The 72,089-nt window shown below is 36.1% G+C and overlaps 4 protein-coding genes across 4 annotated transcripts; 2 read left to right on the top strand and 2 right to left on the bottom strand.

Moving 5' to 3' along the window:
• Positions 1-13,286: 13,286 nt before the first annotated feature.
• LOC111884814 (serine carboxypeptidase-like 34) lies at positions 13,287-19,005 on the top strand. Its single transcript, XM_023881115.3, has 9 exons — positions 13,287-13,620; positions 16,661-16,768; positions 16,868-16,963; positions 17,048-17,140; positions 17,285-17,373; positions 17,456-17,746; positions 18,241-18,377; positions 18,479-18,677; positions 18,817-19,005. The coding sequence occupies exons 1-9, from the start codon at positions 13,341-13,343 to the stop codon at positions 18,964-18,966; spliced, it is 1,443 nt and encodes a 480-aa protein (XP_023736883.1). The 5' UTR covers positions 13,287-13,340; the 3' UTR covers positions 18,967-19,005.
• A 5,882-nt stretch (positions 19,006-24,887) lies between these two features.
• On the top strand, positions 24,888-26,564 carry LOC111884822 (uncharacterized). The gene is made up of 7 exons (XM_023881126.2): positions 24,888-25,105; positions 25,457-25,487; positions 25,605-25,623; positions 25,726-25,823; positions 25,906-26,010; positions 26,109-26,281; positions 26,383-26,564. Exons 1-7 carry the CDS (start codon positions 24,935-24,937, stop codon positions 26,467-26,469), a joined length of 684 nt encoding a protein of 227 aa, XP_023736894.1. The 5' UTR covers positions 24,888-24,934; the 3' UTR covers positions 26,470-26,564.
• On the bottom strand, positions 26,509-28,787 carry LOC111884821 (cytochrome P450 86B1). The gene is made up of 2 exons (XM_023881125.3): positions 27,379-28,787; positions 26,509-27,077 (listed from the first exon to the last, which is right to left on the bottom strand). Exons 1-2 carry the CDS (start codon positions 28,618-28,620, stop codon positions 26,679-26,681), a joined length of 1,641 nt encoding a protein of 546 aa, XP_023736893.1. The 5' UTR covers positions 28,621-28,787; the 3' UTR covers positions 26,509-26,678.
• Positions 28,788-31,315: 2,528 nt separating this feature from the next.
• Positions 31,316-48,035, bottom strand: LOC111884805 (uncharacterized). The gene is made up of 2 exons (XM_023881102.1): positions 47,898-48,035; positions 31,316-32,119 (listed from the first exon to the last, which is right to left on the bottom strand). The coding sequence occupies exons 1-2, from the start codon at positions 48,033-48,035 to the stop codon at positions 31,316-31,318; spliced, it is 942 nt and encodes a 313-aa protein (XP_023736870.1).
• Between the last annotated feature and the right edge of the window lie 24,054 nt (positions 48,036-72,089).

Here is a 72,089-nt window from a genome sequence, read left to right on the forward strand (position 1 = left end):
TGAACCTAGCTCTCTCTCTCTTTCTCTCTCTCTCTCTATATATATATATATATGTGTGTGTGTGTGTATATATATATATATATATATATCTATACACACACACACACATATATATATATATATATATATATATATATATATGTGATATAACATGTTAAGCAATATTCCAAAAAAAATAAAGTGATATTTGCTTTAAACTAGTTCAAACAATGGAATAATGCAAGGCTGAAAAGAGTCACTTTTAAGTGATCTAAGAAGCCCATGTTTTATGGACTTAACACCTTTAAGCCCTAAGAAATCCAGAAAGGCGTACATAGATGGATCTTGTTTCTTTTGAGGAGAAATTGGACACTGGAAGAAGAACTGCTCCTCTTATCTGAAAAGAAAGCCTGTAAGAGACTAGTACTTCAGGTATCTATTAGATAGAACTTATACTTTTCATATAACACTCAAGTACCTGGTACTTAAATGTTAATATAATATTTGTAACTTGTTTGTAGATATTTGAAGAAGAGTAACCAGCTAAGCACAAACAAATTGGAACTACACTCTTGGAGTTTATTTCATTATTTATGCTTAATACATAAATTACTTGTAATATAAAACAATGTGTGTTTTAAATTTAGCATGTGTGTGTGTATATATATATATATATATATATATATATGTATAAGTTATTTTATTTAAATATTTGATTATTTACTTAACCGTTTTTCATAACGATAATACTCATATTTTGAAATGATTAACTTCTATTTATGAGACTAGATCTCTTAATAGAATTATAAAGTAAATATTAATATTTTAATAAATAAAATAAAGTTCTATATGCAAGCACTTTTAACTTAAACTTGTTTTGAAACAAAGTTATCTATGACATTGCTATCTTTATTATATAAATGAAATACACATATTACAACTTCAGAAACTGATCTTTTAAGGCAAATAATGTAGTTTATTTGTCATGTGTGAACCCTATTTATATATAAAAGATTCCTAATCAAAATTTCCACTAATTTGTAGAGGAATAATTATTAAGGAACTATACATTGTGATGTATGACTTCCTTTCTGATGAATGTCTATGAGTTAATACAAGATACCAAATCAACTTCATTAACAACTATAGTAGTTATAATTATATTTTACATGGTAAAGATAAATTTTGAAACCTTTGTTGAAGTTTCAAACATAAAGTTAAGATACAATCATGTAACATCATCTAAAGCTTTAGGTGATAATAAAGTCTAAATTAGGCCTTACCAAATAATGATTATTTTATAATCGGTGGAACTTATGTTCTTTTATGCTCTTGGGATTATACCCTAATCACTATTAATAGTATCTAGAATAAAAATAGCAACAAATTACATGGTTGTAGAACATTATAAATGGGAATTGAGAAAATAAAAAAGGTTGAGAATGGGGGAATCATTCTCACCCACTCATTTTATCTAAACATAAAAAAGACATGGTGGCAAACTTGTAAATATGATAACAACCTTCAATCTCAAATACGTATCTGTAGAGAATTAGATTACAGTTCAAACTCATTCATCGTTCATCATCCAAATTTCTTCTCCAACTTTCAACAATCATCTAGATTTCTTCAATTAAACCATCATCAACATCATCCAGTGCTAATCAATCATCGATCTTCATCAATAATCAACACGATTCAACAGTTAACAACAAAAATTCGTTTTTGGTTCTTTTAATTCAACCTTCAATTGTGCTTGAATACGATCAGATCTTCAACATCTATGATTAATTATACTCCCAGCGTTATTAGATCAACATCATCGATAATCAACAAAAGTCCACTTAATATCATTCATTCAACATCGATTATCAAATAAAATTTCAAAATTGACGTTAGAAAAAGATCAAATCGTTTTTTTTTTTGAAAAATTTCATATAATTCTCTATCAATCTACTCTTTTGTAAGATTTAAATAGTCAAAATATCATGTTTTTAACATTTTTAAAAAAAGTTAAATTGTATGTGTAACACCGTAAATTTCAAAACAATTTTTCGCATTTTATAAAAAACATAATTCATTCATTACTCATAAAAACATCATTGTTTAAAACTCAATTCATAACATATATCAATCCCAAGATCTAATAACATAAAAATCCCGTGTGTGTACTGATCTGGCCAGCGCCTTCCCGCGATCCTTGCTAGTACCTGAAACACAAAACACATAACACTGTAAGCACGAAGCTTAGTGAGTTCCCCAAAATACCATATATAACACATATCAGCCACTCGAGGCTATAACTCTGTGGGTCCGTGCACCCAAACTCTGCGAACCCTCATGTTCTATCTCTGTGTAACATGCACAATATAAATCACATAGAATAATGCAGTGCAACACATAACACATATATAGCATACAACACTGTATCACATAACTATGATTGCCTACTCAAGGTAAAGTATAGTGAGAAGACTCACCTCGGACTCTCGTAAATCCCTGACTCGGTAGAAGTATTGCCTAGCCTCCGCCTATTCACACAAAGTAAATATCCTCATAAATATAACACTCAAGGCTAGACTCGACCCTCTATTGTCACCCTCAGAAGGATAAAAGACTATTTTACCCCCCCCCCCCCCCCCCTTCTCGACTCAAGGACTCCGTTGTTGACCAAACCCTAAAAGTCAACAAAAGTCAACGGTCAAACTTTGACCCAACTCGCCGAGTGCACTCTGGTGACTCGACGAGTACACACATGACTCCTAACTCTTTATCCCGCTTGGCACGTCGAGTCCCTCCCTAAAGTCGACGAGTCTCATCAGACATGAATCGCGGGGCCACCCCGACTCAACTCGGCGAGTACAGTCTTGAACTTCAGTCCTCTAATCCCCTTTTGACTCACTGAGTCATCCCCCAACTCGGCAGTTCACTCACTGAATGATTAATAGGCAACCTTCATACTACTCGCCGAGTCTGTTCTTGGGACTCGGCGAGTTCATGCCATGCACACTCTCAAAACAACCTCTGAGGTTAGATCCGTCCCATACAATCATAGATCCGGCCTCCCCAAGCATGATAATCACGTAAAGCTAACATCTTGGTGCTCATGCAAAGGCTTTGAGGCCTTATTTGAAGATATGACCACTAAAATGACATCCAAAGCTCATAACCCCCATTAACACTCATAAAGCTCAAGGGAAAAGGGTCTCTAGACCTCTTTGGGTCCAGATCTATAGCACCAACACGAGAAGGGACCAATTACTCAATAACCTTCCTCTAAAAGGGGCTAAAAAGCCCTAACTCTAAGAATTACACCATAAACTGAAGAAGGGTCGAATGAATACCTCAAAATGAAGTCTCTGAGCCCTGGAATCACTGGATTAGCACCCTCTTCAGCCTCCTCTTGCCTTGGTCCTCTTCTATTTGCAAAAACACCAACAAGTGATCAAGAAATGGCTCTTTTCCTCTCACAATCGCTCTAGCTCACTTATGGTTTCTCTCTGGGGTCTGGTAGCCGCAAATGACGGCCATAAGGCCCCTTAAATAGGCACCAAACCCGAGGAATTAGGGTTTCATTAAACAGCGTGGAATCGCCGAGTCCACGGGGCGACTCGTCGAGTCCAGCCGTCCACCCGGATAATGATTCGCGTCTCTACTCGGCGAGTCTACGCACCAACTCGCTGAGTTCTTCCACAAAAATTGAAATAAAATGAATAAATATAATACCTGAATTTCCGGATGTTACAATTCTCCCCCACTTGAATCAGACTTCGCCCTCGAAGTCTCATCCCTGGAATAGCTCCGGATGCTGCTCACGCATCTCCCGCTCTGGCTCCCAAGTCAACTCGGATCCTCTCCGATGTTTCCACTGAACCTGCACCAGAGGCACCTCCTTGTTCCTCAGAACCATGATCTTCCGATCCACAATCGCAACTGGTCTCTTCGCGTAGTTCAGGCTCGCATCCACCTGAATATCCTCTAACGGCACTACCGCCGACTCGTCGGCTATACACTTCCTCAACTGAGACACGTGGAAGGTATTATGAATCTGCTCCAACTCCGTAGGTAGCTCCAAGCGATACGCTACCCTGCCCACCCTCGCGATCACTCTGAACGGCCCAATATACCGGGGCCCTAGCTTGCCCCTCTTTCTGAATCGAATCACTCCTTTCCAAGGAGATACCTTCAGGAGAACATAATCACCGACCTGGAACTCAAGCTCGGATCGTCGCCTGTCCGCATAACTCTTCTGCCTGACTCGCTGTATCTGCTCTGTCGTCTGAAGCACAATCTCCGTGCTACCCATCATTCGTTGCCCTACCTCTCCCAAATAAATGGGAGTCCGACACCTCCTCCCATACAACAGCTCAAAGGGCGGCATACCAATGCTCGAATGATGGCTGTTGTTGTAGGAGAACTCCGCTAAGGGAAAATACGTGTCCCAACTTCCGCCAAAATCCAACACGCATGCACAGAGCATGTCCTCAAGCGTCTAAATCGTCCGCTCTCTCTGACCGTCAGTGTGTGGGTGGTATGCAGTACTAAAATGCAGCCTCGTACCCAACTCCTCATGGAATTTCTTCCAGAATTTGGAAGTGAAACGCACATCTCGATCTGAGACGATCGAGATCGGCACCCCATGCCATGATACCACCTCTCTCACATAGACCTCTGCTAACTTTTCTGCAGAAGAACTCTCACTAATGGCGAGAAAGTGAGCGCTCTTTGTCAAACGTTCTACTATCACCCAAATCGCATCGACACCCCTGGCCGTTCTCGGCAATTTGGTGATAAAATCCAAGGATATCTGCTCCAATTTCCATTCTGGGACTTCCAGTGGCTGCAACTTACCATGCGGCCTCTGATGTTCGGCCTTAACCCTACGATAGGTTAGGAACCTCTCAACAAACCACGCTACATCTCTCTTCATACAGGGCCACCAATACTCCCTCTTAAGATCCAAAAACATCTTAGAAGCCCTGGGATGGATTGAGAATCTCGATCTATGCGCCTCCTCCATCAAGATGGTACGCGTTCCTCCAACAAACGGTACCCAAATCCGACCCTGGAAGGTCATAAGCCCTCTGATATCGGTCACGAACTCTGACACCTGTCCGATAACTCGCTCTCTCTTATGGTTCTCCGGTCTTACTGCCTCAGCCTGAGCCCCTCTGATGGTGTCCAACACCGGTGTCATCACCATCACTCTCATACAAATATCCCGAATCGGGGCGCTCTCTGCCCTACGACTCAGGGTGTCAGCTACCACATTAGCCTTGCCCGGGTGGTACAGGATCTCGCAATCATAATCCTTTACTACATCCAACCATCTCCTCTGATGCATGTTCAGGTTTGGCTGATCCATCAAATACTTCAAACTCTTGTGGTCCATATATATCGTACATCGAACCCCATACAGATAATGGCGCCAAATCTTGAGGGCGAACATCACAGCCCTCAACTCGAGATCGTGGGTGAGATACGTTGCCTCATGGGGCTTCAGCCGCCTTGATGCGTACCCGATCACATGTCCCCTCTGCATCAACACCGCGCCCAACCTAGATATTAATGCGTCACAATATACCACGAAGTCCTCCATTCCCTCTGGAAGAGCCAACACCGGGGCTTCGGACAATCTCTGGCGAAGAGTCTCAAATGAGGCCTGCTGCTCTGGGCCCCAACTGAACACCACACCCTTCCGGGTCAACCTGGTGAGAGGAACAACAATCTTGGAGAAATCCCTGATGAATATCCGATAATAGCCGGCCAACCCTAGAAAACTCCTGATCTCGGAAGGAGATTTTGGCACCTCCCAACTCAACACTGCCTCGATCTTGGCCGGACCAAAATCCCCTTTTGGTTAACGAGGTAACCAAGGAATTGCACCTCTCGTAACCAAAAATCGCACTTGGAGAATTTGGCATAAAGCCTCTCCGATCTCAGCACACTGAGGATTTCTCGCAAATGCTCCTCATGCTGCTCCCTGGATCTCGAATATACCAAAATGTCATCAATGAACACAATCACTGATCGATCCAGCATCGGTCTGCATACCCTGTTCATGAGATCCATGAACGCTGCAGGAGCATTGGTGAGCCCGAATGACATCACCACGAACTCGTAATGCCCATAACGAGTCCTAAACGCGGTCTTCTGGATATCCTCCCCGCGCACCCTTATCTGATGATATCCAGATCTCAGATCAATCTTGGAAAACCAAGATGCTCCCTGCAGCTGATCGAACAAATCTTCGATCCTCGGCAAAGGATAACGGTTCTTGACCGTTAACTTGTTCAGCTCTTGATAATCTATGCACATTCGGTGCGAACCATCCTTTTTCTTCACAAAAAGGATCGGTGCTCCCCACGGCGAGCTGCTCGGCCGAATAAACCCCTTCCCCAGCAGCTCCTGAAGCTGCGAGGATAACTCCTGCATCTCTGGAGGTGCAAGGCGATAGGGCGCCTTGGCAATAGGTGCTGCCCCCGGAATCAAATCAATACGGAACTTAACCTGCCTCTCAGGAGGCACACCCGGTAACTCCTTGGAAAGACATATGGGAATTCCCGCACTATCGGAACCTCCTCAACCGTACTCGGTCTTTCTGCACCAACTCTCGTATCCATCACATACGCTACAAAACCACTACAACCCTGTTGTAGACTCTGTCTCGCTCTAGCAGCCGAACAAAACGCTGAATCGGGACGGGTACCCTCGTCGTACACCGTAAGAACTCCCCCACTTGGGTCTCGTGTAGTCACCAGCTGCCGCTCGCAATCGATAACGGCTCCAAATCTGCTCAACCAATCCATGCCTACGATGACACAGACGTCCCCCATCGCAATCGGGACCAAATCAATAGGAAATTCTACACCGAAGATCTCGAGTACACATCCTCGAATCACCTCTGTGGCATACACTGCTCTCTCGTCGGCAATGGAGACTCTCAGAGGTCGACTCAACGACTCTCGACTAATACTGATGTGCTGACTAAAAGCCAACGATATAAAATATCGACTCGCACCCGAGTCAAATAACACCAAAGCAGGTACATAACTCACAAGAAAAGTACCTACGGATATCATAATATAAGCACAAAATCTCAAACATTAAAACAAATACATGAAAGAATACATACCAGCCACGACATCGGGCGCTGCGCGGACCTCCTCCGCAGTCAACTGGAAGGCTCTCCCCCGAGCCTTCGGCGTCTCAGTCTTCATCGGCCGACTGCCAGAAGCTCTAATAGCAGCAGGGGCAGACCCCTGAGAAGCTCCCTGTGCTGACCCTCGCAGCAACGGACACTCGGCCTTCCGGTGTCCGGTCTGGTTGCAGTGGAAACACATTGCAAACCCTTTGGGGCAGTCCTTGGCCATATGCCCCTCCTTGCCACACTTGTAGCAAGATCCAGCTCTACAAACTCCATCATGACCCTTGCCGCACTTTCCACAAGTGCGGCCCTTCTGGCTCCCTGCTCTGGGATCAGCGGGCTTGGCCCGCTTGGCTGCCGGTTGGGACTGTGCCGGTCGCCGATCCCTCCCCTAAGACTCCACCTCCTCCCTATCCTGAGTCTCTAGCTCGATCTCCCTCTTCCGGGCATTTGCCTGAAGCTCGGCAAATGTCCGGTACGAGGAGTTCGCCACGAACTCCCGAATATCTCTCCTCAAAATACTCAAATATCGGCTCATACGTGCCTGCTCAGAAGACACGTGCTCAGGGCAGAACATCGCCCTCTCGTGAAACATCCTGGTGATAACCGTAACAGACTTCGTACCCTGCTTGAGGGTCAAAAACTCCTATGCAAACCGATCCCGTTCCACCGGGGGAACGTACTCATCACGAAACATGGCGGTGAACCTCTCCCAGGTCACCGCAGCAAGCTCTGCTGGAGAATAGTGTGCTGTCGTGAACTTCCACCAGTCCTTCGCCCCCAGGCGAAGCTGGTTCAGCGCAAACCGAACCCTCAAGTGCTCCGCGATCGAGCATGTATAGAAACACCCCTCAATGTCAGATACCCATCTCATCGCTGCAATCGGATCCTGCGTCCCATCAAACTCTGGTGGCTTCGTGTTGCTGAACTCCCTGAACAACAACGAGTCACCCCCTGCGGCCGAGCAGCAGCGACGGCTGTGGTGGCCGCTGCAACAGCAGCCTCAGAAAGAGCGGCATAACGCTCGTCAAAAGTCTCAATCAGCGTGGTCTTGATAGACCCGAACATCTCTGGTATCTCTGCCTTGATGGCCGCAGCCACCTCCTCATGGATGATCCGGCGGATCTCCTCATCACTAGTCTCGCTGCTCTCTGGTGCATGACGTGTCCTCACCATGATCTACCTCTGAAATACAACATACGATATATTAGAAACTCACTCGAGCATACTCGCACTCGATAACTCATCCCTCCTTGATCCCTGACATCTCGAAGATTCTTACTTGAACTGTACACCGTCTCGTGTTTTCAGTAGTACAGGCCCAATACTACCGTCTACACCGCGTCGGTATACACCCCAAGTCCTCCTCCTAGGATCCCAAGTCCTAAGTACTCTATTATGCACAATCCATTCTCTAACAGATCTCTAATAAGCTCCTCACTGCTACCTACTCACTCTCAAGCATCTCATAGCAGCTCACCTCCCTCTAGGCTAAGGCATCACAAATCAGGCCACTCTAGTCCTAATAGGAATACCTAGCTCACTCTAGCACGAGAATACATCATATCAATCTCATAAACATATAACATAAGGGTATTTTGGGAAATCACCGTTCGGGCGCTGACTGATCGTACACACGACTCTGCTCTGTGTTATCCAAAATTCTTTTACTCTTTTTAGAAAACTTGGTTCTCTTTTGAAAATATTTCTCAAATCCTCAGTTTGAGTTCAAATACGCCCGAAGGTGTACTCGAATCCCTCAAACCAAGGCTCTGATACCAACTTGTAACACCGTAAATTTCAAAACAATTTTTCGCATTTTATAAAAAACATAATTCATTCATTACTCATAAAACATCATTGTTTAAACTCAATTCATAACATATATCAATCCCAAGATCTCATAACATAAAAATCCCGTGTGTGTACTGATCAGGCCGGCGCCTTCCCGCGATCCTCGCTAGTACGTGAAACACATAACACATAACACTGTAAGCACGAAGCTTAGTGAGTTCCCCAAAATACCATATATAACACATATCAGCCACTCGAGGCTATAACTCTGTGGGTACGTGCACCCAAACTCTGCGAACCCTCAGGTTCTATCTCTGTGAACCTTCCGGTTCTAACTCTGTAACATGCACAACATAAATCACATAGAATAATGCAGTGCAACACATAACACATATATAACATACAACACTGTATCACATAACTATGATTGCCTACTCAAGGTAAAGTATAGTGAGAAGACTCACCTCGGACTCTCGTAAATCTCTGACTCAATAGAAGTGTTGCCTAGCCTCCGCCTATTCACACAAAGTAAATATCCTCATAAATATAACACTCAAGGCTAGACTCGACCCTCTATTGTCACCCTCAGAAGGGTAAAAGACTATTTTACCCCCCCCCCCCTTCTTGACTCAAGGACTCCGTTGTTGACCAAACCCTAAAAGTCAACGGTCAAACTTTGACCCAACTCGCCGAGTGCACTCTGGTGACTCGACGAGTATACACATGACTCCTAACTCTTTGTCCCGCTTGGCACGTCGAGTCCCTCCCTAAAGTCGACGAGTCTCATCAGACATGAATCGCGGGGCCACCCCGACTCAACTCGGCGAGTACAGTCTTGAACTTCAGTCCTCTAATCCCCTTCTGACTCACTGAGTCATCCCCCAACTCGGCAGTTCACTCACTGAATGATTAATAGGCAACCTTCATACTACTCGCCGAGTCTGTTCTTGGGACTCGGCGAGTTCATGCCATGCACACTCTCAAAACAACCTCTGAGGTTAGATCCGTCCCATACAATCATAGATCCGGCCTCCCCAAGCATGATAATCACGTAAAGCTAACATCTGGTGCTCATGCAAAGGCTTAGAGGCCTTATTTGAAGATGTGACCACTAAAATGACATCCAAAGCTCATAACCCCCATTAACACTCATAAAGCTCAAGGGAAAAGGGTCTCTGGACCTCTTTGGGTCCAGATCTATAGCACCAACACGAGAAGGGACCAATTACTCAATAACCTTCCTCTAAAAGGGGCTAAAAAGCCCTAACTCTAAGAATTACACCATAAACTAAAGAAGGGTCGAATGAATACCTCAAAATGAAGTCTCTGAGCCCTGGAATCACTGGATTAGCACCCTCTTCAGCCTTCTCTTGCCTTAGTCCTCTTCTATTTGCAAAAACACCAACAAGTGATCAAGAAATGGCTCTTTTCCTCTCACAATCGCTCTAGCTCACTTATGGTTTCTCTCTGGGGTCTGGTAGCCGCAAATGACGGCCATAAGGCCCCTTAAATAGGCCCCAAACCCAAGGAATTAGGGTTTCATTAAACGACGTGGACTCGCCGAGTCCACGGGGCGACTCGTCGAGTCCAGCCGTCCACCCGGATAATGATTCGCGTCTCTACTCGGCGAGTCTACATACCAACTTGCCGAGTTCTTCCACAAAACTTGAAATAAAATGAATAAATATAATACCTGATTTTTTTTTTTGGAAAGGAAACTTCCCTAACGAGGGTTTCCGGGCCAGCTTTCGCGTACCGACTAATCCCCCGCTGCAAACATGAGGCTTTGCATCATGCCCTGGAGTCACTGCAGGCGAACCTCCATGGACACAAGGGCTGAATGGTGCCAGGATTTGAACATGGGTCAATAGGTTATCCACCATATCTTCCACATGCCTTACCAAGTCACTCCAACTGTTTGATGAAATGCATAAACTAAATTACCACGTTATATTCATATATGAATATGTTTTCTCAGTATATGATTATTAAAACAAAAAAACAAATATGCAAGTCTGTATGTTATTCATATGTGAATAACATATAAAAATTATATATATTTGTGAAAATACCTTGTAATATTCATATGTGAATATACTGTGTAATATTCATAAGTAAATATATATATCATCTAATATTCACAAATGAATATACTATGTAATATTCACATGTGATATACCATGTAATACTATGTAATATTCAGATACGAAAATATTATCTAATATTCATAAGTGAATATACCATATAATATTCACAAGTGAATATACTATGTAATATTCATAAGTGAATGCATCGTCTATTATTTAAATATGAATATACTATGTTTATTATATGCTATATTCATATATGAATGATACTTAAATTGTAAAAAAATAATAATAATCATAGTTTTTATTCATAACCGAATAACGAATGTACTGTAGTAAAAACCTGATTCATTTTTATTCACTTATGAATAACGATAGCTGAAATATATAAAAAAAATAAATTTTTTATTTTATCTTAATACTATATCAATATGGATGTCTATTTGTAGAGAATTAAAAAAATCATGAATTTTGGTATATTTAAAATCATTTTTCGATAAAACTAGCGTCTTAAAAATTAAAAAAAAAAAACGAAAAAACTATGTTTTTTTATATATTAAGGTAATGATTAGCATAGTTTAAGGAAACATGTTTTGTTGGAAAACACATGTCTATTCCTTTTCCATTTCTGCTGGTACGACGGAGGCTTTTGCGTCAAAAATAAATGAGTGGCTGAGAATGATTCCCCTATTCTCAACCTTTTTTTTCTCAATTGAACCCTTCTATATATATATATATATATATATATATATATATATATATATATATATATATATATATATATATATATATATATATATATATATATATATATATATATAGGGGTGTCAATTTATGACACGACACGACAAAAATACACGATACGAAACAAAATCGGGACGATCAAAATTCGAATTCGTTTTCGTGTCGTGTTCGTGTCAAGTATAAAAAACACGATGTCGTGTCATGTCATGTTCGTGTTTACAAATCCACACGAAATTGACACGATTGAGCATGTGTTTGTCGTTTTTACACGTGAAAAGCTAACAATTATTTATGCAAAATGTTTCTTATTTGATATATATAATATATATCAAATAAGAAACATTTTGCATAAATAATTGTTAGCTTTTCACGTGTAAAAATTACATAATAAACAAGCTTTCGAAAAACTAATTAATTTTGTATTATGGTTTTTTTTTTTTTTTTTTTTTTTCAAATAAAAGCTAAACAATCTTTGAATTCCTAATGAAGTTTTTCATTTATTTCGAGTTTTTTTCTTTTTTCTATTTTGTTTAAAACCTAAAAATTCTGAAAAGATCTGCGCAAAGCAGACATCTCCAATAAAAAAAATGGTCAAATGAAACAAAAAAGACAATATAGATGTATGGTTTTATAACTTATGGAACATATGTTTTTAAACCATTTAATGTAATTTATTTATTAGGGAGGAGAGAGTCATTCTCTCTCAACCCACTGAACCTATTGTCACATCAATTTTTCTCTTTCATATTTTTTTCATTTTTCCAACCCACAACACACGGAAATCCTATCTTTCTGAACCTACTCAACCCATTCAATTAAAAAAAATACTAAACAACTAAGGTATAAGTTTTTAAACACATGGTACAAGAGAAAATTAAGAGAGAGAAAGTAGAGAGAGAGAGAGAGAATGAAGTGAATTAGTGAAACTAATTAAACAACCCGCTGAAGATGAAGTGGTACCGTGGGTAACTCTATTGCTAATTAAGACTTTACCTTGATTATTTTGTATATATATATTTTAATTGAATGGGTTGAGAAAGATAGGATTTTCGTGTGTTCTGGGTTGAAAAAGATTAAGAAAAATAAAAGAGAAAAACTGATGTGGAAGTGAGTTCGATGGGTTGGGAGGAAATGACCCCCCCCCTCCCCACCCACACACACACACACACACACACACACACACACACACACACACACACACACACACACACACACACACACACACACACACACACACACACACATTTTTAGTCAAATGTTACATAAGACGGTAAAAATTTACATAAAATAGTTTAAAAATGATATATCAATAGATAAACAGTAAAAAGTTAAGTTATATAATTATAAACTACTAAAATAATATATTTATATCATATATTGATTTTTACAAGTAACCTTTTCAAACTAAAGAAATGAAATTCAAGTTGCTTACTTAGTCCCAATTAAATAGATATTTCCAAAGTTGATGCCCATGAAAAAGAAACTTGCTACCTATACATTTATGGTCAAAACCTCTCTCTCTATATATATATATTCATACTATCTGTCCATCAATCATTTCAAAACCCACACACACATACACACATAGTATGAACTCCCCATGGACTTCCAGTTTCATCCTCATACTTTCTATATCCATTTTCCGGTGGGGTGTGGCTGTTTCCGATCAGCAGAAGCCAACTGGTCGAGCATTTGCCAAGCAAGAAGCTGACCGAGTGTTCCGTCTTCCAGGGCAGCCTCCGGTCAGCTTCAAGCAGTATGCTGGATATGTTACAGTCAATGAAAGCCATGGAAGAGCACTGTTTTATTGGTTCTTTGAAGCTGAAGAAAGCCCTGAGAAGAAGCCTCTCCTTTTATGGCTTAATGGAGGTAACATTTAATGCACTTTCTTCTACCTTTTTTATGTCGTGGAAAACATAGAAAGATATCACTGAATTTTCGTACTTCTTTAGGAGATTTAAGGATAATAATTTCATGACAATAGGGCCAAAACTTGCAAAATCATTTGATTCTACATTATGCTTCGTGTCATATTCTTATTGGTTTGAATTACCAAATAGATGTATCTTGTTTTTGGCTTATTGCATACAATATTACACTTCATATGGGGACCAATTGTTTTGATAAATTGAAGAACAATTAGTTTCCAGGAAACTGCATTTTAATCTTATGATCGTGTATGCTTATTGTTAAATTGTTAGAATTACTTAAAATACTATTTTTTTTTTTAATTATAGCTAGTTGTTGTCAATCCCAATACACATTCCATACCACGAATACCTTGGAATTATCATAGGACGAAATATAATATAATTATAATAAAAAACTATGTATTTTTTAATATAAAAATAAAAGACAACGTCATTGTGATTGAATCGAAATTTAAGAAGGAAGTAAACGTATAGATTATCCATATTTGCATCATATGCCAAAGATGGTAACATCATGTCTGTCATGCATGACGTAACGTTATTTAGCATTTGATAAGTTTTAAACAAATAATATTATTATTAATACGATAAAAATATTATACATTAGGATATATATTGATGGGTGGATTATTTTGTAACCATTGTACTTGTTAGATTGTATCAAGGCAACTTTAGAAAATGTATTATGTGATGCTTATAAAATTAATTTACCAGATCATAAGTATAAACTTAATTAAGATTAAATTTGATATTTTCAATTCTTTCAACAAGAATAATGATTTATTTTAAATAAATATTAATCCGACGCAACACGACACATTCACTCAATGACTTAGAACATGGGAAGTGGGAGAAGAAGCTGGTGGAGTTATGGTCCTAAACTTGGACACAAATAAACGTGGTGGAAGCCAATTTTCATTTGTTTTTTATTTGTCTTTTCTATTACAACATGAAAAGAAAAAAAAAAAAAAAAAAAAAAAAACAGATGTTGACACCTAAGAAACGGATTTAAAGTAAGAAATGCCATAATATTTTAGTTTTATTTTCTAGTTATAACATGATAGCGTCAATTCTTTTCTTTTTAAGACCTATACTCAAAGGTTTAAATTATAGTATTCTTAAAACTTTATCTATATATCCCATATAAAGATTGATTTTTTATTTGGACAATATTAATATAATTTGGTAAAAATTTCAAAATATAATACTATAATAAAAACAAATAAAAATATGAAATTATAATTAGGAGTTCAAGAGAAGTACGTTGTCATTTGACCTTATATAGTATAAGTTGGTTCGTGGAAGGTGAAAAGTAAAACACTTATCCAAATGCTCAATGGATGAGTGGTTGATACTTGATAGGGTTTATTAAATGATATACTTTTCCTACCTATGACGCTTTCGATATCCGGAAAGGTTATATCATATGTACGTATTGCAACCTTACAAGTCACAAAGTATATTATTACTAATAATCAATTTTATGATTACTATATATATAAATTGTAATATAATGTGTTGCAAGAATCTCCTGCATATCTATGCTTGCATACTCCTCAACATTTGGAATGTATATTTTTTAGTTACTAATAGAAAACATGTATCGGCGTTCATTTGACGGATAAAAATTATGTTATTGAAGGAGAAGATAAGTAGCACTTTAATAGACATTGCACACACGAAGTCCTTTAAATGTCAAATAGAAAAGAGACGTTATGTGTCTAATGATTATCACTTCACATAATGTCTAAAAGTTAAATTTTCTACAAAATGTGTTTAGACCCATGCGATTTTCAATCATTGCTCAAATATATAATCGATATCGGTATTCACACATGTACATTTACTATGTAACTTGTCCCCACATACTTGTCTTGGCAGCAAAGATGTGAGATTTCATAGTTGTGTTCTTAAGTTTAAGTGCTTGAAATATGGGCATTAAGTCTTTTTGGAATTGGACGTTGTGATTTACCTGTCTAATGTTGGTCTGTTGGAAGGGATGCCAAAACGTAAAGTTTTGATGACAATTTCGAAAGTAAAATTGGAATTGCATCCGGTCATCTATTAACACTTTTGTTGGATTCAAATGAAGAAAAAAAGTTATCTCGTGACTGTAAAATCACACCACTAAATATTCATCATTGACAAAGATGTCAAAAGCATTTGGTCCCCTTTTATCTTATTGTGACCACTTCACTTTATTCCATATGGGTTATAAGCAAAAAAGACCAAAGACAATATCGTCAATGCTCGAGATAGCCTTTACTAGGTTCTCTTTTATCATAAGTAGAGTTGTGTTTTCTTTCAATATATATGCCATTGCATGTGCTATGTATAGTAACACTAACACATACATGTATCCATTTGAGCGTTTTCTACAAAGCTAAATCAGATTAAAGATGGAAAAGAATTGGTTTTATTTCAAACCGATTATATCTGAAAATGTTTTTTTATTGAATTTTATAGTAAAATATCGTTTATAGTTAAAAGTTCTGACAACGTTTTGTTTTATGACAGCTTTTAAAAAGGGCAATTCGGCCTAGTAAATAAGTAGTCAGCTTTTAGGCCCACAAAGTATCTGACAAAAGCCCACATTGTATCGATGTGGGCTCTGGCCTCTTATAATCTTGCCTTTTTGTCCGTATTTGCTTTATACCGAAACTTTTGATGCTAAATAATTCTTAAAATTATAACTTATGTTTGAGGTTTTTGTTTGATGTTAATAGTCTTATGAGAAAAATATATAATTATTTTTATTATTTATGATACCGTGCGATCGAATTGAGATGAATTAACAATACTAGAGAAATATATCTAGTTTCGAGTTATGAATATAAAATTATAGTTCATAGTATTATAACATTAAAATTGGATTTCATGTTTTCATGACTAGCGTATCAAATGTTCGATTAAAAGTGATTGACGCAACTATTTTTTAATTTTGGTTATTTAAACTTATTTTTGAAATCTTAATACAGGTCCAGGTTGTTCTTCAATTGGATTTGGGGGTTTGGAGGAGTTAGGCCCATTTGTAGTTAAAAAGAGCAAATCAGGGCTCCTTTTGAACGATTACGCATGGAATAAAGGTAAAAATTAACTAAAATCGTTGTTATCTATCAACAAAACTGACATAAATAAACTCCGAATAATGTTTTTATTTTATTTTTTTGTCATCATATTCGTAGCTGCCAACTTGTTATTTCTGGAGTCCCCTGTTGGTGTTGGATTCTCGTACACCAATACTAGCAATGATATTAAGGAACTTGGCGACAAAATCACAGGTATATTTTATACATACAAACACACACACTGACACACAAAAAAAAAATTATATTTATTCACCTTGTAATAATTGTCATCAACAGCCCAGGATTCGTACACATTTCTGATCAAATGGTTTAGAAGGTTTCCACAGTACAAATCCCATGACTTCTACATAGCTGGTGAAAGTTATGCAGGTATTATATTCGCATAAAACAACTTTTTGCTATACATAATAATGACATTTTTTTTTTTGCATAATTTACAACATTTCTAAAACATAAATTGTTGTCTACTTACTAGGCGGGGTTTTATTTGATATACTTTTTTACTGTTTATAGGGCACTACGTTCCACAACTAGCTGAGCTTATTTTTGATACAAACAAGATTATTGCCGACCATGATCGCATAAATTTCATAGGATTTATGGTGAGGATTGTTGCATATATAAATATATGATACACTTTTTTGTTGTGATACAATGTTTGTGACATGTACACAAAATATGCAGATTGGGAATGCGTTGTTGGATGATGGAACTGATCAAACGGGTATGATTAGTTATGCATGGGATCATGCTGTTATATCGGATCGTGTATATAATGATATCAAGACTAATTGCAACTTTAGCAGCCCTAATTCAACTGAAAGTTGTGATACATCGTTGGATGAATACTTTGAAGTTTATAAGCTTATCGATATGTATAGCTTGTATGCACCTACGTGTGTTGATACCACCCCCAATTCCACTCAACGCGTGTTTATGCATGGCAATGTCTCTCCTCAAACTTTATCGAAACATGTGAGTATTTTTAAAAACATTACATACTTTTGTAAATTATTCACTTAGACGTTATTTTTAAAACACGTAGTTTGGTTATTTATTTTCATTGATGTTTTAAGAAACTTGAAAAAGAATGACCTATTTGGGAAAATGGTTTGCATAAATAAATGTGAAGCAAATGTATAAAAAGCTTAAGATTTGAGATGGAAACTCCTGATTTTTTTTTTCTTTTAAATTATTATTTTTGTATTAAGTTAAAATGAAAAAAAAAACACTCATATAATTAAGCATCCTAGAGTCTTGTCTTGTTAAGTTTTTTTCTAAAACCTTTGTGTTTATTTGACTTGATTAAATTATTATGCACGTTGCACACATACATACATACATACATACACATTCCTTAAAGTTTAATAGAAACAACATCCATGGACTCAAAATGCCTCCAACTATTATGAATAGTTAATTATTCGGTGCTTATTCATTGAGCTAGCTCTATTATATATGGTTAACAGAAAGGGTGGCACAAGAAACCAACAGGGTACGACCCTTGTCAGTCAGAATATACTGATTCATATATGAACAAACCAGCTGTTCAAGCCGCACTACATGCTAATACCACAAAAATCCCCTACCCGTGGTCGCATTGTAGGTAATTTTCACAGTATGATCCATTTCACTCTTTTTATTTACTTTTTAATTTTTTTTATTCTTTTGGTTATAACGGGCTATATATATATGTGCTTTAAACAGCAATGCTATTACATTTTGGCATGATGCTCCTGCATCCATGCTTCCGACCATCAAAAAACTTGTGAATGGGGGTCTTCGTGTTTGGGTTTACAGTGGAGACCAAGATGGAAGAATTCCGGTGACATCTACAAGACTCTCTTTGAGAAAACTTGGCTTGAAAACAATTCAAGAATGGTCTCCATGGTATACTAATAATCAGGTAACTAAAATCATGGTTTAATTCAGGGTCTAAATAAGAACCCTAGTTACCAAATATCAAATCATATTTTCGATAAGTATATATTAATGTTTTATTATAATTTATAAACTACTAACATATACATGAAATGCAATTGAAGGTTGGTGGATGGACGATTGCATATGATGGATTGATGTTTGTAACGATTAGAGGAGCAGGACATCAAGTACCTACTTTTAAACCCAAGGAATCCCTTCAACTCATTAACCACTTTTTATCCAATCAAAATTTGTCAAGTGTACCTTTTTAAAGTTTATGGGAGCAATGATTATGATTATTGTGAGATCAATTTACTGATAAACCCACAAAATGCTTGTGGGTTATCCATTTACCATTCTTTTTTTCCGTTATCCTCACAAATTTCTTTTAATATTTACATTAAACCAGTGTAAAAAGAAAGAGAGAATAACAAATTAAAATTAGTTATTATTAAGTATGGAATTGATCTCTTGATACCGCTTTTTATTATTAATATATAATATAATTAATTTAACATTAAGTATGTTTAAAATTTTATATAATAATAAAAAAAAATTAAAAAAAAAAAAAAAAAAAAACTGAAACTATTTGCACACAGTAGACGAATTCCACTCCATTTGACTAGTTTTCTATAAAATCATCTTTAATATTTTACTTGACTATTCATCAAAATTACATCTTGGATCAATTCATTTTCATATAAAAGTGTTGAAACAAAGATTTTTACTAAAATTTAAGTCTAAGTCTTGTTTGATATTTAAATGTTTTATAGTATTCATCATAAAAGAATAATCATACTCATTCCGGAAACGTTTTGATTAAATTGTATATAAGTGAATGGTAAGTTGAATCATTTCGACAATCCATGTCCAATCCATCCAAGTGCCCGATCACACATTGATAAATTACAGATCATTTACAATATTTTAGACGTGTCTACATTTGAAATGTTTAATTCTTTTTATTTAATTTTGCAAATTAACTATTAGAATTTAACCATATAGACTATAACACTTGTAAAGAAAGGTTTTATCCAATATCCACTAGGCCAAATGTGTGTCAAATTATAATACTTTACCTAAAAAGAAAGCAAGTCAAATGTGTGAAAAGATCAAACTAGTTGGAAGTTGACCAACATGTGTTATGATACATGCAATCTTTTATATTGTTTACTAATAGATACAAAATGTTATAACAAAATGTTTTTATTTTTTGTATTTTATTATAATAAATTAATTATTTATTAAATTTGAGAAGGTAGAAATAAACGAAGCATATTTATGGGCAAAATCAACCGGGTGTACCCGGTTTGACCTCATGCTAAACTCTTAACGTGCTTTTATTATATTTTGGTTTTCCCTTAGTCCCTCTTCTTTTGCCACTTTTAGGTAGGGGTGTCCATGGATGGTCAACCGAACCAATAATATATTTTGGAAGGTTAACCAAGACACTACAAGAAATGTTAGCAATAGCGGCGACACCTTTAGCGACGACGTTTAGTAACAGCGGCGACATGTAATTGATGCGTTACATGTTGCCACTAAAGATGTCGCCGCTATTGCTAACATCGTGGCGATCCGCGTGAAATAATCCTTGTTCGTTCGATCATTATTCAATCCTATGGTTGTAAACTCCTAAAACATGTGCTTTCTTTTCCCTCGAGGGGTGTCGTCGCTAAAACCCCTATGTCGCCGCTAAAACCTTCCTGTCGCTGCTATTGAGTTGCGTCAGATAACCCCCTAGTCGACCCTTCTTTCCTTCTATCGTTGTATCTCTCAGAACTCCGACTACACCTTCACCATCTGCACCCATTAGGATTCCGACCACCGAGAGCCACTTTACCGGCGACCGACCTTGTTTCCCGGCGACCCACCCTCATTACCGCCGGTCATCCAGTTTATTGAGGGTAATTCTGACCACAGCAACATTTCAGTGAAATTGAACAATCTAAGGTCGAATTTCTTTCCTTAATTTCTGTTCTTCTTGTGTTTTGATGTTAGTTTTACCATTCAAACCTGATTGTATCATTGATTTCTATGTTTTCTAAGATTTTTTTGGTTAGTGATTTTTAGTGTCGACCAAGCCTCTTGTTTGGCTGTAAATTGATGATTTTTGAGTGATTATGTATGTAACACCCCAAAGTTTGGAAAGTCAAGAAAAGAAAGAAGACCTCAATTTTTTAGGGGAGACTCGGCGAGTCCTAGGAGGGACTCGGCGAGTCCGAGCGGGATCCGGGTCGAGGTGTAAGCGACCAACTCGGCGAGTCGGCCAAGGAGACTCGACGAGTTGGGTCTGAACGAGGAAAACCCTAAATCCGGGACTTGGAGCCTATTTAAGCGTCTCATTCTCTTTCCTAGGGTTCCTTTACTGCCTCTCTACCCCAGAACACCAAACCCTAGCCGCCATATCCGTTTTTGAGCTAGATCTTGCCTTGAAGAGTGCACTAAAGCTTAGAGGAGGAAGAAAGACCTTGGAGGTGCAAGAAGGGACTGTAGATCTGGGATTGAGGAGTCATTTCAGACCAAATGGAGGTAATAAGCTGTTGCTTGGACTCCCTTTGTACCTAGATCTATTCTTATGTGTGAGTTTGGACATTTTTGGCATGATAGGTAACCATTTCGAGTTAGAGGTCCAGATCTGAGGTTGCTACCTCAGATCCATGCTTGTTTTGGTCTAGAATTCCCTAAAGTAGCAGCCCTTGGTATGTTGAAGAAGTATGTTTGCCATAAACCCTAGTTGAATGTGTTTTGAGTCTAGATCTCTTAATCTACACGTAAAGTTTGCCACTTTACATGGGGGATAGGCCCTAGAAGTATGGATCTATGAGTTGGAAGCTCTGTTTGGCTCGAAAAGCCACTGCATGGATTGAGGACTGGATAGACTCGGCGAGTAGCTTGAAGATGAGGAGGAACTCGACGAGTAGGATGAGCAGCTCGTCGAGTCGGATGAAGTTAGGCATGGACTCGGCGAGTTGGAAGAGCAACTCGACGAGTTGGTTGAAGATTGTCTAGGACTCGGCGAGTCTGTTCTTGGACTCGGCGAGTCAGGTCGCGAAACCTCAAACCCTTCGAGTTGAGACTCGAATCAGTGAGTCGGGTGGTGACTCAGCGAGTTGGACAGGACAGGACTTGGAACTAGTTGGACTCGGCGAGTCATAGAATGACTCGGCGGGTCGAGTCGCGAATAGAAAGACCCTGAGCTTATGAACTCGGCGAGTAGGGTTGACCTGGAAGGTTGACTTTAACCAGGATTTTGACTTTGGCCAGAGTTGACTTAGTTGGTTGTCAGACTAAGTGTTATATGTATATTGATAGCTCGGAGAGCTAGAGGAGCAGCAGTTCAGGGGATTGTCGAGTAGCAGCCAGAGGTTTATCAGCAGAGCTCAGCAGTTCAGGTGAGTTTCCCTTCAGTAGGAACGGGTCTAAGGCCACAATGCCGGCCCGTTTAGCTAGTAGTAGTATCCGGATTTTGATCCGTTGCAGTAGTTAGCATGTTTGATGCCTTCGTGGCTCAGACAGGATTTATGTGTTTATGCTAGTAGATATGTTTATGATATGTTCAGTCAGCTTCGAACTTCGGTCTGATGTAGGGGACAGAGGTCTCAACTTTGGACTTCGGTCCGATGTAGTAGTTAGTATGTTTAATGCCTTCGTGGCTCAGACAGGATTTATGTGTTTATGCTAGTTGATATGTTTATGCTATGTTCAGTCAGCTTCGGACTTCGGTCCGATGTAGGGGACAAGGTCCCAGTCAGCTTCGGACTTCGGTTCGATGTAGGGGACAAGGTCCCAGTCAGCTTCGGACTTCGGTTCGATGTCAGCTTCGGACTTCGACTCGATGTAGGGGACAAGGTCCTAGTCAGCTTCGGACTTCGGTCCGATGTAGGGGGCAAGGCCCCAGTTAGTCCGGACTTCGGTCCGATGCAGTGGGCAAGGCCCAGTATGTGCTTTATATATTATTGTGTGGTATGTGGTAGATTGGGGGAGCTCACTAAGCTTCGTGCTTACGGTTTTCAGTTTTGGTTTCAGGTACTCGGTTTTCAAAAGAGGAGCTCGGGAAGATTGCAGAGCACACACCATAGTCAGTCAGTCAGCCTGGGAATGTTTGACTCTGATAATGATATTATGTTTTGAATTTAATACTCAAAAGTTATGTTTGACTTATGATACGTTGTTTATAAATCTATTTTTAGTAATGTTTTAAAAGAAATTTTTAGTCGTGATTTTTGGGTCGTTACAATGTATGTTTTATCATATTTTATGCAGCCTATTGTATAATTGATTTGTGTTTATGCTCATTGTGGTGTATTGACATGAAAATGGATTTCACATGGTTTGTGTGATTTTGTATTTAGGTGTATATTTTTCTATGAAATTGGTATTGGATGTCTAAAATGGTAGGATTGTATGAAATTAGATGTATTGCTTAATTATTTGAAATTGGAATTTGAATTGGATGTATTGTATGAAATTGGATGTATTGTTTAATTGTATGAAATTGGAATATGAAAGTTGTATTGTATATCTAAAATGAAATGAAAAAATGGAATTGAATCTATTGTATATATGTATGATTATGTGATATTTAGGTTTAATAGTTTGGTATATATAAGATGAAGTGATAAAGTTCTTAATTGATAAGTTATAGTTTTTGTAGTAATTTTAATTTGTGCATGGAAATGTGTTTAGATGAATTTGTATTTAGAAGTATATTTTGGTATAATGAATTTGTGCATGGAAAAAATTGAACAAAAAAGTAGGATGCAATAATGGAAAAAAAGTATGATGTTATATTGTGTATGTATTTGTACTGCAATTTGGAAACTACAATGTTATAATAGAAAATGTATTATTTTTGTATATGTAATATGTGTAAATTCCACTCATATTATAATTTTGCAGGCTATATATGGGGTTTAGTTGGACGATACTCTTCTACGTGATGGCGGATGTTATGGGCTTAGGACATGGAGGTGATGGAGCTGGGGATCCACCACCTCCAGGAGGCTTTGGTCGTGGTCAACACGAACATGATGGTAAGTCTTATTACTTTTAGGTTTATTTTTAATTTTTCTATTGCTTTTTATCTATAATAATTTTGATTTGGACACGGTCGGTATGCATATATTATTTATTTTTTTAGATCTTCAAAGTATGTATTAATTTTTATTTCAATTTTTCCTAACAATTATAGAGTATATTACATTATCCAGTTATAAAATATAGGTTAACCTTATTATGATATAAATCCCTTCATTGTAAAATCCTCGCTCCGTCTTTTTTTTGTCTGCTTGTTTGCTTTGTAACGTGGGGAGCGACGAGACAAATCATGTTCTTTTACATGGCACTATATGCGGGATGTTTTGTTGTAGTTGCTTAATTGGTGTAATATTCAACCTCCTTCTTTCAATAATGTTGAGGAGCTTGTAAAATTTGCAAGGTGTTGGGGTTCTTGCCCAAAAAGAAGAAAGATTTTAATTGCTATATGTTATGAGTTCTTATGGTGTGCATGGAAGACAAGAATCGAGAGGAGGTATAATGACATTCGTATTTCACATTCAAAATTGGCGGATAATGTTTTTTCTATTGTGTTTGATAGGGTAAAACACAAGGGTAGTTTTGGTAATTGTATGGAAAGATTGATGTGATCCCCCTTTTAGTATTTTGTAACTTTTTTGTTTGCCCTGCCTTTTCCTTTTGGCAATAGGCTTTTAACAAATTCTCCACGGGTTTCAAAGAAAAAAAAGACAAATAAAATTAACAAGTTGCGTGAATTATGAGATAAAATTGATTAAAAAGACTAATTTAAGGTAAAATCATAAAAAACTATGTAATTAAGGGTTTTTTTCAATATTCTAAAAAGCTCGTCATGGCTCTATCATGGCATGTCATGACTTCAAAGCTTGTACCTACGGTCAAACTTTACCAAAATGTCGTCTTAACTCATATATAAAAATGAATAATAATTGAAAATACATATAAAAATATTAATTATATACAAAATTACCGTCTTAAGTCACGCCTTATAAATGACGTGCCTTGTCAATGTCTGAAAAAACTTAAGGCTTGACATTGCTGACAAATCATGTCTTATAGGTTTATTCTTTGTAAGTTTAATGAAAAAAAAAAAAAAAAAAAAAAAACCATAATCCATAAAACCTCAAAAACTTTGGAGAATATCCGGACCACTTGCTCTATTTTTCAACAGTTGGACTGTTTGAGGCAGAAAGGGAGAAAGTAATGGCGAAGAGCGAAACCGTAAGAAACGCAGAGAGATTGGTGGAAGTGATGATGAAAGGGAACGATGCATCCCACGACGCTGCTCACGCTTTTCGAGTCCGGGACCTCGCTCTCTCACTTGCTCACGAAGAAGCCCTCGGCCTCTCTTCTTCACCAATCTCCCTTGAAATTGTATGTATCATGTATGCTGTTTACACCTAATCACTTCCTCTCTTAATTTGCTCTTGTCTGCTTTCCTTTATGTGCCTGTAAGATAAACACAGTAGAAATGTTGAGTTTTGATGTTCAATTACTGATCGATGTTCGTAAAGAATCCCCTTTCCACATGAAAATAGCAGACCATACGTTGAAAATGGTTTAAGAAGTAGTTTGCTTACGTGTTTCGAGATCTGAATTAACATTCAATAAAGACTATAGTATTTTCATTGCAAAAACAACTAGTGGAAATTGTTTAAAACCTAATTGTTCCAACTTAATCGTAGTTTATTTTAACTCTTGATATCAATCTTATTATTGTTGCAGGTTGAGCTAGCTGCACTCCTTCATGATATAGGTGATTGCCTTTACTCTATTCATGTTTATCCATGTTTTTTATATATATAACTTTTCAAGAAACCCAAATCGCCTTTGTCGCTAATTACTAATGGTGATTTATTTCATATGTATGCAGGAGACTACAAATACTTGAAGTGGGTTCTCTATATAATCTAAAATTCAAGACCTTTTTGTTTCTCCTTCACTTCCTTTATTGCAAATGGTTTTTGTAATACCCTTTTCTGTTATGCTTGTAGGAATCCATCTGAGGAAAAAATTGTAGAGGATTTTCTTGTAAAAGAGGGTTTAGATATCGATAAAAGCAGCAAGATTTTAGATATTATAAAGCAAATGGGTACGTACCTTTTGATCCTACGTTTTATATTTGTGCATTAGGAATCATTGCTTTTCTGATTATTGATTCTTAATTGTTGAAGGTTTTAAAGAGGAAATAAATGGAGCCTCAAATGGTTCTCAATCTCATACACTGGAATTTGGTGTTGTGCAAGATGCTGATCGTCTTGATGCAATTGGTGCTATTGGTAAATAATCTTTTTACTTAATTTGCATTGAATTATCAATTATGTAGTAATTTGTCCAAAAAATTCAATCTTTAAAAATTCCTTTGATTTGATTCCAGGGATTGCTAGATGTTTTACATTTGGTGGAAGTAGAAACAGAGTGCTTCATGATCCAAACATTCATCCTCGATTGGATTTGTCCAAACACCAATACATGAACAAAGATGAACAAACCACTGTGAATCACTTTCACGAAAAGCTCCTTAAGCTCAAGGATTTAATGAAAACAAAGGTCTTTTTATTTTTTTATTTTTACTTTTATCATAATCCTTTTTTTTTCAACTTGATTATTATCTTTCTTGAAGATTTACAAGGATTCATTTATCATTTCAGGCAGGAAAGAGAAGGGCTGAGAAAAGACACAAATTCATGGAAGAATTCCTTACAGAATTCTATGAAGAATGGACAGGAAAAGCTTGAAATAAAATAAAACAAACCATTTTTTTTTTCTTGAAACAATATAAAAACCAAAATCTTTTATTTATATGTAAGTTACAATAACATGCATCCCCATCTATCCCTGCCCATCAACTTATAAAATCCATAAATATTTGACACAAAAAAGAACATATAGAAAGAATAAAGTTAAAAAAGACACCACACATGTTTCACTACAAAACCTTAAACATTTAGTATTTATGATACATTTGGAGTTCAGATTCACTACGCTTGCAAAGCTTAACCTTCAACCCATGCTGCATGTACATAGTCAATGCAAGCTTTGGAGCCACCGGATGATTCTCCACCACCACCACCTTATACCGGTATAAAATAGAGGCGGCAACAAATTTCATCTGGTAGTAAGCAAAGTCTTTGCCCAAGCACAGCCTTGGGCCGCCATTGAAGGCGGTGAACTTGTAGGCTGATTCACTCATGAACCGCCCATCCCTCAGCCACCTGTCTGGCCTGAAATCTCTGCAGTCTTTTCCCCATATAGCTTCCATTCTTCCCATTGCATAGATTGCATACACCACTTTTGTTCCTTTTTTCAACACTGTCCCATCTGGGAACACATCGTCTTCAACAACCTGTATTTTGTATTTTCAGGGGAAGAATCAATATTACACATATGTCGAATTAATAGGGGTTGATGTACTATTCAATGTCATAAGTTGAAGTTAATGTTAGTTGGTGTAAAAAATTGTAAAATTTTATGTCTTTTTCAATCGGTTCAATAGAAGTCTAACACAATACAACCAGTTGAGTCAACAAATTTGGTCTTATTGGTTAAGTTTGTTGACTAGTTTGGTTAAAGGTACGAGATACAATAGTTGCATAGAAAACGAGTAAATACTAAATGTAAGTAGATAGATAGTAGCCAAGTGTTACCTCCTTATGATCCACGGGTACCGAAGGGTATAATCTCAAGGCCTCCGATAAAGCAGCATGCAGATAATCCATCTTCTTCACCTCTTCGGGTCTAAATATCAAATCCCCCATTTCACTCTCATCGTTCCTTTCATCCACAATCCGACATATCTCACCCAAAATCTTCTCCTCAACTGTTGGATTCTGGTCAAGAAGCCAGAAAAACCAACTCAAAGCCACCGAAGAAGTGTCCCTTCCCGCAAGTATAAAATTCACACAAATATCACGTAAAAACTTATCAGAAAAAGGCTGCCCTTCATCGTCTTTAAGCCCCATAAAAATCGTCAAAAGATCCGACCTTTGTTTCTTGTCATCAGCCTGCAGCAAAGAGATTTCTTTCTTCCGAGTTCTAATCACTTCATCTGCAAAACTATCCACCCCCTTTATCGAATCCTTCAGTCTCTTTTCAGATCCCAAGTTAAAATGCCTCATAATCTTCCACACAAGGGTAGGAGTAACAAACCTTAGAATAGTTGCTTCGGTAGCTGCCTCAAACGCTTGGGCGAAGGGTATTTCCGGAAGTCCGGGACTTAAACAACCCGGATCAACCCCAAAAGCGATCATGCAAACGTTATCGAACGTTAATCTTAAAAGAATATCCTGTAGATCGATCTGATCAGATCGATCTACAGACTCGTTCAAGACAGGCAAAAGCCGTCTATGAACGAGCTCCAACAACGACTCGGTTGTCATGTTTCGAAACTTGGACGAGTGAAACTCGATGCTCGCGGTCTTCCTTTGCCTCTGCCAAATCTCGTCATCGGCATTGAAGATTCCATTCCCGAGAAGATCCCGGAGCGCGTTCCGGAAATACGGGCCTTTCGGATACGCTTGAAACCTTGTTTTGAGAAGGTGCTCGAGGTTACGGGGGTCGGAAGTGACTATACAGTTGAGATTTGTAAACCACGGACCCCGGAATGTGAAAGTCCCGTTTTGTCTACAAAGGACTTGTGAAATCCATTCATACATATCAACACGAAGACCGAGTACTAAAGAAGGTAACATCCCGAGAAATGGCCATACGGGTAGGCCGTGTTTCTTTCGTTGGCGGAGAGAATGTATGACTATGAAGACCAGAAGGGCGGCAAGAAGCTCGATGATTTGAATCTCCGGGAAGAAGTGGCGGCTGGTGGCCGGAGAAGAGGTGGTCATGGTGGTGGTGTTGAGCATGTTGAAGATGTGGTTAGGAGGGAGGGGAGTCATGTTTTATATGAGGGTGTGTTGCTTGGCGTGCATGAGAAATGGATTTGGTGAGCAGAAATGAAAGGTGGTGTGTGAGTACACAAGTTGGGGATATATGTATTTTGACCAATTTAGGTGAATTTAGGGTAATCAAAAATTTTTGGTGTTTGTATATTGTTATGGAAAAGAGTTGGTATGGGGGTTAACCTAAGAACCTTTGAGTCACAACCACCATCTGGATACGCTTTTTATAGGAATGTTTTAATGTTTTATGGTTTCTAAATGATTTTAAATTAATATTTTAGATGATTATTGTACGAAATATGAATATAAAATTGTATAATTAGTACAAGTTGTAGAACGTGATTGTTTTCTTAAATAAAGCTATAGGGAAAGTTGTAAAACATTGGAATACACACATCAAGTTTTGGATAAATGGATCGAAATTGATACTTTTATTGAGTTTAGAAAAATATTCCATTTTATTTATATATAATATAATATGTGTTATATTGAAAAGAAAACGTTAAAATAATAATAATAATAATAATAATAATAATAATAACTAGAATTAAACAATACTAAATTGTATATTAAACAGAAAAATATGGCTACACGCCACCTATTTGATTAATCTGGAGATACCTAATTAGTAAGATAAAATTACATACATTTGTATGGTCTTTATGATTTTTAAGATTCTCGACTTTTCTCTCTAATCTTTTTTATTACATAGATGATCCTTCAATTTCTATTTCTTGTATGATAGGTTACTTACAATATAAAAATATTTTATATCATCTTTATTATACTTTATCTTTTTTTTGTTAATTAGCATTTATATTAACCTTGATATCATTAATTATTAAATCTAAAAATACAGATCACCATTATCCTTTTTAATTTCTTTTAATCGCTTATCCTTTTTAATAATATAAAAAAAATGTCCATCTCACATCATCCCACACTACCTTTTCTTCTCCATTTTGTTCTCTAATTATCGTCCCTAGTCTACAAAATCTTGGTAAGCATTGTCCATCACCAACAAATTTTCTTTCTCGTCTCTCTATCTATCGTCCTCTCTAATCTCTATCTTCGTCGTGTAATGTCCATCTCACAATAAACATAGCTAATAGCTTGTATGCTTTATTTTGTGTATTCTCCAAGTACACACATTGTGTATTTTCTGTCACATCCAATCCAATATTCCTCTAAATTCATACGAGTAGCATTGCTTTTAACCTCTTCGAATTGCTAAATGGTGAACAAGCGTTTATCATTGCTTAATATTTTTCTCGAAGCTTCTTAGTGGGATTTTGAAGGGAGGGAGTTCATCGATTTCATGGATATCAAAAACAATAATTTGAATTAGGTATACAACGGAATTTTAGACTTATGAGTTTTTCTAAAAAAAAGTTTTAAAATATGTTTGGATTAATTTTTGAGAGACAAAAGCCAAAAAGTCAAAAGTCACAATTTCTACTTCTAAAACAATTTATTTTTTTTCTTGCCAAAAAATCAATCGAAAACTATTGAAATTACAAAATACCTTTCTAAACTTTTACCTTTTTGAGATAGTCAAAAATCCAAAAAAAATCAGTTTTAAAAATAATCCAAAACACCCTTGATGTTACATTATTCGTATATTGGTAAATTAATGGATGGATTCTCTAATAAAGTTAATAGAATGAGCAAGGTCTTTTTCTTATTTATTATATTTTAAAAATATACTATTACAAAAGACAATATAGTCTTTTTTATATAAACAAAAAATCAACGTCAATTTTTAAAAACACCAGCGACGCGATCTATTAGCTTTTTAAAAGTTGGACCAAATTTGGCATTCTAAGCGGTCCATAAGAACCATTTCTGTAACTTACTCTTATAAATATAAATGACAGTGAACATCACTTACAAACTTAAAATAAAAGGAATTGAGAAAATGACTAGAAACTAAGTATTTATAATATCGATGTTACGTGAAAGACTATTTGTACAATGTAGTTAATGCATACATTTAATTACTTAAAGTTAGCTAAATTTCTTTCAAGTTCCTATATAATAGACACTTATTTAAAAAGTAAAAATGGAATATTGGGATTAATTTTTTTTAATCAAAACCTTTATCATTTTTTTTTTGAACCGGCGGAAATTTAGGGGTGTAAACGAACCGAGCCGAGCCCGAGCCTGACCAAGCTCGAGCTCGAGCTCGAGCTCGGCTCATAAAAAATTTAGTGGGCTCGCGAGCCTAAACGAGCCTCTATATATATATATATATATATATATATATATATATATATATATATATATATATATATATATATATATATATATATATATATATATATATATATATATATATATATATATATATATATATATATATATATATATATATATATATATATATATATATATATATAGACTCGTTTAAGCTCGTTTAGGCTCGCGAGCCCCATTATTTGAAGCTTGGCTCGAGCTCGTTTAGTAAACGAGCCTCATATCTAAGCTCGAGCTCGGATTGGGCTCGTTTAATTCGATCTCGAGTCGAGCTTTTAACGAGTCGATCCCGAGTAGCTCACGAGTAGCTCGGCTCACTTCCACCCCTAGGCGGAATTTATTAAAAGCACGGCCTAAAGGAAAAAGACCGGGCACAAAAGAAAAAAAACAAAAACAAAACTTACAAAATGTCAAAAGGGGAACAAACCCAACAATCTCATCTACAATTTTCAAAATTACCCCTAGATTTCAGCCAACTAAAAACCATAGAAATCACATTATCCGCTAACTTTGAAGAGTTCAATTGGATTTTGTTAAACCAAACATCGTTCCTTGCTTTCCACATACACCATAGAAACCCATAACAGATAGCAATAAATATTTTCCTCTTTTTTGGACAGTTCCCCCATGAGGCGGCAAAATTAACAAAATCTGAAATCGAAAGGAACCTTTGAATAGAAACGTCACACCAATTGAAAATCCAGCTTAGAGAGTCAAAGGCAATCGGACAGTCCAAGAGAATATGATCCGCAGTGTCCACACCACTAAAGCACATTTGATAGGAAATAGAAGAAATGTTGATACCTCTCCTGGAAAGAGCTACTGCAGTAGGAATACGCCCCAAACAAGCCCTCCAAACAAAGTTAATGCACTTGATAGGAACTAAGTGAAGCCAAACCGTGGGGTTATTTATCGGGGTAGTCAATTTACTGTCAATGAGGGCCCTAAGATCGCAAACACGGAAAAAACCATCATCAGTTAACCTTGATCTCCAAGTGTCGGGCCCATTGGATCTAACAACCATCCTTGTAACATCCAAAATAGATTTCAATTCCAACAGCTCCTGAGAATTGTTGGGTTTCCGCTTCCAAGCCCACGAGAAAACGTCATTCACCCATCTGTCACCTAAAAGACAACTTTTCCTCTTGTCTAACGCATATAAAGAAGGGAATTTCACTGCCAAAGTCCCATTCTTTAGCCAATCATCTAGCCAAAACAAAATTTTCTTCCCGTCCCTTACCTGAAATTCAAAAATATCTGAGACATCAATATCAATATTGCCAAGTGTCGAGAAGACATTGACAATACTACTCCAGGTGCCCGGGAGAGATTTTTTAGCCCAAGAGTGAATAGGTTTCTTTTCACATCTATGAATACTACCAATCACTCGCCTCCAAAGAGAGTCATTTTCCGTTTTAAACCTCCATATCCATTTTGTCAGGAGGGCCCAGTTAAGCGAGGCCAAGGATCCTACCCCGAGACCACCGGATGATTTTGGCCCAAGCACCACTTTCCAAGCGACCCAATTGATTTTTTGTTTTTCTTCACTTCCTCCCCATAAGAACCGTCTTCTCAGTTTCTCGAGGTTATCAATAATGGAAATCGGAGCTTTATAAATGGAAAAATAAAAAAGAGGGAGACTACCCAACACAGCTTTAACCAAAGTTAGGCGACCCTAAACCCTAAACCCTTTATGATTTAACTTGAAAATCCTATCATTTGGTTGAAAGGTACCGCTAGGCTTTGATGTTAAATGATTTACGATATATATATATATATATATATATATATATATATATATATATATATATATATATATATATATATATATATAGGTTTAGGTTATTCTATTCTAACTAACTATTGTGCAGATATCGTATGCCATTAGAATACAAAGATAATAAGTTGTTTAGCAATGCGAATACGTTCAACCTTAGAAAAATATCGTCATTTTCATGCATTCTAGCTAATTATTATTTATTTTTGTTCTCACACATCGTTTTTTACTCATTTTCATTCTGACAGAAATACGACTCAATAAACATTCTGACAGAAATGAGAATAATAATGATAAGTGTATAATAACCTTATGAAAGATTTAATTAGTGAAAATGACAATAGTAATGTAAGATTGAATGTATTTATATTATCAAACAACATATTTTCTTTGTCATTCTCATAACATACGATATCAGCACAATAATTACTTAGAATACTTGAACATGGCTATATATATATATATATATATATATATATATATATATATATATATATATATATATATATATATATATATATATACCTATTCTAATAAATGAATAAATTTATTCTCCTATTGACAAGTGTCACAATATTAAAAATCTTCATTAATATTATATACCACTTATCATGCCGCATGTCAACCTATTAATTCTTCATTTTAAATTTTAAATTTTAAATTTTAAATTTTCCACTCTAATTACATTAAATTAATAATTGATTCTTCATTTTAAATTTTAAATTTTAAACTTCACACTCTAATTACATTAAATTAATAACATTAGAATAAAAAATAAAATAAAATTAATATATATTATAAGGTGATATAATTTCATGTGTTTATTTAAATCAACGATTATAATTTTATATAACTAAAAACATATCTCTTAATTAATATTTTATTTTAAATAATTGATTAATAATTTTGATTTTTTTACTATGAAAATTTAATTAATTTTACAACTATGAAATTATATATATATATATATATATATATATATATATATATATATATATATATATATATATATATATATATATATATATATATATATATATATATATATATATATAGGAAAATACCAGCAATAGTCAAAAAATGAGGGGGTTTTTCAAAAATAGACATTTTCGGATATAGACATGCATTCCGCGGAGGTAGCTCCGCGGAATCTACTGTAGCTCCGTAGAATGGATCTTGAGTTTTTTTTTCACATCGATTCTCCGTGGTTTATATTAATTCCCCAACTAATTATTTTCAAGTAAATATTAGAATAGTATGATAATCTTTTTCTTAAAAATAATTAGTTGAGGGAATGAATCTAAACCCCGAATAATCGATGTGAAAAAAAAAAACTAAAGATCCATTCCTCGGAGGTAGCTCCGCGAAATGGATCTTTAGTGTTTTTTTAATACATTGATTTATTTACGATTTTGCCATTCCGCGGAGCTACCTCCGCGGAATGCATGTATATATCCGGAAAAGTCCATTTTTATGTCTATTTTTTTAAAATACCCTCCATTTTTTTACTATTGCTGGTATTTTCTATGTATATATATATATATATATATATATATATATATATATATATATATATATATATCCTCTTTTATGTAAAAAGGAGTTACTTTTCTAGCAATATCTGAGTGTTTTCATATCCTCAATCCCAAAACCACGATATAAGATGCAGGGGCGGAACGTAGTGAGGGCCAAGAGGGGACATGACCCCCTGATTTTTTATGTTCTTATACCTAAAATATATGTGTATAGATGCAAGTTTATTTTTTCATAACTACTCGGCCTCTCTATATTCATGATACATCTTTTTATATGCAACTCAAGAAAACTATTTATTTTATATTATTTAGTAATTAACTTCAAAAAAGCTTGAAAATCAATTTTATATCATTATGTCGTTAGATATTGAAATAATAGGTAACGAAAATAAATAAGTAGTTAACCAAAGCTCCAAAAATTTACTAAAAACCCAAACAAATCCTAGAAAAATTAGAATTCAGGTTGATTAAGGAAACAAAAGCTCTATAAGAAAACCAAAAAAGTATTCAAATGTAAAACTTATTGTTTGGAAGCAAAAAAAAAAAAATAAAATAAAATAAAAAAATAAAAAAAAAAAAAAAACCCCGCTAAGATGTGTACACGTCCATCACACTTTTCATCAGAAAATATGGTGGCTGCCTCCGGAGTGCCAACCGATCCCTTTCTTCTCTCCGTCTTCGGTGACCTTCTTGCTCTCTTGGCCTCTTCTCTCTGTCGTTCCTGAACTGGAACACCAACCAACGACCGTCGTCGTCGGTGCGCTTTTTATCTATCCTCTTCGTTGTTCGCCGATCTGCAACTCTGACCAGCAACCTCCGAAGCTGTGAGTTCTTCGTCTGTCATCCCCGCTAGATCTGTAAATTCTTTCTCTTTTTCTCATTATTCTTTTCCCCCCTCTTCCTAGTTTATATTACTAGATTAATAGAACTTAGATATGATAAAATTAAATGACAGATTAGGTTATTAGCTGTCAAAGTACTACAACGCTGTAAAAAGGGAGAATCCTTTAATTTTAAATTGTTATTTTAACTAAACAAAAGAATACCATAAAATTTTATAGAACAAATGTTTTTAATATAGAATTATAAGTCAAAATACCAATCTCCTACCTGTTTTTGTTAAAAATATTATATAGATAACTTTGTTAAAAATCTTATAAAGTCAAAAACTTACAAATAAGTATTTTGAATAACTATGTTTGTTTAAAAGTTAGTTTGCTATATTTATTATTAATGGTTAACTTTGTTATATGGTAATAGTAGTTATTATAATTTTGTAATAACTTCGAGTTTTTATATTATTTTGTTACTTTTTCTTAGTATTTTGGTTTTGGCCCCTCCAGTGATAATGTTCGTGTTCCGCCCCTGATAAGATGTAAGTTGGATACATAATGGTTAGCTAAGAAGTTGGCATATATAAAGAGATAATGCCCACAAAAAGCCATTAAAACTGAAACTAGTAGTTGGCATAAAGGCATAATGCCCACAAAGAGCCATTGAAATTAAAACTTTTCCATCTTAGCTGCCGCTACCTGTTAAAACTATAACCACTAATATTTTTATGCTAATATACCGTTTTGTAACCAACTATGTCCATCATTATATTGTCACATTGCTCTCACCAACACCCTGAAACAGTCCCCTCCCTCGTTGTTATAATGAAATATTTGGGTGCTCATCCTCCCTTTTGGCTTCTTCCATTGTAAAAGGTGCACTAGGGATGAGAGTGGGTCCAAACCCGGACCCGGAAAACTCGGGAAGCGGTTAACGAGATTTTTTAGGACCGGAAACCGGATCGGTATTTAGAAACCGGTTCCGTGTAAGGTACCGAATAAAGTGGGTCTAGAACTGGAAAACTCAGAAATATCAAAGTGGGTCGAATGGAATCGGGTAAAGTGGGTCTTGAACCGGAAAACCCAGGAAAATAAAATTTTTTTGGTAATTACTTAGTGATTGAACTTTGAAAATTTTCAACTTTGATATCCCAACTTCGGGGGACTGTAAGTCATTGAATATTAAACTAAAAATGACAAAATTATAATCTAAAATCATGTAGAATCTCTAAACTAGACGTTAAAAAAATCTCATGATAATCCAACTTCAAACGAATTACATATGCATGTTTTTAAATTTTATAGAATACAAAAATAAAGCTAAAAAAAATCGTAGCTTTGATATTCCGACTTTGGTAGACTATAATTCAATGAATATGAAACCAAAAATGACAAAATTATAATCTAAAATCATATACAAAATCTATACTACACTTTGGGAAAAACCACATGTTATTCCAATTTCAAACGAATTAGATATGCATGTTTTAAAACTTTCACAAAATACAAAGAAAGCTGAAAAACATAATATTTCTAGCTTTGATATCCCGACTTTGAGAGACTATAAGTCAATGAATAAAAACCCAAAAATGACAAAATTATAGTCTAAAATCATGTACTAACTATAAACTACACTCTGGAGAAAACTGTATGCCAATACGACTTCAAACGAATGAGATATGCATGTTTTAAAAGTATCATAGAATACAAAAAAAGCTGAAAACAAAATTTTTTTAACTTTGATATCCCGACTTAGAGAGAATGTAAGTCAATGAATATAAACCCAACATTGACAAAATTATAATCTAAAATCATGTACAAACTATAAACCGTTGGTGATTTTAGTGTCACCACGTCATTTTATGTAACTGGAAATAACATGTGAGCTAAGGGGCTCCTTAATTTGTACTCTAATATATGTATGGGTTGGTGCGGAGTGCACGCATGTATAAGATCGAATTAGAAGCCGGTTCGACGTCAAGTCGGGGGTCCGGGGGCAGCGCCCCTGGGTCCAGGGTTTCCAAAGGGGCGACGCCCCTTGGGCGAGGTCTAGGGGCAGTGCCACTAGCGGGGTCCAAGGGGCAGATCCCCTGGCTGGGGTCCCACTATGAAGTGATATCCGAAAATTAGTGGAAAATTCAGATTCTTGAGGGTGATTATGGTAAAACTAATGAAACTCGTTAGTTTTGGTAACCCTAAATCCTCATTAATCCGGATTACCCTGACTTGCTTCCAGAGCAACTAATGACAGTCGAACCCTAATGAAACACTAATTTCATTTATTCTATAAATGACTCTTCCTGTTGTGAAGTGGTATCCGAAAATTAGCTCTCGTTTTCTTCAAAACTCTCACATAATCTTTCTAGAAAATTGTCTTGCGATTTCTGTGCCTAGAATCGTAAGTGTCCACTTGGATTATCCTAGGGTGAATTTCTTGCAACCCAGGCATAGGGTATATATATCAGTTGGAAATGTGTTTTCACGATCCAAGTTGGTATTCAGATCTCCACCACAAACCCTAAATATTTTAATATAAACTACAGTCCGGAAAAAACCTCATGTCAATCCAACTTCAAACAAATGAGATATGCATGTTTTAAACTTTTCACAAAAACCGATTCTAGCCCCTAAAATCGGTTATGGTTCCTAACAAGGTTCCAGTTCTTAAACCCGGTTTACCCGGACCCAAAGGACCGGAAACCCGGATTACCCGGATAGAACCATTCTTTAAACCCAGGAACCGAACCGGTTTTACATATTCCGGTTCTAACGGTTCCAGTTCCGGATCCGGTCTGATTCGTGTTCCAGTCCGATTTTTTGGTTCTAAATCTCATCCCTAGTGCACACATAGACTGTGAGACAGGACTAAAAAAAGAGAAAAAGATCGGACCGCATTAAGATCGGTCGAAAAAGAGACTAAACTGAAAAGGATTGTTCTGAGACCGGTCTGAGAAGGACAAATTATTTCAAGACCAATCTAAATTCGTCAATACACATCTCTAGTGTTGATGCTTAAGGCAGTGTTAGTGGTTTTGACTTCATTTTCTTAGTTATTAATGATATTCATCAATGTATGTACAAGATTGAAGGCCAAGGAATATGTTATTTTTAGTGTTTCACTTTGAATTTTACTATTTTTATAAAAATGTTAGACTTTTAGCATGAAATAATTTATTTATATTTCACTCCTTCATAAAACATGTAACGAAATCATTTATTTAATTTTGAGTAAATTACACGAGTCGTCCGTGTGTTGTTTAATTAAAAGTTGCACGCTTCATCCCTATTGACATGAAATGACTATTTTGTCCTTATTAATTTCTTTTTTAATTTTATTTATTTATTTATTAGTTTTAAATTAAAAAATAATAATAATAATAAAATAAATATCCCTATCCCTCCCCCTTCCATCCCTTTTTATTTCCACATCTCCTATAACAAGATTATCCACATATTACTCACCACCACCTATCACTGCCAACACCTCGTCTAACCAAACCATAATCTGAAAACCTTGAATATGCCTTCTTCCTCGTCTTCCCCACCCCTATAACATTCCCTATTTAACGCCTTCTTAACAACCTTAAACCAAATTCAATAGCAAAAATCATCATCACACAAACAACCACCGATTTCATAAAAGACCACCGATATCGTCATTTACAACCACCAATCTCCATCAAAAACTACCATCAGGACCATCACCTACCCTTTCTTATTTACTGATCTTCACCTGATCATACTTGTAACTTAAAAGAAAGAAGAAGGGTGAAGAGGAATTTGTGACTAAGATATAGATGGGCGAAGGATGGGGGATAGAAAAACATACACCTATGGTAAATTAAGAGGAGGTGATGGTGAAACCAAATTCAATAGCAAAAATCATCATCACACAAACAACCACCAATTTCATAGAAGACCACCGATATCGTCATTTACAACCACCAATCTCCATCAAAAACTACCATCAGGACCATCACCTACCCTTTCTTATTTACTGATCTTCACCTAATCATACTTGTAACTTAAAAGAAAGAAGAAGGGTGAAGAGGAATTTGTAACTAAGATATATATGGGCGAAGGATGGGGGATAGAAAAACATACACCTACGGTAAATTAAGAGGAGGTGATGGTGAAACCTACATTGTTCATTGTCTTCCCACCTTGAACCTGCCATCATCCAATAATCACATTCACAATGGCTTCGATTTCGACTGTGGAGCTCGATGGTCTCCATATCTCAGCCATAATAGAGGCATCGATTGATCTGATATCTTTCAAAACCCACACCGACGAAGATCAATGGAATTTTTCGAACCCTACCTAACGTCGATGGTGGCACACATGTGATGGAAATCTAGCCAATGGAGATAAGTGGCAGCATACAAGTGACAACGGAGATCGAAGACTTCAAATATATAACATCCCGACTTTTGGTAAATAATTTTTTATTCTAAGTTAATTAATTAGTTACATTATACTTCATTTTTTTAAGTAAAGAGTTTATTTTAAAGGGAGTAGGACCGATTTTGCAAGGAAATTAGTTTTGTGGGGTGTATTTTGTCATTATGGGAAACTTGAGGGACTTAATTGCATAATTCGATTTTTCCCTTGCATGAGGCCTTAGGGTTTGGTTGGGTAGCCCTATTCCCTCTAGAGGTCAGCCCTTTGATTCACACCACTTAAAAACTCCCTAACCTTAATGATCCTTGTGTAATGTGTGTGTTTTTGGGCATTATACGACGCCAAGGAAAAGGAAGGGATCAAGCAAAGGGTTTTGACTCAAGGAAGAATGGTTTCAAGCAAGACAATTACAACAAGTATCGAATAAAAAGGTTTCATCTTCTTCCTTTCTTCTTTTCTTCTTTCTTCATCCTTCCTCTACTCGTTTTTCTCTCATTCCAGGGCAACCACAACTGCCATCCACGAATTCCATGCTTGGGTGGTAGTGGTTGTGGTGTTTTCTCTCATAACAAGCCTTGTAATGGAAGAAAAATAGCCCTAGATACGTATCTTTCTCAAATGGGCAATATACTTTGTTTTTTTCTCAAAAAGACGTTATGTTTTAAGTTAGAATTTGCATACTACACGTCACTTGATCCTTGACATAGTAGCTTATGTTAAGACACTTATTTCTAGCTTTGAAAACATGTTCTTAATGGATTAATGGGTTAAGATGCCAAGCTAACCCTAAAAGAGTTAAAGCTATGATTTCATGATATTCCCTAATATGTCCATGTTTTGTAAAAGTCATAGAAAATCATGGATCATCATTTTGGATCAAGACAAGTTCCTAAAGTTGAGGTTTTAACTCTAGTATGTCCCTAATTTTTTTCATGCCCTGATTTTGGTTCTAACTATAGTGAAAACTGTCATTTTCACTGACTGGTTTGGAATTAATTGCAATGATATGTAGTTTTGAAAATTCCATAATAAATTGTAGAAAAATCGTATAGACTTATGTAAGTAGTCCCTAAAAATTTAAGAGTAAGGGATACTGGAATATGTGATGAGTTTTGAGCATATCTACATTCTTATGTGATCATGTAACCCTAATTTCTTTGGATCTAAGTTTTCCTCTATCGAACATACTATTAGATTAGTGTTTAAGTCCATAACTATTTTAGTATGTACTTGACCTGATTGTGAGCATGGTCCTTTTGGGTTGCCTTCATACTGGTGACTAGACATGATGATTATTGACGAGAGAGGCTGGTTTATTGTTAAGAATAATAAATTGGGGTATAAATATGATTTGTTAATATATTATATGAATAATATATTAATTTGGAATCATATTATTAACTAGTATTTAATCAGAAATTAATTAGGAATTAACTTCGGGATTAAAGGAATTAATTAAAAGTATAGGGGCTGTTTTGTAATTATTTGATAGTTGAGACTTTGGGCTATTGGATCGCCTTTATTAAGGCTTGAACAAAAATCCTAGAAGGATCTAGGAGTTTTTGTCCAAGGGCTTAAGGAAAGGAGTCCATGGACTTGCTTAGGCCCTAAGCTAAGGGATTAGGGTTTCCACCTTGAAACCCTAGCTAGCCTCAAGTATAAATAACACCCTAAGGCACTAGAATTCGACCGCCCCTTGGGAAAACCCTACTAGGGCCGATTTTTGGAGCTTAGTACCTTACTTCCTTTCTCTCATATTCATCCTCTCATTCAAAGTGTGTTTGTGAGCCATTAGAGGTACTACACCTGTGGTACTTGCTTTCAAGAGCTAAGGAAACTCAAGGAATTAGTTGTTGTTACTATATAACAACAAAAAGGTATGTATTCTATTCTCCTATGTCAATTTTGAAAATAGTAGATGCATGCTAGGTTTCCTTTTGTGTTCATAAAGTTGTATGACTAATAGTGAAAACATAGATCCGTATCTAAGGTTGCATGCACACATAAGATTGTTTGTATAAAACCCATCAGTGGTATCAGAGACATTGGTTTTTGTTTTCAATTAGATTTGATAAAATGTATGAATTTGACATATTAGGGTTTATGGCTAAGAAACCCTAGGTATTGGATTTTTGAAATTAGGGTTACAAAACCCTAGTTTTCGAATTGTATTAGGGTTTCCCAAACCCTTTCCTTAGCCACCAAGATTTCGAAATTAGGGTTGTCTAAACCTTGGATTGCGAAATTTTCCTTGTACCCATGATAAGATTCCCAAATTTTAGGGATTTGGATAATGTCATATCTTGTAATTATCCCTTAATTATTTAAATAGATAATTAAAGATCTTTTGAATTATCCCATCCAAAATTTTCGAATTTTAGGGGATAAAGGGATTAGGTTAAAATTAATTGTTTAATTTAATAGATTATCCTCCAAGATTTGATAATTCAAATTAATTGTTTAATTTTGAGATAATTATTAAATCAAAGTTTTAATATTTAAAAATTTAAATTAAAAGGTTTTAAATTTTAGAAATTTTAAATTTGATTAAAACCCTAGTTTTTGAAAAGTTTCAATTACACCCCTTATGGTTTTATGAAGTTAATTAAAAGTATAATTAAAAGAGAATTAATAAATCCATAATCATATGGTTTATATTTAACTAAAAGTGTAATTTGTTAAATTAAACCACCTCGTATTTTAAAAGTGTAAAATACATCATTATACTATATATAACATTAAAAGTCTAATATTATATATGTATAACTTAAATGCAAGTCTTACCGTTAGTAAGCCTCATTCATGAAGTCGATCTATAAGGGGGTATAAGGTTATGGCCTATAAAATGGTCATTTAATGGGTGTGCACTCTCACCCACCGCTTCCTTGATTGGTGGAGGGTCGCTAGCCGAACGGGTAGGATAGGGCAAACCCTTTCCATTAAAAGTATAATGAAGTATAAAGTAACTAAATGTTTTTTTTACAAAATTCCCAATCTTAGTTACTTTAGGAAAAAGTGAATTTGATGCAATTCCATGAAATTACACTTTGTACCCTTGCTAAGACATTAGTGGAGCTTGTGTGGTTAACCGGCACACTAAATGGGTTCTAAGAAAAGGTAGCAAAGGGTGAATCAATGTTTGTCATTGTTCGGTGGAGCGTGTGTGGTTAACCGGCACATCGAATAGATGACTATAACATTGGGGGCACCACGTAAGTTTGCATGGTTATTCACACCCTGTTTTGTGATCCACGGCATCCCAGTCACACATCGAGGGGCATATCGAGATTTAAACATGCCATTGAAAATTTCAATGAATCTCAAAGGATCTAGGAGTTTTCAATACATTTAAAACTTAATCTCTTTTTCGTTTTTCATGGTGGAAAATTAGTGAATCGTCATTCACTTACCTTCAAATGTTCGTCAATTTGGGTTACGGGATCCCACTCCCAAGTTGTAGAGTATTGTGTTGGGTCCTAGCCTTAATATCTCATTTAGGTATTTTATTAAGGACTAAATCAATCAATCAATCAATCAACTTGAATTTTCTCTCGTTTTGTAGATGTCAAAGTTTGACAACTATGGTCTTCCCAAATTCCGTGGAACAAGCCTTCAATATGAAGACGATATTTCATGATTCGATCGAGGAACAAGAAATCATGCTTCACTTCCTCCACCTCCTCCTATTGTTCTCCCTAGCCCACAATCGCAAAGGCTTGAAAAGTTCAAGCTCACTCAAGCCCTGTTGGCGATGAAACATAAGATGGAAAGTCAGTGTGTTCGCACATCTTAGAGATGAAGTCACACATTGATAGGTTAAGAATGTTGGGAGTCGTTATCTGTGTGGAGATGGTTGTTGACTAGGCTCTTCAGTTACTCCCTAAATCATATGATAAGTTCATAAGAGAGTATTATATGATGGATCTTGACACGATCCTCATTGACCTAACTTACATGCTTATTGCTGCTGAATCAGAAATGATTTGGCAAAGTAATGGAGCATATTTGTCTGGTAATTCAACCAACCATGCTTCCATGGTCGCTCCAGGATAAGCCACCCATTTCTGCTGCCAAGAGAAGGGGCGTTGGCTACGAATCTGCCCAGAGGACCTGAAGAATCTAAGAGATGGGAGAGTCAAGAAGTATGACTCTACTTCATGTAAATTCCACTATCTAACTCCATTAAGTTCCTATTCATTGATTCTTAATACATAATGTGATAAGATTACATTTGAATGTTTTGCAGGATCAGAGAAAAGAGAGGAAGCTTGATGGAAGAGCAAGATGAGTCTGATCAGGAAGAAATGGATCACGATCGCATTGATTCGAAGATCAGATTTTGAGCTTAGGAAGTTATGATAGATTTGTTAGGAATATTTGATTACATAGTTTTTCAGTTGATTTTGCATTGTAAGGACGTGTTTTCCGCTGCTTTATGAATAAAATAATTTTTTAGTTTGTCTTATTTATATATATCCTTGCAATGAAATCGTTGTGAAAAATTGATGTTTGTGTATTTCTATAGATGGATGTGATTCTTAGTTATGTTATTTATGGAAGAGTCAAATTTCTCTAAGTAAGGAAAGATTCCCATCGCCCAAGTTTCAGTTGGACAGAAGCTTGGAATCATATGATTTGAATCATGTGATGTATGGAAATCTTTATACTTAGGAAATTAAGACTAATTCCTTGATCACACAAGTATGTGAGTCAAGTGAAGGACTAAAGGACTAGAACACAATGTTGTGCACTAGTCAAGTCCACCACAAATAACAATAAGACTATTTGTCATAATTTACCAAAAGTCTAGTAAATCTGGTTATACTAACAAGATTTAGTGTAATTCTGAATCATTGAAGATTTTCAATGAATGGCAGAACGAATAAGAAGGATCAATTAGGCAGAAAGATAAACATTTCTCCAATCTAAGAAGAAGGGAGAGTACTTTTGTATCGGGTTTTATGATCATCTTAATGATTAAGAACCATATCATAATTGATCCTCTAAGGACATCTTAGTGCACTAGTATGGCTAAGAAGAGGAATCGGAAATTGTTGAAATGGTTAAATCAAAAAGATGAGTCATACTTCATTCCAAAATCAAGTCTTAGAGTCATACTCCAAGATTGTTACTTGAGTGACATAATCTTAAGTTGGAATGTTCTTACACTTGCACATTTTGGTAAGTTGTGATGTCTTGAATAAGACATATACCAACTAGTACTGAATTACGTGTGAGTTTTGTCTTGATATAGACACACACTAACTCTTGGATATTTGTTTTGTCAAGAAATATCTATTGATAAGAGAATCTAATATGTCAAGAGGTCAGTGGGAGTCTAAAGATATTGAAAAGTTTCAAGAACAAATCAAGAAGTAAACCTATTAAACACTATCACACGAACTGAGGATTGTAACCTATCGTGCTGACAAAATTTTATTTTTGTGCCAATCCAGTTGAGTGATTATGCATGAGTTCTCCAAGTTCTCAGTAGACTGCATAAGGTAAGCACCTTGTTCAATGAAAGTACATTTACTGGCATAGGTGAGCTGCTAAATAACTTGGAAGCAATGGTTGGACCCTAGATGGCAAGAAATCAAGTATGAACAAGTTTTGTCCATAAAGAGTTTGGATTTGTCACAAACATTATCTTATGATTATGGTTATGAAAAATTCACATGGATAGGAACACATGCACCATAAGATCTAAGTGTCATAAGGTTCTCCTTCATGAAAATGATTGTGAGGAAACACTTTCACTCAGAAAGATTTTAAGAAGATAGCAACTGTGTAGATTGCATTCTCAAACTCGATTATGATTACGGAATCCCTCTTCATAGTTCGAATTGTGAGATTTGGCAATTAGTCTGAACATTTGGGACCTCATTTTTCCGAAGTAGTGGGAACAACAGTGACCTTCGGAACTGTTGGTGTATTAATGTGAGATTTGACTTTCCATACAAGATGTTGCTTTGAAGATTTTCAAAAGTTTGTTTTCTCAGCAACTTTCGATTTGTTTGATGACACATTTGTTTTAGAAAACTTGGGTTTAAAAATTGTGCCATTAGATTTAGCAATGAAAGCGGATGAAACAGTCAGAGGAGAGGTGTTTTGGACATACATGGTATTCACACAAGATTTGGGTTGATTGGTACTGATCATTTTTTTTTGCTTCTACAAGACCGAGAGAGTTATAAGGTCTCTTGAGGATCTTAGTGGGTGTGAAGGAATTTTGACTATGGGTTGATGAATGAAAATTCCGAGATACACACTTTTTGGAGTTCTCAAGGAATCCTGAATTTTGTCTAGTCTTAACTTCCTTTTTGTGAGCATTTCGAGCTTCTACCTTAGGATCTACTAAATCCTTCCTATTCAACATTGGCTTTCTTTTGGATTGAGATGAGGATTTCAAATTCTGTCCTACTGAAGGATTGTTGAACACAGGCTTAATGGGAACCGGATTTGTTTTTGAAATTGCCTGTGGTTTAGAATCTCATGAGATTGACTCATCGACTTCACTATCTAGGGATGCCCAAACACACTCTAAGGGTTCAGACGAATTTGATTCAGGAAAGACTTCCTCAATAACCCATTTGTTAGGAGGGCTTGGGTTCGGATTTTGAACAATAGACTTTTGAGTTCTAGAGGTCCAATTCAGGTCCAGGTTTATCAGAGGCGGAAATTGCATGGAATCGGGACTCTTAACATCTATAGATTGAAACTCAGGAATTAGGGACACAAAGTGGTCTGTGGTCTCAGGAAGGGGTGACAAGGGAGAAACAGGGGTGTCCAAATGTTTGATGTTCGGAACCTCTACCATAAATGTCAAATTTTGCAATTCCTTCAAGGGACGAGCAATTGGTTTCGGAAACTCGCTTCCGAGACTAGGAGCAATTGGTGATGAGTCATTTGTAGATTTGATTCAAGTATGTCAGTGGAATTATGCAAAGCATCTATCTTAGCATTGAGACATTTGTTATCGGAAATCAAGACATTTCTTTCGGAATAGGTGATTTCGCATTTGTCTTTTAAAATGATACATTCATCTTTTGAAATTACAAGCTCATGCTCTAAAGACTCGATTTTCAACTTTTTATCCTCAAAACGTAACCTAAGACGATTTAATTCACTCCTTCTCATTGGCTTCTATGGCTGACGCATAGGCTTTATAGATGGTGCTCATATTTGTTTGGATCTGGGTAAGGTAAGGCTCACAAAGAGACAAATCAAAGTTATTGTAACACCCTGTTCGGAAAAGCATTCATTTATAGATCAAGAAGTCAAGGCTAGGGGCATTTTGGTAATATATGGGTTTTGAGTTTTATTCAAGAAGGTTTCGGTCCGGGGTGTGTTGTTAGAAGCGTAGGGCTTCTCACCACCTTTCCATGGATATAAATTTCATCGGAAATGGATCTAGAATGAAGGATTTATGACACTTTGAAGATATTGGCAATAATGGCCCTTATGGAGAAAAGGTCGCATGGAAGGTCATGCATGCAATTTGGAATGTGCATGGGTACGCCCAGCATAATGGAGAAAGTGATCGTGGGTGCGGGGAGACGTACACCTAACGTACGAGTGGTATGCCCAGCGTACGCTCAGAGTCTTAAAACCCTATTTTTAGGGTGTGTCACTATATAAGGAACATAATGGCTCCAACCCTAGCCCCTTTATCAGCCTCCTCAACTTCAGAGAAACCCTAGAATTCCCCAACCCTTCATTTTGTGAGATCTTGACCTTGGGAAGCTTAGTTTGGTGGTTTAAAGCTTGGAAGAGAAAAGAAGAATAATGGCAAGGAGGGACCTTGGAGGCCAGAGCTTATAGATCTGAGATAACATCATCTTCTGGAACACTTTGAAGGTATAAAGCTCACAACTTTACTTAAAGGTGCTTAGATCTAGTATGGTTTAGTTTTTGGTCCAAAGGTGAAAGCTTTATGGCTTAAATCCGATTTCCAGACCAAGGGTTGCCTCCCTTGGTGCTAAATGACTCCTTAGAACAGAAAGTTGATGTCTTGATGGTCCAAATGAGTTCATGCATGAGTTAAGACCCTTTTCCATGGAAATAGATTATGGTTTTTGGAGTTGGAGCTTATGTGAGTCATGGAAGCCATAAAGTAAGCAAGTTTATGGTTTAAGACATGAAATAAGACCTGGATCTAAGTTTATAGCCTCTGAATCGGAGTATTAAACACTTAATGGAAAGATGGCTTAACAGGGTACTACGTTGAGCGTACGTCCAGGTACGCCCAGTGTACTCGTCATCAAGCCTGTACGCTAAGCGTACATTGGAGTACGCCCCGCGTAACGCTGCCAGTTTGGGTTTTGAGCATTTGGGCCTCGGTGTGGGCGATGCTTTGGACTATAGGTCTTTAAGCCTTAGTGGGCCATCAGTAGTCAGTGATTATGGGCCAATAGTAGGCTTGGGAAGCCTATCATATTCATCTTTAGACCTAGAGGGCCAATATACTTCATCACACTCAACAATTTTTCTTGCCATCAAACACATGTTCCTTCCAGTCACCATGTCATCATCATCTCCTGATGACCAATATCCTTCTACATCCCTTGATACAGTTGTTACAAAGGCTTTTTCACTTTCTGCCATCTCTTGAGCTCTTCGAGCGTAGTATGTAGAGTCCTTGATCTTGGGCTTTTACGGAGCTTCAACCAAGAAATCTTTTGCAAAGTGGTTTGCATGTCCACACTTGTGGCACACAACTTTTGGCTTGTCTGATTTTTGATTCTACGATGATTTTGAAGTAAAGTTTGGTTTTGAGATGTTCTGTTTGTATGAGGGTGGATTTTCCAAAGTAGGCTGAGATTCCGGAGGAGAGATTGTTGAGGATTATTTTGGTGAGGAGCAGGGAATCGATTTTGGTATGGTTTATATGATGTATTGAAAGGACGTTTGTACTTCATGGAGAGTAAAGCAAATTCTTGTTGGAAACGGAGTTCAGAATCTATAGCTTCAGTGTCATCAACATGATAGTTTTGTGTGGGTAAAACAAGTAAGGAAGATTGAGATAATGTAATTGTGGTTTTGAAAGGATCCGAGGTGGAAGGATTTGGAATGGTTGGTTCATAGGAGCTGACAAGAGCAAGAGGAACTCCAGAGAGTTCCCTTATGGTATGAGCAACATTGGATTCGTGTCCTTGAAGTTCATCAAAAAGTTGATAAAGCTTCAATTTTTTTCAGGAGCCATTACTTTGGAGAAGAGATTTCACATTTTCGCATCCTTTACCGAGGCTGTTAATGAACTTAAGATTGTACTCCAAAGGAGTTCAGACAATCCTATGCGTAGTCATGTTGTTGACTACTATTCGGTAACGGATAAAGGCTAAGGCCACTGATTCACCAGGGGTGGTAGTGAAGGTGTCAAAGTCATTGACAACCGAAGTGAGACGCTTGTCTTTCATGTTTTCCAAACCTTCAATCAAATCCTGAAGAGTGTCGCAAATCTCTTTTGCTGATTTACACTACTTAATATGTTCGAAGAGTGAGGGAGGAACACGAAACACCATTTCCGAGAAGGAAACTTGATCAACATGCAACTTCTCAATATCATCTGTTGTCAGAGGAGCTGGACGAGTCTCATCTTGACCCATAAGTTGAGCAGCATCATCTCTTACAACTGTTCTTACAGGAACATGAGGGCCTTCTTTGACGGATCTCCAAATAGCTTCACCTTTCTCTTTGGCTAATAAAATTCTTTCCATTCTAACTTTCCAGTGATCATATTCTTCCACAACTAGCAATGGGGTACGTGTCGGGCTACTCATGCTATTCACGATTTGCATTGAAATCATTTGTTGAGGATTAGAAGCAGCCATTGAAGTTAAGATATCTTCAAGCAAAAGTGGTATATAGAAGAACTTTTATCCTTAACACGAAAATGGTTGAAACACCAAGGTAATTTCAAACCAACTATAATCTGATCTTATGGATTCAAAGGACAACCACTCAATCTCTAATACTACTTGTGAGAACAAGAACGATATGATGCGCAGGGACAAGGTTTGAAAACTCAAACCTTTAGTAAATGCTTAAGATCAATGTTTGTTTGCCAATAAATGTTCCAGTCAAGTCTGTTGGGTTTTGAGCATTCTAACACTCCTATGGTGTACATGCAACCCTATAAACCTTGGATCTATGTTTTCTCTATTATACATGTAAATAAGAACTTTCCAAGGCTTTAATCCTAACTAGCATAATATGAGGCAACTATACTACAAAGACTAGTTGGATGACATACCTTTTTGGTGTAACTTGATGTCTTCAAGCTATAAGAGCTTAGCCCCAATAGTTTGGAAGCCTCAAGTGGAATCACAAATCATCAAAACACCTTGGAAGACTTTAAGAATAAGAATACTTTTGGTTCTCTCTATTGAAATCGGCTAGCCCTCTTAGTGTACCCACATTGGTGCCAATTTCACCAACCAATGACATCTTTATATAGTATGGAGACTAGGGTTAAACCCATGACCTTTCATTTCATATGATCCATGGGTTAAACACTCTATGGACTATCCATGAAAGCTTAGCCCAACCTAAATGAATTTGCCCATTCCATATATATAAGAGTCCATATTTAATTAGTTCATTTTGATCACTTAATTAATTATAAATTAATTCTTCATAAATACTAATTAAATAATATGATTATATATTAATATATTAGAACTTATAATATATTAATATAAATCATAAATATACTATTCTCAAAAGACTATCCATATAAATTGTTTCGGTGAAGTGCAACCCAAATGGACCATGCTGGGTCGGGTCAAGTACATACCAAATATAGTTATGGACTTAGACATTAATCCAACAGTCTCCCACTTGGATAAGTTTAAAACTATTATTGAGCATGTCTTCAAAACCTAACTAGCAATCGTAGCTCTTAAAGCTGTTGTCGAACTCTTCCTTTGTCAATGACTTGTCCATTAGATAAGGGATCATATATTCCTCCATTCTAGATATCATATGGACTGAGACATGGATTATAATTATTCTCTCAGTCCATTTGTTGTTTCCCGATTTCCGATTCATGACGACTGACTAATTAAACAAATCAAATCAGTCCTGGCTTGGCCAAGCACTCACATGTGTCATCATTAAATCATCGAGGGGCCCACAGATATCGCTTTTATCCCGAAGGTAGAAGGAATGGATAAACTTCGACTCATATGGCTTGTTCTGCTACTTGTTGAATCATACACAAAGGCACGTTTTATAACATCGAGTTACCAATGCGTTTTCATGTAATCAATGTACTATCAACTCATAGTAACAATTCATATCTCTAGGTTTGAAGAATATAATATATTATTGTCTCATGATAACTCGTGATAAAATCCATGAAGTGATTCAAACGAGCACGGGTTGAATCCAATACTCAGAACTTATGAGCACTCATGAGCGTTGTAGCACAACTTTGTCCACCAACTTGGACCTCCACAAGCCGACCCATGATAGTCTTGATTCATATCTACTTCCAACATATGACCGACTGTGGATGGTTTGAATAACTTAGTCATTCTGGAAGAATAACCTAGTTATTATGGAAGTCAAAACATGCAAAGTGAAACACAAGAATAAATGAATCTAATATGGTATCAAAACCTATGAATATAAATAAAACACTTTCTATTTATCACCATACTGATTACTCATTATTCATTGTCTCGGTTTTATCAACTTTATACTTGAATTAAACAATAGTTTTGCCATACACCAAGTATGCACTCTATGTTTGTCTATGGTCCTTACTTTTGTGAAATAAACCAATTGACCAAACTTTCAATGAATCTAATTTCACACTCCCAAATCGAAATCTGTTAGATTTTTAAATTTAAATGCACTACCCTCTTGCAATGAATGTGTACAAAGTCACAAAGACTTGTCAAGAAACCATTACAGGGTATTCCAATGAAGATCTACTCCATGGACATAAAGCCTTATGTTCAAAGTATGCATTGTTTTGAACATGCTTCTTGCACTAAGGTTTTTCTAATCTTACACAGATTGCTTCCATCTATGGAGACAACTCTATATTCCCATTTTGACTACCACTTCTGAACAAGAGTTGCCTCTTTTCAGACTATGTCAATATGGTCCTTCCAATATTAACAGAATACTTCCAACTGTCCTTAAGCAACCAATCTTTGGTAAACCTTAGATTGTCCTCGACAATTGCTTAATCACTTTAGTCATATCCAATTCTAGACATTTTCCTCCTTAATGCCCCAAGTCATTTGGAAAATTCAGAAAGGATAAATATTATAGCACATGTAATCGATCTTGTACCCAAAGTAAATGGGACACGATTCATGATGTTTCATATACAGACATGGTTCTAGACCAGTCTTTTACCATAATAATTTTTGTTTGCCATATTCTCAAAATTTAACTAGGAAAAGGGATGATGTAATCATAATCGAATTTTGAGAACGCGTTACATAGAATTTTCTTAAGTTGAACCAATCCAACATGAAATTCATATATATATTCTCGACTAAAGGTGATTAAAACCTCAATATAAGCTCTTTAAAATGATTATAAACTCAATCTAAGCTTTTCATAATTGAAATGAAGTATAATTTCCTCTCCCTTAATTATAGCAAAACAACTTTTTCAACCCCTGCAACCTCACGAATTGAAACTTTTGTTTTCTATAATTAACATTGCTAACTTGCAATACTTACCATAATTATCATGCTCCCACTAACATGATGATTATTAGCATAACACTTATGCTCCCACTAGCTTTGAGATGTACCCAGAAATCAACTGGACTTCTAGAAATCAATACTTTACTGACTTTCTTACCAAAGTTCAGATTTTTGATACTAGATTGCCTTGATGAGACTTTATCAAAATCATACACCTCTCTTAGATAGCTCACAGGTGTGTCTAAACAGTTATGAAGAGGGATGTCGTAATCATAATGTTTAGACCTTTTGTCATTTCCATAATTGCTATCTACTCAAAATCTACTTAGTGAAAGAGTTTCCTTACCATCATTTTCATGAATCGAAGAGAAACCTTGTGACACTTAGATTTTATGGTGTAAGTGTTCCTATCCATGTAAATTTGTCAAAACCATAATCACAAGACTAGGTTAATGACAAATCCTAACTCATATGGATTGAACTTGCACAATCTTAACTTCTTGCAACCTGGTAGCTCAAGGGCCTGCCATTGCTTCCAAGTAGCTATGCAAACAATTGAGAACATGTAGAACTCAAATGTATAGCCAACTTAACTGGAATGGGCATAGAAATGTCAACAGGATAGGTTATAAACCTCTAGTTGTGTGCTAGTGATGAAATACAGGTTTTTATTCTTGATTACTTCTTGAAACCCTTTTAGGATCTTTTAGACTCCCACTGTCTCCTTGACTTATAAGACTTTCTTGCCAAATATTCAAGAGATAGTGTGGATTCTAATCAAGACAGACACTTAACACAATTGGCCTTAGTTGGTCTTTGTTTTATCCAAAATATCACAACTTACCAATTTCAAATGTACAAGAGTAGGAAACTTTTACTCTTACAAGTGTTTTAAACCTTCTTTAAGACATGTCATTCAAGTCATAATCTTAGAGTATAACTCTAAGACTTGTTTTTGGAACGAAGTATGAATCATCTTCTTGATTTAACCACTTCAACAATTCATAACTCCTCTTCTTAACTATCATAATGCATTTAGAGGATGAATTGTGATAAGGTCTCAAAATAATAAAGATGATCCTAAAACATGATACTAAAGTACTCTCCCATCTTTTCAGATTTGAGAAACTTTTATCCTTCTGCCTAATTTGATTCTTCTTATTCATCCTGTCATACATTGAAATTTTTTTCAATGTTTCAGAATTATACTTAAGCTTGTAAGTATAATCATATTTACTAAACATTAGTAAATCATGACGAATAGTCTTATCCATATTTTGTGGTGGACTTTGACAAGTGCACAAGAAAGTGTACTTGATCCCTTAGTCCTTCTCTTGAGTCACATATACATGTGAACACGGAACTAGTCTTAATTTTCCAAAGTTGAAAATTTTCACACATCACACTCAACACCTTGTATGATTCCAAGTTTCGGTCCAATTGAAACTTGGATGATTAGAATCTTTCTTTACTTGGTAAATTTAGACACTACTACAAATGAAAGAATCAAATTCATATTTCCACTCTTGCTATTAATGGAATCTTATAAGCAACAAAAAATTGTCACAAATGCTATTGTAAGGATATTTTAAAATAAATGAAATCAAAAAAAATTCTTTTATTTTAAAAGCGTTGCGGAAAAACTATCCTTACAGTGCAAAAGCACATGAAAAACTTTGTTGTTATCTATTCCTAAGCAATATTACATAACTCTTAAGCAACAGCTCAAAAAATTCTGATCACCGAACCATGCGATCGAAATCCATCTTCGCAATCTGAATCAGCATATACTTCCTTTAAGTTTCTTTACTTTTCTTTGATTCTTAAAACATCAACATGTGACCCAGTCACATCATGTAATAAGAATCTCCGGGTAGGAACTTAATAGAGTTAGACAATGGACTTTACCTGAAATAAAGTCAAACTTATTGACTTTACCATCCTTAGGTAAGTTTGGCAGTTTCGTAACCAAAGCCCCTCCCTTTGGCAATAGAAACATATGGACCCTTAGGTAATAGTACATGGGACTATCTCAGACTTAGCCTTTCTCTTTACCATTTGGTCAACCAAGTTGACTATGGCCAATCCCTTTGCATTGGAAAGAGAATGCTTTTCTGGATTTCCTGTGTCACCATTTTCAATGTCTATAAAGTTTTGGGAAGTCGATCTTCTAATAAAATTTGCTTTACTAGCCTTCCAAATAATTGCTGATTCAGCAACACCAAGCAAATAGATAAGATCATTAAGGGTCTTGTCATAGTCTATTTCATAGGAGTCCCAAAGGAACTCACTATGTGACTTAGAAAGTGATTGAACCACTAACTTTCTCAAGACTTTGACACCTAACTCTCCCGGCTTGTCAATATGTGACTTCATCTCCAATATGTGATCACATCCAGACCTTGCCTTGCCAATAGGTCTTGAGTGACCTTGAACTTGTGGGTTAGGAAGAATAACTGGAGTAGGTGAAGTTCCAAGAGATTTGGGAAGATCATAGATGTCTGAACTAGACATCTTTTGGGAGATATTCAAGATAGTTGATCTAAGGTCCTTAATATAACACCCAATATGAAATATTAAGGCTAGGACCCAACAAACTATTTTATAACTTGGAAGAGGGATGCCGTAATCCAAGCTATAAAATATTTGAAGGTAGGTGAATGACGATTCACCAATTTCCACCATAAAACGAAATAAATTATTAGGTTTTTAAATGGATTTGAAACTCCTAGATCTTTTGAGATTCATTGAACTGTTCAATGGCATGTTTCAATCTCGAGTGTGCCTTTCAGGTTTTGTGACTGGGATGCCGAGGATCACAAAACAAGGTGTGAAGTAACCATGCAAATTACTTGGTACCCTTAATTGTTTACCCCTCAATCAATGTGTCGGTTAACCACATACGCTCCATCGATACTATGATAAACATTAAGTTACCCTTTTCCTACCTTGTTAAATACGAGTTAGTGTGCCGGTTAACCACACACGCTCCACTAACCGACTTAAACAAAGTGCAAAGTGTAATTTCATGGATTAGCACCTTATTCACATTTTCCTAAGTAACTAAGATTGGGTATTTATAAAAGTTTTAGTTACTTAGTATTTATCATTAATATTTTTAATGAAGGGAGAATTTATAGTCTTTGTCCTACCCGTTTGGCTAACGACCCTCCACCAGTCAAGGAAGCGGTGGGTGAGAGTGGACACCCATTAAACTGCCATTTTATAGGCAGTAACCTTATACCCCCTCCCCTTATATACCGGCTTCGTGAATGAGGCCTACTAACGATAAGACTGACTTGCTCTTATATATATATATATATATATATATATATATATATATATATATATATATATATATATATATATATATATATATATAATTAACTTATAATATTATAAAGTATAAGGGTTGGATTTTAACTTTTAAAATTCTAAAGGCTAAACTTGGAATTAAAGTATTCATAAGAGAAAACTTTTCAAATTCCAAAACTTGAGGGCAAGTTTTGAAAATATTCAAAACTAATTAATTCCATAACTTATGTGTTTAAAGTAGTTTTAATTTAAAAACTCTTCAAGTTCCATAACTTGAGGACAAGTTATTGAAGACTTTAAACTAATTAAGAAAGTAACTCTTCCTAATTCATAACTTATGGAAGCTTAATGATTTTAACTAAGGTTACACATATTTTATTTAATAAAGAGACTCTTGAACCTCCACGACTTGAGGACAAGTTATGGAGTCATAAAACCATTTAATGAGAACAAGACTCTTCATTTTTGTAACCTATGACAATTTTTATGAGTTTTAAGAAACTTAAATGTGACTTTTCATGTAACTTGAGGACAAGTTACACAAACACTTTTTAGAATCAACTTTTAGATTAAAATGGATTGAAAACAACTATTCAATTAACTTTTCTATTAATCTAAGCAACTCATATGAACAAAGATAATTCACATCAAACTTTTCCATGTAATTAGCAATACTCTTAAACTAATACAAAACATGAATCTATTGACAATTATCTTTGAAATTGGATTAGCATGAACATTACCACATCAAAAATGAGTTTATAAGTCCAAAAACATCTTAGGGTAATGTTCCTAGTCCAATTCCAGCCAAAAAAGTCAAATATATGTTGTCTGGGGGTCCAACTCGTCGAGTGCATGAACCAACTCGGTGAGTTGGATCGTTTTGAACATTTTTAAGGCATGGAATCGTCGAGTCCCCTGATGGACTCACCAAGTCCGTTGTCCAGACAGCAAAAAACTTCGATTTTCAGCAGTTTTTGCAAGTGTAACAAGAAAACAAGCCTAGGCTCTGATACCACTGTTAGGTTTTGAGCATTCTAACACTCCTATGATGTACATGCAACCCTATAAACCTTGGATCTATGTTTTATCTATTATACATGCAAATAAGAACTTTCCAAGGCTTTAATCCTAACTAGCATAATATGAGGCAACTATACTACAAAGACTAGTTGGATGACATACCTTTTTTGTGTAGCTTGATGTCTTCAAGCTTTAAGAGCTTAGCCCTAATAGTGTGGAAGCCTCAAGTGGAATCACAAATCACCAAAACACCTTGGAAGACTTTGAGAATAAGAATACTTTTGGTTCTCTCTAGTGAAATCGGCTAGCCCTCTTAGTGTACCACACTGGTGCCAATTTCACCAACCAATGACATCTTTATATAGTATGGAGACTAGGGTTAAACCCATGACCTTTCATTTCATATGATCCATGGGTTAAACACTCCATGGACTATCCATGAAAGCTTAGCCCAACCTAAATGAATTTGGCTCATTCCATATATATAAGAGTCCATATTTAATTAGTTCATTTTGATCACTTAATTAATTATAAATTAATTCTTGATAAATAATAATTAAATAATATGATTATATTAATATATTAGAACTTATAATATATTAATATAAATTATAAATATACTATTCTCAAAAGACTATCCATATAAATTGTGTAGGTGAAGTGCAACCCAAATGGACCATGTCGGGTCGGGTCAAGTACATACCAAATATAGTTATGGACTTAGACATTAATCCAAAAATGTCTGGATAGACCAGTCGAGTCTGAGATAAAGTATTCAACAAATGTCCAAGCCATAAATGATGAATGAGAATAAAAATCAAGGTAAAGATAATAAATGATGAACAAGAAGAATGTTTGAAAGAATATTCAGAAAGATGAAGTAACTTGGATATGCTAAAAAGTTTAAATAATCTGTCTATTGATTCAACATTTAATGCTCCTACAAATAGGAATACATGAAACATAGTACTAACCAAGTACAATCAAAGGACTGGACAAAAGAGTTTCATCTAACACTCTGAATATCCGTGTTTGACAAATAAAACTAAGTCCTATGACATGTCAAATCAAACAAAAGACAAATTACATTAAATGCATAAAGAAAAAATATTGATTTCGAAACAGCAATCATTCCGGACACAAGGTTCATTCCGGAATGCCTTCAGTCTATCTTCACTTCACCATTTTGACTTCAGGTCCGGACACAGAGGAATTCCGGAGCACACTTCACGTCGGATCTAGCTTGACTTCGGAAATGACAAATGGATTTCGGATTGCTAGAGGTTCACTTTCAGTTTCCAACAGGTCTATGTTGTGTGAATTATAAAAGGGATTGTGTTATTAATATATATTTATGTAAATACAGGGAAGTTGTGAGGTGTCAATCATACTTATTGTCTCGAAGATTTGATTGCGTTCTACGCCTCGGTTAGAGGCGAGTTTCGCAAATTCATGATGTTAATATAATGTATTCTTACTTTAGCTCGTGCGTGAACCTTAGGATTTGTATGGCTAACTCTTGATTATATGCTATACTTGAAACATAGTATTTTTATGGATAACTTTGTTGGGTTTTAGCCATAAGAACACCCTATGTGCTCATACAAACCCTAATGCGTGGATCTAGGTTTTTCTATTATACATGCAATTCATCCAAGACTATAAAACCTAGATCTAGAATATGATAATCAATATAACATATGAATTAAGGTTTATATCATACCTTGATTGTTATGTAGCAATAACAATCTCAAATCCTTCTTGTATTGACTTTAGAAAGCTTAGAGTCACAAATGTCACTCCTCTAATGGTTCACAAACACCAAGAGCAAGAGAATGAAGAAGAGAAGAGAAGGAGGCTCTCAAAAACGTGTGGAAACCCTAACTAATTAGTTCTCCACGTTTTTGGGGCTTAAGAGTTCCTTAAATAGTGAGACTATTAGGGTTATCTAACAAGGAAACCCTAATTTGGATGCTTAGGCCTTAAGCAACCCATGTACTCCTTTCTTAAAGGCCTTTGGACGATTTCTAATGGGTTTCCCCATAGAATTCGTCCACCCCTTTAATATGGAGTCCATTAGCCCAATATTCAACTATCACACAATTGACAGTTCTAGTCCCTTAAGTTTAATTAATGTCTTTTTGCCACAAACTTAATTCTTATTAATTCTTGACTAATATTAATTAAACAATATGATTTATCCTTTAATATATTATTCTCATAATATATTAATAAATCATAATTAATCCTTTCTCTCCATAATTCATCCTATCAAGTTGCTTTGATGAAGGCAACCCAAAAGGACCATGCACCATCGGGTCAAGTACATACCAAAATAGTTATGGACTTAGACACTAATCCAACGGTCTCCCACTTGGATAAGTCTAATAACTATTATGCGTATGACTTCAGATCCTGATCTGTAATCGTAGCTTTCTAAAGCCGCTGTCAACTCTGATCTTATCAGATACGCGTGTCCTTTAGATAAGGGATCATATATTCCTCCATTCTAGATATCGTATAGATTGATACATGGATCTAAATCATTCTCTCTGTCTATGTGTTGTTTCCCGAATTCAGATTTATGACGACTGACAATAGACTACAATTAAACACATCAATTTAGTCCCGGCTTGGCCAAGCGCTTAGGTGCCATCACTAAATCATCGAGGGGCCCACATATATCGCTTTTATCCTACTTTGGATAAAAAGAACGGATAAACTTTGACTCAATTCTTGCTTGCACTCACTCACCAAATCACACATAACAATATGTTTTATAACACCAAGTTACTGGTGCGTTTACATATTCTCAATGTGCAACCGACTTGCAAGATACAACTCACACATCTCGGTTTCAAGAATATAAGATGTTATCGTCTTACTAATTACTCGTGATAAAATCCATGAAGTGATCCAAGTGAACGTGGGTTTAATCCAATGCTCAAATCATATTCATAAGCACTGATGAACGTTGCAGCAAACATTTGCTTATGTCCAATACACTTTGGACAATCCACACACCAATTCACGACAATCTTCATTCATATCTACTTCCAACATATGAATGACTATGGCCCGTTCGAATAATTTGACTGTTCTCAACCAATTAAATTATTCAGGAAGTCAAAACATGCAAAGTGAAACACAAGGATAATACTAATCCCATATAGCCTCAAACCTTTGAGTATAAATAAAACACCTTTTATTTATCACCATATCGATTACTCATTATTTGTCGTTTCGGGTAATCAACTTCTTACTTGAATTATTACCACACTTGTCCAACGCTCTTAGCATGCACACAATGTTTGCCTATGGTTCTTACTTTTTGAAATAGATCAAATGAACACATTACCAATCATACTCATTTCACAACTCCCAGTCCTTTCTATAAGTGAAAGAATATCAAATTCTTGCCACTTATAGAAGATGCTAGATTCTAACATTTTATGTAATGATCCTTTCGTAATATCACTGCACTAAAGTCACAAGGACTATTGCCAATGAACGTACAAAGTCCTCTATCGGAGATTGTTACAAGACAATTCCATATATGTGATGTCTTTCACTCAAAGTACATTCCTTTGAACATCCTTTTGCATAAAAGTTTCTAATCTAGACATTGATTCTTAATATCTGACTCCCAATATGGAAACCTTTCCATACTTACCATATGACAACTCATTCTTAATAGAATCTTATCTATTCATAATAATGTCGATATGGTCCATCCAATAATATACCTCCAACTACTCACAAGCGACCAATCCTCGGCGAACTTTGGATTGTCCTTTGATAGTTGTTTAATTATCTTAGTCAAAACCGATTCTTGTCCTTTTTCCCTCTAAATGTGCTAGACATTTGGAAAAATTTTAGAATGGTCAAATATTATATCATTTGCAATCGATCCTATACCCGAAGCGTGTGGGACACGATGCATAATGTCTTACATAAAGATTCGATACTTTATCAATCTTTTGCCATAATATTTTACGTGTCACATTCTCACAATTTGATTTATGAAGAGGGATTCCATCATCATAATCGAAATTTGAGAACGTACTATGTATCCTTGACTAAATTTATTAACATTCCACAACCTAAGCCTTTAGATTTGAAATGAAGCATAATATTCTCTCCCTTAATTATAGCAAAACAACTATTCAATCCTTACGACTTTGTAAAGTATAACTCTTGTTTTCTATAATTAATATTGCTAACTTGCAATACTTTCCATAATAATCATACAATCATAACATTTATGCTCCCACTATCACGATGATTATTATAACCATAACACTTATGCTCCCACTAGCTTTGACATGTATTCAGAAACAACTTAACTTTCAGAAAAACAATGCCTATTGAATTTCTTTAAGTTCATATTTCTAATACCCAATGCTTTGATAATCTTTTATCAAGGCTTTATAAACTTATACACCTTTGCCTTAGATAGTTCATGTGTGTGTCTTAAACAATTCAGACAAATTGCCAAATCTCACAATTCGAATCATGGAAAGGGATACCGTAACCATAATCAAATTTGAGAGTACAATTTTACAATCGCTATCTTCTTAAAATCTCTCTTAGTGAAAGCATTTCCTCACAGTCATTTTCATGAAGGAGGGAATCTTATGACACTTAGATTTTAATGGTGTATGTGTTCCTATCCATGTGAATTTGTCAAAAACAAAGTTTACGACAAATTCAAACTCATATGGACCGAACTTTCTTAATCTTGATTTCTTGCCTTATGGTAACACGGCTGCCCACCATGTCTTCCAAGTAGTTAAGCAGCTCACCCTTTCCTATCAATGTACTTTTCATTGATCAAGGTCCTTGCCTTTTATGCATTCAAATGAGAACTCATCGAACTCATATGCATAATTAACTCGATTGGAACGGCACAAAAACAAGATAACGTCAACACGATAGGTTGTAAACCTCTATTTGTGTGCTAGTGATGATCGACAAGGTTTATTCTTGATTAATTCTTGAAACTTTTCAAGACCATTAAGACTCCCACTGACTCCTTGACATATAAGATTCTCTTGTCAATAAACATTTCTTGACAATCAAATATTCAAGAGTTAGTGTAGCTCTTATCAAGACAAAACACCATATAAAATTGGTCCTAGTTGGTCTTTGCCTTATCCAAGACATCACAACTTTCCAATTTCAAATGTACGATAATAAGAAAATCCTTTTCCAAATTCTACACTTGATGAATGTTATAAACCTTCTTAAGACTTGTCACTCAATGGTCATAATCTTAACTCTAAGACTTGTTTTGGAACGAAGTATGATTGACTTCTTGATTTAACCATTTCTTCAATTCTTGATTCCTCTTCTCAGACAAACAATTGTACTAAGACTTACACAGAGGATTAATTGAGATATGGTTCTTAATCATTAATACCTATCATAAAACATAAAAGGTACTCTCCCTTCTTCTTAGAATAGAGAAACTTTTATCTTTCTGCTTACTTGATTCTTCTTATTCGTTCTGCTATTGATTTAAACCTTTTCAATCAATTCAGAATTATACTTAATCTTACATATTTACTAAACCTTTAGTGAATCATGATGAATATCTTTGTTACTCTTGTGGTGGACTTGATCAACACACAACTTTGTGTACTCGATCTCCTAGTCCTTCACTTGACACTTTGTCAACGACTTACTCTAATTTCCAAATATGAAATTTCTCATTCATCGTGCAACCAAGTTCCATGATTCCAAGTTTCTGTCCAATTGAAACTTGGGCGATGAAAAACTCTCCCTATTTGGTAAATTCTTGACATTTCCACAATTATCATAATTAAGAATCATATCCATTCGTTGTAGAAATATGCAAACATCAATTTTTCATAACGATTTCATTGCAAGGAAATAAATAAATAAATAAATGAGTCAAATCAAAATTTATTTTATTCATAAAAGCAGCGGAAAACATTTGTCCTTACAATGCAAAATCAACAAAAAAAAAACTATGTAATCAAATATTCCCAATAATTCTATCATAACTTCCTAAGCTCAAAATCTAATCTTCGAATTCATGCGATCGGGATCCATTTCTTCATGATTAGACTCATCTTGCTCTTTCATCAAGCTTCCTCTCTTTTCACTGATCCTGCAAAAACATTCAAATGCAATCTTATCACATTATGTATTAAGAATCAATGAATAGGAACTTAATGGAGTTAGATAGTGGATTTTACCTGAAGCACAGCCATACTCTTTGACTCTCCCATCTTCTGGACTCTTCAGGCTCTTAGGGCAGACTTGTATCTAACGCCCTTTCTCTTGGCAGCAAACGCATGTCGGTTCTCCTAGAACGTCCTCGGAAGCATGGTTGGTTGACTTTCCCAACAAATATGCTCCATTGCTTTGCCAAATCATTTCTAATTCAGCAGCAATGAGCATGTAAGTTAGGTCAATGAGGTTTTCGTCATGATCCATCATATAATACTTTCTTTTGAACTCATTATATGATTCGGGAAGTGACTGCAGAACCCAGTTCACAGCCAACTTATCCGGGAATGACGCACCCAACATTATCAACCTATCGATGTGTGATTTCATTCCTAGAACGTGGTCACACACGGGTTTACCATCTTCATGTTTCATTTCCAATAGGGCTTTAGTGACATTGAACCTTTCAATTCTTCGATCTTGTGGGTTAGGGAGAATAACGGGAGGAGGTGGAGGAAGTGAAGCATGATTTCTTGTTCCTCGATCGAATCGTGGAATATCATCTTCATGTGGAATGCTTGTTCCACGGGATTTGAGAAGACCATAGTTGTCGTACTTTGACATCTACAAACGGGAGAAAACAAAATCAAGTTAGTTGATCGATTGAGTCCTTAATAAATCACCCAAATGAGATATTAAGGCTAGGACCCAACACAATACGCTACCACCTAGAAAAGGGATGTCGTAATCTAGTTGTAGAATATTTGAAGGTATGTGAATGACGATTCACTAATTTCCACCATTAAAAAAACGAAAAAGAAATTTAAGTTTTAAATCTATGAAAACTCCTAGATCCTTTGAGATTCATTGAACATTTCAATGGCATGTTTAAATCTCGATATGCCCCTCTAGTTTGTGACTAGGATGTCGAGGATCACAAAGCGGATGTGAATAACCATGCAAAATTACATGGTGCCCCCACATGTTACAGTCACCTATTCGATGTGCCGGTTAACCACACACGCTCCACCGAACTATGACAAACATTGAGTCACCCTTTGCTACCTTTGCTTAGAACCATTTAGTGTGTCGGTTAACCACACACGCTCCACTAACGTCTTCGCAAGGGCACAAAGTGTAATTTCATGGAATTGCATCAATTCACTTTTGCCTAAAGTAACTAAGATTGAGAATTTTGTAAAAACATTTAGTTACTTTTGTACTTCATTATAATTATAATAGAAGGTTTTTGTCCTATCCTACCCGTTCGGATAACGACCCTCCACTAGTCAAGAGTGCGGTGGCTAAGAGTGGATACTCATTCAAACGCCATTTTATAAGCAATTTCCTTAAACACCCCTTATAGACCAGCTTCGTGAATGAGGCCTACTAACGGTAAGACTTGACATTTACTCATATATATATATATATATATATATATATATATATATATATATATATATATATATATAATGTTAGACTTTTAATGTTATATATAGTATAGGGTGTATTTTACACTTTTAAAATACTAGGTGGTCAAATTTAATAATTATACTTTTAATTTAATTAAATTGTAAACCAAAACTTTATGGATTTATTAAATCTCTTTTAACTATACACTTTAATTAATTTATAAAACCATAAGGGCGTGATTTGAACTTTTTCAAAACTATACTAGGGTTTTAGAATTTAACATTTCTAAATCAAACTTTTAATCAACTTTTAAATTCCAAAACTTGAGGGCAAGTTTTGAAACATTTCAAAACATTAGGGTTTAGAATTTAAATATTTCAAAATCAAACTTTTCAATCAAAATTTAAATTCCAAAACTTGAGGGCAAGTTTTGAAACCTTTTTCAAAACATTAGGGTTTCAACTATTTAAACTTCAAAACAAAACTTTTGAGTTCTAATTTAAACTATAAAACCTAAAGGGATTAATTTGAAACTTTTCCAAACTGTGTCAAGAATATTCTAGATCACATAATTCAAATAAGGCAATTAACTATAATTGGTGGTTATCTAATTAGATCTAGTTCAAATTCTTGCAAGATAATGATCAAATAATTTCCATAACCTAACATTTATCAAATAAGGTAACAATTATCTAATTAGATGACCAAAATCTTTTATTTTGACAAGGATAATCATAATGAATCAATAAAATTCGAATTTTATTAATTTTAAACAATTATGGCAATTATCCTAAGTCAAAATAGGTAAAAATCCCGAAACAGCCTCCTTCTGACGCTCGAACACGTCGAGTTCCTCTATGGACTCGCTGAGTTGGAGCTACTCGCCGAGTCCACATTGGAACTCGCCGAGTTCATCAGACAGGGGGCCAAAAAATCGATTTTTGAAGCTTGAACAAATAACCAAGGCATCAATACAATAGAAACTAATCAAGGCTCTGATACCACTGTTGGGTTTTAGCCATAAGAACATCCTATGTGTTCATACAAAACCTAATGCGTGGATCTAGGTTTCTCTATTGTACATGCAATTCATCCAAGACTATAAAACCTAGATCTAGAATATGATAATCAATATAACATATGAATTAAGGTTTAGATCATACATTGATTGTTATGTAGCAATAACAATCTCAAATCCTTCTTGTATTGACTTTAGAAAGCTTAGAGTCACAAATGTCACTCCTCTAATGGTTCACAAACACCAAGAGCAAGAGGATGAAGAAGAGAAGAGAAGGAGGCTCTCAAAAACGTGTGGAAACCCTAACTAATTAGTTCTCCGCGTTTTTGGGGCTTAAGAGTTCCTTAAATAGTGAGACTATTAGGGTTATCTAACAAGGAAACCCTAATTTGGATGCTTGGGCCCTAAGCAACCCGTGTACTCCTTTCTAAAAGGCCTTTGGACGATTTCTAATGGGTTTCCCCATAGAATTCGTCCACCCCTTTAATTTGGAGTCCATTAGCCCAATATTCAACTATCACACAATTGACAGTTCTAGTCCCTTAAGTTTAATTAATGTCTTTTAGCCACAAACTTAATTCTTATTAATTCTTGACTAATATTAATTAAACAATATGATTTCTCCTTTAATATATTATTCTCATAATATATTAATAAATCATAATTAATCCTTTCTCTCCATAATTCATCCTATCAAGTTGCTTTGATGAAGGCAACCCAAAAGGACCATGCACCATCGGGTCAAGTACATACCAAAATAGTTATGGACTTGGACACTAATCCAACAAACTTGTGATTATATTTATGCTTGATTATGTTGAGGCAAAAGGCTACAAAGTTGATTCGGATGATGAATGGGTAGTGTGTTGAGTCTTGACCGAAGGTCATCCTGCCGAGTCACTGGACCGAAGGCAATTGTGACTGAGTCGTGTTGCATCCAAGGCAGTAACGCTGAGTCCATGGTGTTGCATTAGTGTCTAAGTCCATAAATATTTTGGTATGTACTTGACCCGATTATGAGCATGGTCCTTTTCGGGTTGCCTTCACCATAGCAATATGTAGGATGAATTAAGGAGAGAAAGGTTTAATTATGATTTATTAATATATTATGAGAATAATATATTAAAGGAGAAATCATATTGTTTAATTAATATTAGTCAAGAATTAATTAAGAATTAATTTTGTGGCTAAAAGAGATTAATTAACCTTAGGGGACTGGATTTGTAAGATAATTGCAATTGGCCTATGGATTATCTAAATAATATAGGCTGGACGAATTCTATGGGAAGACCATTAAGAATTCGTCCAAGGGACATGTTGAAGGAATCCATGGGCTGCTTAGGGCTTAAGCAGCCAGGTTAGGGTTTCCTAGTTGTAAACCCTTATAGCCTACATGTATATAAAGGCCCTTATGCCCCAAAAACGTGGTGAACTAATCCTTTAGGTTTCCATCCGTTTTTGCTGCCTCCTCTCTCCTCCCTCTTCATCCAAGTTGCTTAGTGGTGTTTGTGACTCTATTAGAGGTGCAACACTTGAGGCACTAAGCTTTCTGAAGCCAATCAAAGGTAATTCTTTAAACCCTAATTCAGTTTATAATATGTTAGATCTAGGGTTTATGGCTTTGGATATTCAATTGCATGTTCATTAGACAAACCAGATCCAAGCAATTAGGGTTGCATGATCACCATTGGATTGATGTTATGTTCAAAACCCATCACATGGACCTAAGGTAGAAACATCGAGTACTTAGTATGCTTGTTTATTGATGTGTTCTTAAGTTATCATGGTTTTGTTTGAATATGTTATTGATATGAATTATGTTAGGGGTAAGAAATACTATATTGATATGGTGGGGTGTGGGAAATTCACTAATCATTATGCTTACCCCTCCTCTTTTAATAATTGTTTAGGATGTGCAAGCCTAAGTAAAAGAAAAGGCAAAGCATGATTGTACACGTGGCACAATTGGGAGTTCGTGAGTCCTTGTCTCAAATAATTTATATTGATGTCTTTATTTCCATTGTTGGTGTGCTTTATTAAACATTATAACTATTTTTAAATGGTTGTGTTGATGTTGTTAAATCAATTGGGTTTTTGATTAAATGAATTTGGAACTTTATTTTGAGAATTTCAAGCTAAATAAAAAGTTTAAATTTACTAAAACTTTTGGGATGTTATAATATCGTTGGAAGTGCAGTTCACAGGTGGTGACGGAGATCTGAGATGGTTCAAAGCCACTCACGCCATAAAAGAAGGAAAAAATGAGGAGTGTCTGGATCGGAGAAGAATGAGGAGAGAGAGAGAGAGAGAGAGAGAGAGAGAAAGAGTATTCAGATCGGAGAAGAAGGAGGAGAAAGAGACGAGGAGAGTTTTGGTCCGTAGATGGAGGTTGGTGGTGGTTTGATGACTCTTTTCTCTGGCAAGATAGTGTCTTCTCCGATGGTGGTTTGTTGGTGGCTTAGGGGAAGGAGGGTTTTTGTAACACCCGTTTTCCATAATGGATTAGATGAGGGCTTAGAGGTGTCAGATTTTTGGTAAAAACTCTTGTGCCATAACGTGGTGAATGGAGCACCTTGTGACATTCCCAAAATCACGGCCAGAAAAGACCGATTTTCATTTATGCTTTTAAAATAATTTCAGAGTAAATCCTTTTCATTTGAAAGAGTTGCAGAATTTGTTCCCAAAAACAAAGTATGATAAAATAAGATTTACCAAAGCATTTCTTAAAGAAATGTATTTTTCATTATATAATCAAAACTCGGGATGTCATGTTCCGATACAGACCATAAAGCATAAACGATAACATTACAAGTCATTCAACAAATATATACATATACAAACTTGTAAACAAAACAACTTGATGATTCATCCATCTTATGCCCTTGCGCCACTTCCTGTAATACAAATAAACTGAGTGGGTCAGACTTGGGAGCCTGGTGAGCATATAGGGTTTTCAACCCACAATAAATAATTATATTTAATTCCACCAACCAACAATAACCCAATTACCCATTCCCGTTATTCTCACTTCATGTCCCTAAGAAAACTAACATAAGGGACCTAGTCTAAGAATATTTCTTCGGGGCAACAACACAAGCTTCGGGGGTTCCTCAGCAATATAAGTCAAATAAGGCAACCATGAGGGGGATGGAGTACAGCGAATGAACACCCAAGTTCATTAACACCTACAGGTGGCGAACCTGCTAGCGTTCCATAAGACTGTCTAGAAAAGTCTGTGGTCGTCATCTAAACTCCGCTAGATGACTAAGTCAAAACAACATTGAGGCCTCTCATCTGTTTATCACACATCAACTATCTACCCATGTTCTACCCAACATATTAGTAGATAAAAATATATATTTTTATACATAGTTTAAAACCTGTATAGCATTCTCATTCAATACATATTCCAAACAAAAGATTGGGCACATACACATAACACGTATTTCATAGAGAATAAATCATATCTATGAGATAGAAGAAAGTGAATATACATTCACACATATAACCACAAAATATACACATAACACGTATGTCGTATAAAATACTTTATAATTATGCGTTAGAAGAAAGTAACTACACACTCACTTGATCAGAAGATGATCAGATAGCACTACGACTTGTAGAAGTAGTATTCTTTGGTAGATCTGGAAGATCTTCACAAAAACCGGACTCCTCGTGGGCAGAGCTTCGGCTCGTAAACTCTTTTCTTCTCGGGATCTTTGGGCTTCGGGACTCGCTTCGGGTCTCGGGATGATACCGGGGCTTCGGGATATTTCTTGCACGTAAATCGAGGTAAAATGAGAGAGAGAGGAGAGAAAATATCAATCCTAAACGGTTGGCCCTTCAAATCTATTTATAGGGCAAAATCTGCCCTTGCCACGTCGTGACACCTTTTTCCATGTCGTGGTCTTGATCGTCACTACACGCGCCATCGCAAGTTGCGTCTGGGGGACTCCCGGAGGTGTCAGAAGACCTGCCACGTTGTGGCACTGCTTGCCACATCGTGGTCTCTGACACAACTTTGGGGTTCGCGCCCCGAACTTCAGAAATTCATAACTTTCGCATACGAACTCCGTTTTTGACGTTCTTTATATCGACGCGAATGTGAGATTATGCTCTATAACTCTTGTTTAGACTCCGTTGGCTAATTTTGAATTTATTCTTAATATATTATAAATATATTATTTATATATTATTTTTAGTAGGCCGGGACGGAAAACTCCGTTCGAAATTCATAACTCCTTCATCTGAACTCTGTTTTCGTCTATCTTTTTATCGTTGGACTACTATTGATGAGATCTTCGACTCTCATTTAGATTGTTTCGGTTAAGAATCACTCGATCTCATATTTGAGTATTCGGGCTGCATACCGCTAAGTCGAAACTTCGGAAAATCATAACTTCCTCATACAAAGTCAGATTTGGGAGTTCTTTTTATGCACGCTCTCGGTTTAACGAACCCTATGACTTTCGTTTAGATCACTAAGGCTAGATATCTCTCTATCTTAAATTCATATTTTACGTCATTCGGCGTCATGCCGGTTCTGTCGCGAAACTTCGACAGGTCATAACTTCTTCGTTATAACTCGGATTTCGGCATTCCTTATATCTCCGGAATCCTTGTTTCGACCACTAAAACTTTATGAAAAGATATCGGGCTTACCTCACACTTTAATTTTGACGCTTACTTTATACGTAATTCAATTAAGTCGCACAACTAAGCATAAAACACGTAATACTCAAATATTTCATCATTAATACTTCAAAAGAATTACAAAGGTTAACCTAGACTATTACATAAACAATAATGCCTAGCCTGGAAACGCGGGCGTTACAATTCTCTCCCCCTTTAGGATGATTTCGTCCCTAGAATCACACATCAACAAACAAATGTGGATAGCGACTCAACATGCCACTCTCCGTTTCCCAGGTGAGATTTGGCCCATTCGAATGTTTCCAACAGACAACACTAATTTGACCATCTTGCGCCAAAGCTTCTTAGTCTTTCGGTCAACAATTGCCTCTGGTTCTTCAATTAACCTCTTGTTTTCATCAATTCTCAATTCAGAAATTGGAATTATATCGAGAACTTCTCCCGTGAACTTCCTCAAATAACACACATGAAAAGTGTTGTGAATTCCATTCAGTTCTTCGGGTAATTCGAGCTTGTAAGCCTGGTTCTCAATTCTTTGAAGAACTTAAACGGTCCAATAAACCTTGGACTTAACTTTCCCCTTTTACCAAATCTTATAAGTCCCTTCCACGGCGAGACTTTAAGCAAAACCGAATCTCCAATTTCGAAGGTCATCGACCTTCGCTTCTTGTCAGCATAGCTCTTTTGATGATCTTGAGCTGCTAACATTCTTTCCCTGATCACTTTCAACTTCTCAGCAGTCTGATGGACCATCTCGGGTCCCATAAACTGCTTTTCTCCAGCCTCAAGCCAGCAAGACGGCGTACGGCACTTCTGTCCGTACAAAGCTTGATAAGGTGCCATCTTTATGCTCGAGTGGAAACTATTATTGTAGGAAAATTCTACCAAAGGTAAATGTTCATCCCAGTTACCTAGGAATTCTAGGGTACATGCTCTCAGCATATCTTCAAGTGTTTGTATCGTTCTTTCGCTCTGACCATCAGTCTGTGGATGGTAAGTTGTACTTAAACACAACTTGGTACCCATTTCCTCTTGTAAACTTTTCCAAAACCTTGAGGTGAAACGGCTGTCACGATCTAACACAATCATTAACGGGACACCGTGAAGCCTCACAATTTCCTTCACATAAGAATTCGCAAGCTTATTCATAGACCATTTCTCCTTGGCTGCTATGGAATGCGCACTCTTAGTGAATCGATCAACGACAACCCAAATCATGTCGTGACCACTTTTTGTTCTGGGTAGTTTAGTGACAAAATCCATAGCAATGTCTTCCCATTTACCCATAGGCACATGTAAAGGCTTTAAACTCCCATATGGTTTATGATGTTGTGTCTTGACTCTTGCACAAGTCACACACTCGGCCACATACTTTGCAACATTAAGCTTCATCGTCGGCCACCAGTAATAGGGTTTCGGCTCCCTATACATTTTAGTGCTGCCAGGATGAATTGAGTACATGGTTTTGTGAGCTTCTTCCATCAGAAGATCTCTTATTCCTCCTGACTTAGGTACCCAAATACGATCTTGGAATACCTTCAGTCCATGACCGTTTGTACCAAACACCAACGTTTTGCCCAAACGTTCCTCCTTCCGGTCATTCTTTTCAGAAGCCTCTTCTTGAGCTTTCTTTATACTCTCCATAATTGTCGAGACAACTTCTATTCTCAATGCTCTTGGCCTTTTTCTCTCAACATTGACTTTCAGACTGAGAGCATCAGCAACAACATTAGCTTTACCGGGGTGGTAAAGTATCTCACAGTCTTAGTCCTTGAGTAACTCTAGCCAGCGTCGTTACCTCATATTTAACTCTTTCTGATTAAAGAGATATTGGAGACTCTTATGATCAGTGAAAAGTTTACACTTCGTGCCATAGAGGTAATGCCTCCATATTTTCAGAGCAAAAACTATCGCTGCCAACTCCAAGTCATGAGTAGGGTAGTTCCTTTCATGCGCTTTCAGTTGTCGAGATGCATACGCGATCACCTTATCTCTTTGGGTCAAAACACAACCCAATCCAACTCCAGACGCATCGCTATAAACAACGAAGTCTTCAACTCCATCGGGTATAGATAAAATTGTTGCCTCTCATAGCTTCTTCTTTAGCTTCTCGAATGTTTATTTATGCTTATCACTCCAAGCATAAGTAGCTCTTTTGTGGGTCAAAGCTGTTAATGGACTAGCGGTCGAAGAAAAAGCCTTGGATAAACCTTCAGTAATAACCGGCTAATCCTAAAAAGCTTCGGATCTCCGTGGGACTTTTTGGTTGTTCCCACTTCATTACAGCCTCAATCTTTGCTGGATCGACCATTATCCCATCCTGGTTGACCACGAGACCCAAGAATTGGACTTCACGAATCCAAA

The sequence above is a fragment of the Lactuca sativa genome, chromosome 8 (assembly GCF_002870075.4).
Source record: "Lactuca sativa cultivar Salinas chromosome 8, Lsat_Salinas_v11, whole genome shotgun sequence".
Lineage (NCBI taxonomy): Eukaryota > Viridiplantae > Streptophyta > Magnoliopsida > Asterales > Asteraceae > Lactuca > Lactuca sativa.

Excerpts from the sequence above, each read along its gene's own strand:
- LOC111884805 (XM_023881102.1), bottom strand. The coding sequence starts at position 48,035 with ATGGCAGAAAGTGAAAAAGCCTTTGTAACAACTGTATCAAGGGATGTA. Across the intron at positions 32,120-47,897 it reads AAATTGTTGAGTGTGATGAA|GTAAGGGACGGGAAGAAAAT; the intron begins GTATATTGGCCC and ends TTTGAATTTCAG.
- LOC111884814 (XM_023881115.3), top strand. The coding sequence starts at position 13,341 with ATGAACTCCCCATGGACTTCCAGTTTCATCCTCATACTTTCTATATCC. Across the intron at positions 16,964-17,047 it reads ACTTGGCGACAAAATCACAG|CCCAGGATTCGTACACATTT; the intron begins GTATATTTTATA and ends TGTCATCAACAG. Across the intron at positions 17,374-17,455 it reads TAAATTTCATAGGATTTATG|ATTGGGAATGCGTTGTTGGA; the intron begins GTGAGGATTGTT and ends CAAAATATGCAG.
- LOC111884822 (XM_023881126.2), top strand. The coding sequence starts at position 24,935 with ATGGCGAAGAGCGAAACCGTAAGAAACGCAGAGAGATTGGTGGAAGTG. Across the intron at positions 25,824-25,905 it reads AGATATTATAAAGCAAATGG|GTTTTAAAGAGGAAATAAAT; the intron begins GTACGTACCTTT and ends TAATTGTTGAAG. Across the intron at positions 26,282-26,382 it reads AGGATTTAATGAAAACAAAG|GCAGGAAAGAGAAGGGCTGA; the intron begins GTCTTTTTATTT and ends TTATCATTTCAG.
- LOC111884821 (XM_023881125.3), bottom strand. The coding sequence starts at position 28,620 with ATGACTCCCCTCCCTCCTAACCACATCTTCAACATGCTCAACACCACC. Across the intron at positions 27,078-27,378 it reads TACCCGTGGATCATAAGGAG|GTTGTTGAAGACGATGTGTT; the intron begins GTAACACTTGGC and ends TACAAAATACAG.